General features: G+C 38.9%; 8 protein-coding genes across 10 annotated transcripts; all 8 read right to left on the reverse strand.

The window, feature by feature from the left end:
- Positions 1–1318: 1318 nt before the first annotated feature.
- On the reverse strand, positions 1319–2967 carry LOC105910419. The gene is made up of 4 exons (XM_031569803.2): positions 2887–2967; positions 2403–2750; positions 1954–2283; positions 1319–1566 (listed from the first exon to the last, which is right to left on the reverse strand). Exons 1-4 carry the CDS (start codon positions 2957–2959, stop codon positions 1412–1414), a joined length of 906 nt encoding a protein of 301 aa, XP_031425663.2. The 5' UTR covers positions 2960–2967; the 3' UTR covers positions 1319–1411.
- A 4474-nt stretch (positions 2968–7441) lies between these two features.
- LOC105906893 lies at positions 7442–8503 on the reverse strand. Its single transcript, XM_031569805.1, has 3 exons — positions 8421–8503; positions 7948–8295; positions 7442–7809 (listed from the first exon to the last, which is right to left on the reverse strand). The coding sequence occupies exons 1-3, from the start codon at positions 8467–8469 to the stop codon at positions 7442–7444; spliced, it is 765 nt and encodes a 254-aa protein (XP_031425665.1). The 5' UTR covers positions 8470–8503.
- A 3138-nt stretch (positions 8504–11641) lies between these two features.
- LOC122132946 lies at positions 11642–13634 on the reverse strand. The gene is made up of 5 exons (XM_042707964.1): positions 13328–13634; positions 12853–13182; positions 12135–12254; positions 11991–12049; positions 11642–11746 (listed from the first exon to the last, which is right to left on the reverse strand). Exons 1-5 carry the CDS (start codon positions 13632–13634, stop codon positions 11642–11644), a joined length of 921 nt encoding a protein of 306 aa, XP_042563898.1.
- Positions 13635–29651: 16017 nt separating this feature from the next.
- Positions 29652–32208, reverse strand: LOC116220755 (M1-specific T cell receptor beta chain-like). Its single transcript, XM_031568868.1, has 6 exons — positions 32112–32208; positions 31349–31696; positions 30669–31016; positions 30466–30573; positions 30245–30294; positions 29652–30143 (listed from the first exon to the last, which is right to left on the reverse strand). The coding sequence occupies exons 1-6, from the start codon at positions 32161–32163 to the stop codon at positions 30072–30074; spliced, it is 978 nt and encodes a 325-aa protein (XP_031424728.1). The 5' UTR covers positions 32164–32208; the 3' UTR covers positions 29652–30071.
- Positions 32209–33817: 1609 nt separating this feature from the next.
- Positions 33818–36073, reverse strand: LOC116220757. The gene is made up of 6 exons (XM_031568873.1): positions 36014–36073; positions 35531–35881; positions 35023–35340; positions 34564–34680; positions 34404–34462; positions 33818–34288 (listed from the first exon to the last, which is right to left on the reverse strand). The coding sequence occupies exons 1-5, from the start codon at positions 36060–36062 to the stop codon at positions 34449–34451; spliced, it is 849 nt and encodes a 282-aa protein (XP_031424733.1). The 5' UTR covers positions 36063–36073; the 3' UTR covers positions 33818–34288; positions 34404–34448.
- Positions 36074–41201: 5128 nt separating this feature from the next.
- Positions 41202–43206, reverse strand: LOC116220756. Of its 2 annotated transcripts, XM_031568872.2 has the most exons (6): positions 42880–43206; positions 42639–42741; positions 42391–42520; positions 41862–42188; positions 41563–41679; positions 41202–41458 (listed from the first exon to the last, which is right to left on the reverse strand). In XM_031568872.2, exons 2-6 carry the CDS (start codon positions 42663–42665, stop codon positions 41391–41393), a joined length of 669 nt encoding a protein of 222 aa, XP_031424732.1. In that variant the 5' UTR covers positions 42666–42741; positions 42880–43206; the 3' UTR covers positions 41202–41390. The 2 variants fall into 2 exon arrangements, with proteins under 2 accessions (XP_031424732.1, XP_031424729.1); XM_031568869.2 differs by having other exon boundaries at positions 42391–42741.
- A 2019-nt stretch (positions 43207–45225) lies between these two features.
- On the reverse strand, positions 45226–47560 carry LOC105897427. Of its 2 annotated transcripts, XM_031568867.2 has the most exons (6): positions 47381–47560; positions 46892–47242; positions 46434–46763; positions 46010–46129; positions 45866–45924; positions 45226–45538 (listed from the first exon to the last, which is right to left on the reverse strand). In XM_031568867.2, the coding sequence occupies exons 1-6, from the start codon at positions 47451–47453 to the stop codon at positions 45419–45421; spliced, it is 1053 nt and encodes a 350-aa protein (XP_031424727.1). In that variant the 5' UTR covers positions 47454–47560; the 3' UTR covers positions 45226–45418. The 2 variants fall into 2 exon arrangements, with proteins under 2 accessions (XP_031424727.1, XP_042563940.1); XM_042708006.1 differs by having other exon boundaries at positions 46892–47560.
- An 8548-nt stretch (positions 47561–56108) lies between these two features.
- On the reverse strand, positions 56109–57510 carry rnasel3 (ribonuclease like 3). Its single transcript, XM_031568671.1, has 2 exons — positions 57308–57510; positions 56109–56829 (listed from the first exon to the last, which is right to left on the reverse strand). Exon 2 carries the CDS (start codon positions 56819–56821, stop codon positions 56372–56374), a length of 450 nt encoding a protein of 149 aa, XP_031424531.1. The 5' UTR covers positions 56822–56829; positions 57308–57510; the 3' UTR covers positions 56109–56371.
- Between the last annotated feature and the right edge of the window lie 6304 nt (positions 57511–63814).

A 63814-nucleotide genomic window follows, 5' to 3' on the forward strand; every position in this document is an offset into this window, starting at 1 on the left:
GATGCTGTTGTGACACACTGCTGGTTCACAGAGCAATGCCCAGCTATCACTGAGTGTCATCGCTCCCAATAGGGGGCTCATTGGGTGTGATTACTTTATCATAACACAGCTGTCCATTAGTGTTGTGGAACACTACATGTTCATGTTTTGTTTTATATACTTTACTCCCAAGTGATAGATTTCTAAACTAAAGGGCTTGTTATCAGGAATAACAGCACAGCTGTGATTTTGTTGTAGGCATGAATAATGGCAAAGATGTGCTCATCAGCTGAGAACTGAATGGATAACACATTAAGTAGTTACTCAAATACTCAAGGCGTCTTGTAAATGACACTGTATGAAACTTTCTCACCCAAACCCATTGGTTGATTAGTGGACCACAGACAGGGGCCTGGGTATCTGTCCTGCTTAACTCTCCTCATTTGCAGACCATTAGTCAGCAGAACTGCAAAACTGCAGAAAACGTTCCCATACACACTTTTTATTTATTTATTTAACACTCCGGCTTTGCCAATGTAACCCTCAAGTTGTTTCCTCAAGAGGCACACAACATATGTACAAAAAAGGTAAAAATGCTTTTTACTGAGTTGTAAGGAGATTAACACAACCACATCAATATTTGTCGATAATTTATTATTTTATTGATATGGATCACATTATATAATGTGAATAACTGATTGGTTTGGATTGATAAAGAAAATGGAACTTAATTCCAAAACACAGGAATGTAATACATGAAAATAAAATGAAATCAATGAATGTTACAATAGGGGGGAAATGAAAATGAAACAAACTGACTACAGTTGCTTCTGTCAGATACAGTATGACACAGTAACCAGGACTGAGTGGTCAGAGTTGGACCGCAGAATAAACAGCGTCTGGTGGCAGCTTCCTCTTAGTTCTCCTCCCTCTGGTCTCCTTCTTAGAGAAGCTCAAGGCTGCATAAGTTAAACCCTCTGCAGCCTCAGCCTATGGGAGCAAAGAGGGATGATGTATATTAGAAAAAAGAAATTAAATAAAGTAATGAGAAAATCTGACATTGTACTCATTTCCTCATTCTTCATCCTTAGAGTTTGTTGTTGTAAAACAATATGCACACTATAGTATATTATAACAATAATGGTGAAAAAGAAGTCATTATCAGTCAGTATGTATTTAATCACTGTAATATCATGTAAATCTCATACATTTGTATTAATCTCATAAGAATTATTCCTGGAGTATTGTCTACTATTTGAAAACTAAACCAAGACAAAAACATAACGACATATGATCAGGACTAAAAAACCTAAATATCTTACCTGACCACTTCTTTGTCTGGTTTCACAGCTGCCATCTCTACCATGCTGCAAGTGTCTTACTATCAACCAAAACAACACACACAGACTCAACAAAGTCAGCTCAGCAACATTTAAAAGTTACAATATGAATCAAAATGATACTTACTTTTGCAGTTGTCACATGTAATTCTCCTCTTGTAGTTCAGGAAAAACAGAAAAAACATCAGCGCAACACAGCAACCCAAAGCCACGGCCAAACCAACCAGCAGAGTATCCACAGGCTCCCCTGCAAATGAAGCAGAGTGACTATGACAAATGCAATTTACGTAAGATATTTTATTATAATAGTATAAATAGTGGTATAAGCAATATTAGAGCAACAAACCAGTTTCTTAACTGTGATAATTTGTTCAGATATATTATACTGATATGTTACAAGATACTGTACTACTTTTTATTCTGGCTCACATATTTGTTGTACAATGATTGATTGAACTCAAACTTTAAGCATGATACCAAATTGGCACAAAAATCTTGTTGAGGCCAGAATGAGGCCTAAGAAAGACTTTGCTGTAAAATTCAAACCATCACCATTATTTGGATACATGTTTACAGCTACATACTGTATCTCCTAACCTCACAATAATGTGGCAAAGTTATGGCAATAACCTACCAATGATGAGTGCTGTTCCATTCCCAAACAGTATTTGTCTGCTTGTGGCTATGCCACAGTAGTAAGTTCCAGCATCAGAGATGTTGATGTCCTTCTTAGAGAGACTGTAGACACAGCGACCCTCACACTGACCACTCCTGCTGTTGTTGGTGTAAATGACTCCTGGATGGGAATCTTCTGAAGCTGGTCTGAACCAGAACACTCTGAGGTCTTCTGTTCTGGTCTCAGTTTGAACTTCACACTCCAGTGTCTTTGAATCACCTGGGTGAACTGGGTCTGATACTTGGGCTTGGATCACTGCTGCAATGCTGGACCTCAGCTGATCTTTTTCTGGAAATCATGTCATACACACAACCATCGATCATCATATGCTTTTTCAATATCATGACAATACTCCAATGGTAGAGATCGCAAAAGTAAAATGCAGGTAATGCGTGTACTGAGGGTACCTTTCACAAGCAAATATGTTCCATTTCCAAAACGTATTTCATAGCCAATCTTGACTCCACAGAAATAAAAAGCCTCATCAGATGACTGAATGTTTGAGATAAAAAGGTGGAAAGTTACAGAACCCCTGTTCATGATGAAACGGCTATTATTAAATTCATTGTAGAGTACAGAAGGCTGAAGTGGCTGAGCTGATCCTAGAAGAAGTGGCATCTGGCCAACACTTTGCTTGTACCAAACTACAGGATCAGTTCGTGTTTTTTCTGATAGAAAGCATTCCAAAGTTACAGTGCCGCCGGTCTTAGCCGTCATCACTAGAGTAGGAGAGATGCCCTCAGTGTTTACAGGAGCTGGAAATAATAATACATTAAGACACTGAGAAAATCTTGAATCGTTAAAATTGTTTCTTTAATTGTTTAGTAAGAATAGAAATGCTATAGGAATAAATTCCATTGTAAAAACATCATTCAATCAGACTCTACTTACAGGATGTATGCCAAACTGCCACCAAAATGCTGAAAATTAAAACTATGGTTTGAGACACTTTAGAAATCATCATGAATGCTTCACTGTAGAGCAGACAGTGTGTGGAAAGTGTCTAAATATAGGTAGAGAATGACAGCAGGTTTCAACTTCCTGTGACACTGTCATGTGAAGCCTGGTTAAGAGAATGGATTTGAAGTAGCTTTTTTTCATAATTGCCCATCTTACAGATTTCTATTCTTCAGGATGGTCAAACTTTCAAAATGTACATTAGAATCGTTTTCTTCTGAAAAAAGATGAATTACTGTAAACACTGTTGGAACATGTCTGTGTTCAGTGAAGTTCTCTAAATCATGCTATAAAAAATTATTTGATGTGCAAATTAGATTATGGATGCAGTAGTGTAGTTGTGGTTACTACACATGAGGCAGTTGTTCATGCCAGTAGTGTAATGCATCAGAATGTCCTGAAGGGGTGCTGATGATTCAGCAACTACAAGAACTAAGACATCATATCAGGTTCATTGCTGTCATTCTGACTGTCCCGGATAGGCCTTATCCCATTAACAAAGCCCCCATTAAATTCATAAACCCTTTGTTTTTGCCTTCTTGTGAGATCAGTGTACACAGCTGATATGAGGCAATTGTAGGACCTTCAACTGTCCCCAATCTGCAGCTGCAGTATTGCAAGCTTGACAATAATACGCAATGTTTCTCAAACACTTTGTGTAATTATGGAATATTTCAATAGTCAGGGGAAAAAAATGTGCAACACTTTATTTGAAGGGGTGTGCATGAGACTGACATGACACAATCATATATATGACATGTCGACTGTCATGAACATGAAGTAGCTTTTATGAATGTTTATGAATGTTGTCATTAAGCGTAACTCGTAATCCAAATGGTACCACTGAAGTTGCAATTTCAAGACACAATTAGAACAGCCAATGTCAAAACCACAGTTCAATGTAATATTAACACATGTCAAAACCAACCACATGACAGTTCAATGTAATATTAACACATAAATCTAAAGCTAGTTTGGTAGTTAGGTTTGGTTAGTGCCAAGTTGTCATAACAAAGACCTCCCAAACAACGTCAATTTAACATTAGAAATTACATTATTTACCGAATGACACTTAATGACAACAGTCATGAACATTCATAAAGACTCCTTCATGTTTATGACAGGTGCCATGTCATGTTGATGACGGTGTCATGTCAGGCTTTTTACACACCCCTTCAAATACAATTGTATCAAATAATGTTTATTGGAATTGTTGAGTGCACATGTCATGAGTATACAGCTTGTTTGCTGGTATCTGATACATTCTAATCTGCTCCATACTTTTTGAGACAATTTCCACGTCGATCCACAAAATGGATTTTTCCACCTTTGGTGGAATTTACCAGGGTTCTAAATTCTATCCTTTCAATGACCAACCGCCATCAGTAGTCAAACATTATAATGCTTTCATTGATGCAAACTAAAACAATACATTACAATGCAATACAAGTAATCAAAATTTAACTTAAACTGCACTTCTTTTTTTCTATTTCTTTTGTAAAGTAGTATTTATTGTTACACTTGGTCTCTATCGCTCGTAGCTTGACTGTTCTCTCCCTTGTACGTTGCTTTGGACAAAAGTGTCTGCTCAATTACTAGATGTAAATGTAAAATGGAGGTCTACAGTATCCATCACTAGTGTGACAGTGGCGAGGTAGTTTACTAGGATAGGTTTAATTGTCGACTACGCCACCTAGGTAGTCACCCTAGGACAGATATAGACTCCGTGTTACTTTAGCTCTAACAAGGCAAACACAAGTTCGTAACACTCTTAGGCCAGAGACATGGGTTCCATAAATACAGTTTATTAACAGGTATACAAACAGTAGTAAAAGGAGTACAGGGCAATTATAGTACAGGCTGTTGCCTCTCACACAACAACCAAACAGAGTTATTTCCAGCGTACACACATACACTAAACACACACAGTAGACACATACAATGTTAGCCAGTGGGCTATGACCCGAATATGAGCAGGTGAGATGGCCAAAGCCTTACGGAGATGGGCCAGTGGTCAGGACTCAAAGGTGGAGCAGGGCAGTGGCTTACCGCAGCGAGCAGGACTTTCCAAGAGGGGGACAGGAGAGGCCCAGAAGATACACCACACGTGCATAAAACCAGTAAGCACTGCACTCCAAAATAGGGCAACCGTTATGCACACAGCAAGGAAAAGTGAGGGGGTGGGCTCCACCACCTGGGGGTCAGCCTGTCGCTCAAGTGAAACCCACTGCACCTGTCCAGGGAGAGAGATAGAGGCACTGGGGTTAGCAAAACACTTAAGGCAGGGAGTAAAGAGGCAGGGAGAGGATTTAATAGTGTGGCTATCCTACTGAGGCTACTTAGCTTTGGCGGAGGGACTTAGGACGGGGTGGACCTCCGACGGTCAGCGGGGAGTAGCGGGCTTTGTCACAGTACCCTGGGTTACCTTAGCTACATGCACACACCCACACACAGAGGCACACGCACGCACTTCAGCAAAGACACGGTTAGGCTAGTTAACAATCACTCAGAATTACCACCACCATAGTTAACATAGCAGCAGCACAAAACAACAAAAGGGAAAAGCAGCAGCCCACTGCACAGCCCCATGCATCAAATCAAAAGAAACCAACAAAACGATATCAGGCAGAGCAAGCGGAGATGGAAGGTAGCATACCCAGCCTAGCCCCATGCATGCAGGAAATCACAGAGAGATACACACCAAGCATGAGCATGCCGGTCAATTATAAACATGCATTTGACAGTAAAACAGAACAGCAGCCCTTCCCGGGTGGAGGCAGTGGATGACCCTCAGCTCAATGTGCCGAGCTGCAATGACTGCACACTCAGGGACAGCGAGTCATGGACGGAGCTATGATAGAGAGGAGGATAGCATTGTTATTCATAACTAATGCGCATTTAAAAATACAGAGCGGTGCTGGTAACTAAACCTGCATATTAAAATACAGAGCGGTGCTGGTAACTAAACCTGCATATTAAAATACAGAGCGGTAGTAGTAACTGAACCAGCCTACCTCCAGCTGATTCCCACCGAGCACCCGGCGTCAGAGCAACCGCTACACCGGCTTTGTCGCGACAATGAACCACTCGTGCTAAACAGAAAAGTGAACGAGCCTTTTTAGAAACAATAAGAAGCTGCCGCAATGGACGAAGTGGCTTAACGCCAAAGTTGCTTACCTTCGGTAAAAGCATTAATCCAAGTAGTGCAATTTGCAATCCCACGCCACCATACAAACTGATGGGCACCCGGAAGCAAAACAAGGTTAGGAGGACGTGTCTCCCCGTGACCTGAGCTGGGCTATATATCGAAATACAAGCCCGCCCAGTAATCAGTGTTTCTTATTACACCTGGGGGGATGGACTGTGGAGGCGTAGCCCACTCTGCCACACTAGCATCTGTTCCTGCATTATTATCCTGGCAGAACCTTTGTGAAATCAAAACTAAACACTTAAAATAGGGACAGGATAAGTTTTACTACATTGATGAGTATTATGCAAAACAACAAAAACATATTAACTCCATAAAGCAATTTAGTCAGTTATAAAAAGAATGCTTTATTGACATGCTATCAATGCTAAATACTGTAGATTACATATGACTTCATACAGAACAAACAACTTAACACAAATTGCAGAAAGTTTCAGAGAATTGGATTTAAAGTACAGATATTGAATGGTAACAGTTTTTTTTCAGATGGCTACAGACTTACTATTCTTTACATTATTCACACTTCAATATAATCATTTCATTATTTTTTAGCAAGCCTTTTCTAATAATACATTTAAGCACTTGCATTATCAGTATATTTCAAGTTACTCTTTTAAATGAATACATCATACAATAAAGCTGTTTAACTAGAATTTCAGTAGAATATGTTTGGTTTAATATTTTCAAATAGAAATGGTGAATAATCAACAAGTGTGTGTTTGCGAGCCTCGTACATCAGACTACACACTCTACTGAAGGGGTTCTCTTCTCTGCGGGCCCTCTGGTGTTGCTCTCTGAGAGAAATGCAGTGCTGCATAATTCAAACTCTCATCACATTTCTGTGGGAGAAAAACATACATCTATTCAGATTCAGATCTGATAAAAACCTCTGTGTTTGGCCGGACAGGTTTTGAAGGAAGCTAAATTACAAATTGTCTGGTACACATTTGACATCTACCATTCACAGCACCTACAAATTCTGTATAAAATTCAAACGATCAGTACAAATACCTTGGCAGTTCAGACATGTTCTCTTTTTGTAATACAAATACATGAGGTAAATGTCCAAGACGACACAGAGGAATAATGTCCCTCCCAACACAGGAGTCATGTAGTCCACCGAGCTCTCTGTGAAATAAATCAAAAATTCATGCAGAAGCTTGTTGTAAGTAACAATTGGAGTGAGTTAAATAAAATAGTGCCATGAAAAATAGACTCAAATTTGTTAATAATTCTAAAACATAAAAATATACTTTTACAACACAGTTTTAACCGTGGGCATCAGACATTGAGAAACAGTTGAAATATCTTACTAGTTTGACGTGTTGGGCCATTCCCCAACAATATCTGTCCACATGTCTTCACAGCACAGTAGAAGGTTGCAGCATTGCTGTCATTGCTTGTAGGTAGCTCATGCATAGACTTCAGCATGGAGCTAGTCTCACAAGTACTGCTTCTGTTTCTGTAAGCATAAATAAGTCCTGGATGGGAATCTCTTGAAGCAGGTCCAAACCAGTACAAACTGAGCTCTTCTGTTCTGGTCTCCCTTACTCCTGGACACTGAAGAGGTTCTGAGTCCACAGAATGAACTGGGTCTTGTGTCGGAGATTGGATCACTGTCACTGCATTGGAGATCTGCTGTGTCTCGTCTGTTCCAGTAAAACAATTCAAGTCATTTTTGTTTGTGGATTAAAGTATTTGGAACTAATGGTTCCTCTATTGAATGGTTCCTGATTGATAGCAATATTTAATGTTATCAACAAATGTAACTATAACTGCAAAATTACCTTTGATTCTTACAAAAGTTCTTTCTGCAAAATCCAGAAAGGCCCTGTTTCTGGTGGCACAGTAATATGAGGCTTCATCTGACCGAGTGCTGTTTCTGATTTTCAGATCAAATCCTCCTTCTGTTGTCTGACATGAGATGTGTGAGTCTTTAAACTCACCAACATAGTTGGGATCTGTATTTTTCCGTGCCATGCATATACACCTTGGCATCTGTCCTAATCTCTGCTGATACCAAAATACATACTCGTTACTGTCTTTCAGTGTCATACATTCCACCGTCACAGTCTCACCCAGCCAAGAAATGATCACTTGGTCAGGCTGAGAGACCACAGACCCAGTAACTACATCTGAAAATTAAAAAAATGTTGACATAACATACACATTAAAAACACACTGCTTCATAATTTGTCATATTTTATAGGTTATACATCTGAAATAGCCAGCTTTATATGAAGATGGTAATCAAACTTACCTTGGGTGATACACACAAGAATGAAAAAGGACCCAAGCAACCCTTTCATCGTGTCTCCCCTCTAGTACTCATCTCTGGTGGCTGTAGCCCTTTTATGTCATACTTTTTTTCAAACATCTTTTCACTCAGAGTACTTCCTCTTCTTCTTTTTTCAGTTTGAGGAAGTGTATTCTCAGAGTGTAGTTCGCCGACATTGGATACACTGACACATTCAACAGTAGGGACCATTTACAGTATGTACCCTAATCTCTTAGGGTGAACAGGCAAAATATATATATTTTTATATAAGTTCATGTTCTTTTGAATAGCAATCCTGTTCCTACTCTCACTGCTCTGCAGGATTTCCATTTTTCCCTGATCAGCATATCTGACTGAACTCACCAGGGGCAGGGGTTGGTAGAACATATGCAGGACAAGGATGGCAGCACAGTCCACTGCTTCAGAGGGAAACGTTTAATAATCGATTCAATTTACAACAACATTTAGCTACAATATTTTCTAAAAATGCAAACATCTACTGGAGGGGTTGCTTTCAGGAGAAATGAATATGATATTGACGGTCAAACTTCAAATTGTCTGTAGCACACAAATGCTGTGAGAGGGAAGCAGCGTGGGATGATTTTGTGACACACTGTTGGTTCATCACTGAGACCATAGAATACACACTGGCTGTCTAACTTGTAATGAGTCATCGCTTTCAATAGGGGGCTCCTTGTGTGTGATTACTTTATTAGAATGCAGCTGTCCATTTGTGTTGTGGGACACTACATGTTCATGGTTTGTTAAATATACTGTTCTCCTAAGAGTGGCAGTTTTTGTGAAATAGTGACTATATCTGATATATTTCTAAGCTTGTTAGGAATTGTTATTAGGAATAGCAGCACGGTCGTTATTTTGTTGCAGACATGATCAATGGCAACGATATTTCATGTAGATTGAGAACTGAATGGATGAGAGATTAAGTCGTTTTTTTTGGGACAGAGTATATTATTTATGCTGACCAAATTTATCTTTATGTGCATTAAGACTTGAAACATATTCTGGTATATCTGGCAGCAATACCAGCTTGTGCGTGGAATTTAGTAATTTAATAATAATATACCATTCATATGATATACATTTTATACGTCCTTGGCACATATGAGTTCCTTTTTCTATGTTTTCAGTCGGCATCAACCTATAAAATGAATCATAGTGTAGTGCAGGGGTCTTCAACCGGGGGTCCGCGACCCCCAGGGGGTCCGCCAAATTATTTCATCCGAAGCATTTTTCCCTCTTCCAAAAATTAAAAACGTCCAATAGGCTACATAAACATAAACAGATCGTAACAATTTCTTTCTATTCGTTTATAAAATAATACATAGGCTACCCATGAATCTTCACGCGATCATTTGATTACCATGGCAACATATGCACTTTTAGCTAAATTTAGCTATCTGGTGCCAAAACACGTTACCTGCCATAACCATACAATTTCAAAGTTTTGTAATTTCTCGGAACAAAAGCTCCACGTCATACAGCACTGATGGCGGTTCAGATGATCTACCTTCAGAGGATGCCAACATGCCTTAATACCCAAAAACGCAAACTGTAGAAAACACGTAAATATTCAAATAATTATCTGAAGTTTGGCTTCACCTACAAAGAGACCGATGGTGACAAACTACCAGTGTGCGTGGTTTGCTCTCCCGTGCTATCAAACGAAAGTATGAAGCCATCAAAGCTGCAACGACACTTAGACTTAGAGACAACCCATGCTCACTTGAAAGAAACAAACATTTAATATTTCCCGTTTAAAATCTTTTGAGGGTCAGCAGACAATCAGCCACAGTTGCCGAGCTAGCTTTAAAACCCTCTTATCAAGTTGCATTACGTGTCGCTCAGACCAAAACGCCATACATAATTGCGGAAAGTTTAATATAGCTAGTAATATGTGAAAAACGATGTTTGGGAAGGAGGAGTACGTGAAAAAACTGAAAAGCATCCCGCGAAACTCCCGAAAGCAGATTATTTTGCACTACAATTAGATGAATCCACAGACGTGTCAAACGACCCTCTGCTTTTAGCGTTTGTGTGGTTGTCGACCAAAATGAGATGCAGGAGGAATTTATATTCTGTAAGCAGCTGCATGGACGTACAAAAAAGTTCAGAGACTTTCAAAGTGATCGACAATTTTTTCCGTGAACGTGATATACCCTGGCCAAAATGTGTCGCGATGTGCACAGACAAGAGCCATGTGTGACGTGCCAAAGACATGAGTGATGAATTGTCAAACGTCAGGCCTCTCACTAGGTATGAGATATTTCATCCATACTTAAGCTTCTCAAGCTATTCAATTCTTTGTCCCCCCCTCATTGAATACAGAGTAATGGCTAACTGTAAGGGAGAAAAAAGTCATAAAATTATAAACAGAATCAATTGAAACGAGTTGTGTGTTACAAATGATGTATCATTATGTTCAAACATGTGTAGGGGAGTGTGTTTGTGTGTGTGTGGCTGACACTTAGTTCCAGATAAAATATATAAATATCAGGCCTAAATTAGGGGCGGCGGGGGTGGGGGTCCCTGCTCAGTGTCTCTCTCAGCCAAGGGGTCCTTGGGCTGAAAAAGGTTGAAGACCCCTGGTGTAGTGTTGATGCATACACTTACATCCATACACAAAAACATAAGGATTCTTGTAAATGACACTGTGAATCTTCCTCACCCAAACCCAGAGGCTGATTAGTGGACCACAGACAGGGGCCTGGGTATCTGTCCTGCTTAACTCTCCTCATTTGAAGACCAGTATTGAGCAGAACTGAAAAACTGCAGAAAACTTGACTATAGACAATTATTTTAGACTTAACAGTCCGGCTTTACCAAGGTAATCCTCAAGTTGTCTCTTCAAGAGGCACACAACACATGTACAACACATTGTTTGCGGAGATGAAAAGAGATTAAAACAACCACGTTAATATTTGTAGGACATTTATTAGTTTTTGATAGGAATCACAAAGTATGACGTGTGATACTGTAATACATATTTGGTTTGGATTGGTAAAGAAAAAGAAACTGAATTCAGAGACATTATTTGAAAGAATGAAAAAGTTGCTTTGAAAATAGACCAGTTTCCAAATAAATCCAACCTATCATTTCCAGCATTGAAATGAGATCATTCAAAGTATCCAACATTTTTAGAAATGTAATGCACGAAAATACAAAATGATTATAAAACAAACGGACTACAGATGCTTCTGTTTGATACAGTAGATCACAGTTACCAGGACTGAGGGGTCAGAGTTGGACAGCTGGACGGCTGGATGTTTCAAACCCTCTGCAGCCTCAGCCTATGGGAGCAAAGAGGGATGTGAATATTATAAATACAAGTCAGAAATGGAGAAAAACTGTCATTGTACTCAAGTTTGTGTAAATACATATGTATATTATTACAATAATAAGAACATTGTAATTGCATGTACATAATTTCATTAATCATATAAGAATTATTTATGAGGTATTGTCTGATGTTTCAAAACTAAACCAATGCAAAATATAACTATGATCAGGACAAAAAACATAAATCTCTCTTACCTGACCACTTCTTTGTCTGGTTTCACAGCTTCCATATATAACATGCTGCAAGTCTCTTACTATCAACCAAACAACACACATAGAATCAACAAAGTCAGCTCATCAACATTTAAAAGTTACAATATGAATCAATATGATACTTACTCTTGCAGTTGTCACATGTAATTATCCTCTTGCAGTTCAGCACAAACAGATAAAACATCAACGTAGCACAGCAACCCAAAGCCACGGCCAAACCAACCAGCACAGTTTCCACAGGCTCCACTGCAAATGAAGCAGAGTGACTATGTCAAATGCAATGTATGTAATGTATTGTATTATAATAGTATAAATAGTGGTATAAGCAGTATTAGAGCAACAAACCTGTTTCTTAACTGTTATCATTTGTTCATGTTATGCTGCTTGTACTACTCTTTATTCTGTCTGATATATTCTTTTTTTACAATGATTTATTGACCCAAATTAGCACAAGAATCTTGTTGAGGCCAGAATAACTCTTAATTTTAAGAGAAATTGTGCTGTAAAATTTTAACGGGCGACAGTGGTACAGGAGGTAAAGTGGTACAGGAGGTAAAGAAGTCGTTTAGTAAGCAGAAGGTTGCTAGTTCGATTCCCTGTCGAAGCGTCTTTGAGCAAGACACTGAACCCCTAATTGCTCCTGATGTGCAGTGTGCCATCAGTGTAAATGTAAAATGTGTATACATTGTAAGTCGCACATATGTAAGTCGCTTTGGATAAAAGTGTCTGCTAAATGACTAAATGTAAATGTAACCATCAAGATTAATTGGATACACGTTTACAGCTACATATCTCCTAACCTCACCCACAAATTTAGTGTGGCAAAATAATGGCAATGACCTACCAATGCTGAGTGCTGTTCCATTCCCAAACAGTATTTGTCTGCTTGTGGCTATGCCACAGTAGTAAGTTCCAGCATCAGAGATGTTGATGTCCTTCTTAGAGAGACTGTAGACACAGCGACCCTCACACTGACCACCCCTGCTGTTGTTGGTGTAAATGACTCCTGGATGGGAATCTCCTGAAGCTGGTCTGAACCAGAACACTCTGAGGTCTTCTGTTCTGGTCCCAGTGAGAACTTCACACTCCAGTGTCTTTGAATCACCTGGGTGAACTGGGTCTGATACTGGGGCTTGGATCACTGCAGCAATGTTGGACCTCAGCTGACCTTTTTCTGGAAATAATGCCATACACACAACCATCGATCATCATATGCATTTTTGGGAGCTTTCAATGCAATTTTAATATTATGACAATATTCCAATAGTAGAGATATTGCAAGTATATAGAAATTCATGTAATGTTTGTACTGAGGGTACCTTTCACAAGCAAATATGTTCCATTTCCAAAATTTATTTCATACACAATCCTGACTCCACAGAAATAAAAAGCCTCATCAGATGACTGAATGTTTGAGATAGACAGACTGAATGATACAAAACCATTGTGTATGAAGAAACGGCTATTATTGAATTCATTGTAGAGTACAGAAGGCAGAAAATGCTGAGCTGATCCTACAAGAAGCGGCACCTGGGCAACACTTTGCTTGTACCAAACTACAGGATCAGTTCGGGTTTTTTCTGATAGAAAGCATTTCAAAGTTACAGTGCTGCCGGTCTTAGCCATCATCAGTGGAGTAGGCTGAGAGATGCCCTCAGTGTTTACAGGAGCTGGAAATAATAATACATTAAGATACTGTGAAAAACTTAAATTGCTGAAACAGTTTCTTGACAGGTAAAAAATAGAAATACTATGGGAATAAATTCCATTGTAAAACATAATTCAATCAGGCTCTACTTACATCCCGTATCCCAAACTGCCATTGAAATGCTGAAAATAAAAATGATGGAATGAAACACTTTAGAAATCATACTGAATGTTTCACTGCAAGGCAGACAGTCTTCACTTTGAAGCATGTATGTAGTGAGTGAAATGGGGTCAGGCAAACCATTTCCCCCTTGAACAACCATGACAAAAGACTGTAGTGTAACTTCCTGTTTCATCTTTAAGCAACACAGAAAGTTTGAAGGATACCAGATTAGCTACTTTCATCTATCTTATCATGCTTTGTGACTTATAACATAAATAACATAACATAAATAATCATCAACAAACCCTTATATATTATATTCAATGCTAGATTGAGCATTCGTGATGAGTTCGCTTATTTAGGCACAAATAATGTGGAAAAAAACAAAACAAAAAAGTTGTGTCTTCAATGTAGTCTGTAGGGCCCCCTAAGGGTCATGGTGGTGAAACTTTGTTTTCTGAGCCATTTTTGCATTACCTCGCAATAGTGTTGCCCAGGGGCGGTTTTTCCTACAGGCGGTATAGGCGGTCGCCTAGGGCGCCACTCAGAGGGGGGCGCAAAAAACTGCGCCCAGCAAAAAAAAAAAAAAAAAACAAGAATTGTGGGGTTTTTTTTGCGCCCCCTTCTATATCTCCAACCAATATTTTGACGTAAAAAAAATTTCTAACATTAGGGTAAAATGAGCCAAAAATCGAAAACGGACGTACGTCCTTGTTGTTGTCAGAACATGCAAGCACAGCGAGGCGTTTGGTTAGAGTGTGTGTGTGTTCAAGAAACTTTGAAGAACAAAATAATGAAGAGGCAAAAGCCATCTGGGGCGCAATTTAGGAAGAAAAGAAAGGAAGAAGAAAAGAAACGTGCCAAGGAGAAAGGTAAATCCTTAAATCCTGTTCTAGCCTAGAATGAATTCCAGATAAGAAAACGTTCACGAATGCGTGAATTGCCCGCGGCACTTTAGTGGAGTTAAGAAGTAAAGATGTACCTTATCATTGAACGTTTTCCTACTCCCTGTCACATTTCTTTAATGATTTTACAGAGGCGGGTATATCAAAAATGATGTCCATTTATTCTACATTATACAAAAAAAGACATGATTAAAATAGGGGCGCACATATAAAGCCAATAGCCAGTGCAACAACACTACACATATCTTACTCGTTGCATAGCACACCCATTAAGGAAGCCAAACACGGCAACTTGTCAATAAGTGAGGAATACTGGTAAAAATCCAAGTGTTGTCAACTTTAGCGAATGGTTTGTATGTAATCTTGCTAGTTAGCTAACGCTAGCTAGCCAGTGACTTGTGACGTTCCTTGTTATTGCCATTCAGTCGAAACATCAGTTCAAGTTCAGCTGTACCGCAATTTGCGTAATTTTGCGTCATACAAATTTGAGTAATCAAATTTGGACAGCTTTAGTTTTGGTGGAGCGAGCTAGCCAGTTTAATTAGACATGATTCAACTAATCAAGAGCTATGCATCTTGGGATAAAAAAATGTCAGGCTGTCCAAATACACCAAAATGCTTAATAACTACATAATAGCTACATTTAACAAATGATGATAATACATACTTTTGTTATATCATTTTAGATTCACTTTTAGAAGACTAAGAAAACATTATTGGCAGGCGATTGGGAAGATGACGTGGAGGTGTGTGTGTGTCCATAAACAGTTCAACAGGGGGCGTGGCCGGAGCGTAGTCCAGCACAGGCGTGACATTTTCTCAGTGATTTGTTCTTGAATTAATGTTTGTTCATTGTTGCGATCGTTGTTGTGTTTATGTGAAAGAAATGCAGTCTTACAGAGCAAAATAGCGTTTGAAAGTTGCAATTCCGTTTTCGTGGGGAAAACAAAATGAGGAGTGAAGCTCGCCTAGAGCGCCAAATGTGCTAGGGCCGCCCCTGGTGTTGCCTACCCTCACAATGCTTTTGCACTCCCTTGGTAACTCAAAAGTACATTATACATTATACAAGTACATAAAGTATTATGAGGGAACCCAAAATGTACTGTGTGGGAACCCAAAAGTATTGTGAGGGAACTCAAAAGTCGCTCAGCAAAGAAATCACCACCATGACACTTAAAGGGCTCTGCAGCAGTCAAGTGCTGTCAAAATATCAGCTTATTTCAAAATGACATACAGGTCTGCACCAGGAATTGGTTTTGCATGAGGAGGCTTCATTAAAACGTTTTATCTGTCTACTTCAGCTAGCCTCACCAACCTAGAGGTAGTGATAGGTGATGGACACTGCAAGTGCATACATGTTCAGCAGCAGGACTGTGGATCTGTGCCGTGTTAGTGTAACAGCCATAGTCTATGTGTGGTAGATGGACTAACAGCCATAGTCTATGTGTGGCAGATGGACTAACAGCCATAGTCTACGTGTGGTAGATGGACTAACAGCCATAGTCTATGCGTGGCAGCTGTAAGAGGAGGATGGGAACACAGAGAGTCCCCGTTACCATAGTAACTCACCCCTGCCTGTGTGAGAAGAAAGACACTGCTGCCAGAGGATGCACAGGAATAAATTACAACAGTCCTAAGAAAAGATTTATATTTCCCTCCTTCTTTCTGATGGTCTCCAAAACTGTCCATAACTGTTTTTTTTTTAATAAAAGTCGCTAAGAGTGTCTGGAAATGCACTAAGTCCGGCTTAATATATGTAGAAATGACTAATGTCACCCCTAGTACTTTGAATCTTTGGCTCCTCTTCCTTGTAAAACCTAGCCAGCTAGAGGTCTCAAATTCAACAATCAATCAATTTTCATCCCCTGTATGGATGAATGTTCATTTCTGTAATAATAACAGATATGACCCCTGTTAAGGCCTATGATGCTTATCTACTAAGGCCTGTGTTACCCATGCAATGTGTAGACTCAATGCTAATCTACTAAGGCCTGTGTTAACCATGCAGTGTGTAGACTCAATGCTGATCTACTAAAGCCTGTGTTACCCATGCGATGTGTAGACTCAATGCTAATCTACTAAGGCCTGTGTTACCCTTGCAGTGCATAGACTCAATGCTAATCTTAGACCTATAGTGAGTATTTCTAATAAGCATATTAGGGCTGGGCAACGATTAAAAGTTTTAATCACGATTAATCGCATGATTTCCCTGATTAATCACGATTAATCGCATTTGTATACGCAAAATCCAATAATTAATTAAAAAGTAGTGTATAGCGCACTTTTATTTTAAATGTTCTGCCATATGAACGAAAGTGCCATAACATTTGTCGTGCAAACACTTTTAACATCAGCATTTTAATACAGTAGCAGTTAAATAAAATATTCAGTTTAAATCTCAATTTAAACAATGTTATCCAATACAAAATTAAAGCTCATTGCGACTGCCAGGGCATTAATGTTATCCTGTTCGTTATGAAAAAGAAAAAAACTGGCAAAAAAATCCTGAGCCACAATCATATCATTAAAACAGGCAATTTCTGAGGTAACAGCAGAAACATTTTACTTTCATCAGGGAGCAGCATAACCAGTCTATGTTCAGTACCAAATGTCCCTGAGTGAGAAACCAGAAAACACTTTCAGTGCAGTTTGTCAATTCCTAGAACTTGACACTGTTATTTTAAATGTACTGCCATATGAACTAAAGTGCCATAACATTTGTTGTGCAAACACTAAACGTCAGCATTTTTATATATTAGCAGTTAAATTAAATAAATACTTTGTGTAATTCTCAACTTAAACAATGTTATCAAAACAAATACAAAACTAAAGCTTATTGCCACTGCCAAGGCATTAATGTTAGAGTGTGGTGAAGCACCAAAAAGTTCACTGCTGTTACTCTGAGTTGTACGCAGAAGTTACTCTGCTGTACGCAGTCTGCCGAAGCTTCCCTCCACTGTCGGTTTCGTTGAATGATTTTCAACTATCACATGTATATGTCTATGGCGATTTTAGCTATCTAACTATCGAGATTCTAAGTAACATGGAGACCAAACTTTGTTTGGTACTCCACGTAGATCATAAACCCTTGAATATACAAACGACTCAATTAAATTGGTTGAGAAATGTAAACGCTATAGTGCTTTTTATCCAGCTCCACCGCAGCTCCAACGTTCACTGGCGTTTGTTTACAGTCCAGCCGTTACCTTCCCAAGATGGCAGCGAGTTGGCACGTCGCAGCAATCATATACATATATACTGTATATGTCTATGTCAGCTGTCAGCAATGTGTATATATGTCTATGGCAGGGGTTCTCAAACTTTTGCAAGCTGGGCCCCCCCCAAAGCTGGTTAGGGGTAGTTGGGGCCCCCTTATCCGCCCCCCCCGCGGCCCGCGGCCCGCCGCCACCGCCCTCAAATACACCACCACATATAGATAGATAGATAGATAGATAGATAGATAGATAGATAGCATATTATTGTTATTGATAGGCCTGACATGTCAAGGTTAAGGCCCATACAGACAATTATTATAACTATTTATTATTATTATTATTATTATTAATGTTATTATTATTATCAGTAATAGTAGGCCTTTTAGTAGGCTATTCATTATTATCACCATCATTATGTTATTATTATTATAATTAATGATTATCGACCAATTATTATTATTGTATTATTATTATTATCATACATGTCTTACATTGACAGACCCATAGGATTTTTTTTGTAAAGATCACAAGAGGCCCATAATAATAACAGTATCCTAATGATAGCAATAATAAACCTTATTATTATCATAATAATATATATACAGTATGTTCTTGAAAAACCTACAACTATTACATATATCAAATGGCTTTTTTGTACATTATATACATTTTGGCATGATATCATGTTGCAACGCAGATTATTATTATAATTTAAGAATAATATAATTGTAATTATAATAGCAAAAGAGTTTCAACTCATCTCCTGTATTTGACATTGCCATAGTAACACCGACAGCATAGACCACCAGAGGGAGAAAATAATCAATCCATTTGGAATGTAAACTTTTACAAATGATTATGTCTTTCACTGCAAAGCATAAAATACCTGATGAAAACATATGGGTGGACTGACAGAGACACAAAAAGTATCATACCATGACCTCCTGTTGAGGTTTGTATCGAAGAACGAGTGACAGAAGGAGTAATTTTATTACAAAGTCATACTGTTGGTGTCTTGCATACGTATGACCTATGTGATTTTAAGCCTATTTCCGTGGTAAACTTCAGCAGCGAAACCCTGTTTTGCCTGAAGCAGTAACAGAAATAAACATTACAATTTGATCATCATGGTTTGACTTTTCATCAATGTTCACTATCTATAGTGACTAGGACTAAGAATGTCTCTATTTATGTTAAGGCTGTCATGCTCCAGAGGGTTCCAACACTTTGTACAGTACATGTGTGCATTTAGAAGAAGTACGAGGGTGTGTAAGTGCTTCCCAAGGGAAACCTGGAGCTTTTTCAGCACCACGGACAGAAGCAGATAAAAGTGTTTCCTGATTGTATTCTTATTTTCTTCATACATAGTCAGTGTTTTATATGAAATAACACAAGTCTGCCTCACCAAAGTCAAGAGGATCATTATATCACATACATCACATATATCACGCACCACAGCCTCACTATATGCCTTTACCATTTTCATTTTAGTTTAACCTTTACACTTTTTGGTTGCAAAGGGGCAATCTTCTGGTTTTCAGCAGCTCCAAAGACATTTACCAAATGGATAAGGCCAGCCTCAGATGCCCAATGTATATCCAGGACTACTGAGGAATCTTTTCCAACAGCAGGTGCTTTCACTATTTGAGTAGAGCTTGTCCTGTTAGCATTGCAATTCATATCCTCATTCAAATAAATGTATTAATATTTTTTCTGAATTCACATTTATTTGGCACATTCTAAATAACAGTACATTTATGAAATAAATACATATTTAAAAAAAGTATCACATCAAAAAGTCCCCCACATTTGTATGGGCCATTTACTGTTGAATCTGATTGACGACCTTCATGAGGGGAAAAAGCATCAGCATGAGTAACAATACTAAAATGCAGACAGAAATGAGTTAACAGAACATGAACCATAAAACCATGGGGGAGAACAAGACAAACAAAAAGAATGCAGACCATTATTAGATAAGTGTGTTTCATTAATCTGGACCACAATGCTGTAATTAAAACCGTGCATTTATAGCATATTTTAACATTAAATTAATTACACACAAATTTACTTCTCTTCTCAATGAATGAATATTCACCCTTTGTCATTTTAGATGTTTTACATCAGAGTAAACAGCCTCTGGTTGCAAGTCAATGTTCTTTTCTCCCCTCTTCTTTCTCTTCATAGAAAAATGCAGAGAAGAGTAGTTCATCATCTCAGTATCACTGTCATGTCAATTCAGAATAAATTCAGTTTATTTCTAGCTAACTCCTGAATCCTAATTACTAAAATATGGAGATAAGTGATATTGTCACAACAGTGTTGAACCCTGCTCCTGCCACGCCCCCTCCAACCACAACTCACCCAGCTGCATCACTTTCCCAATCACTGGAATTCTGATTGCCTGCCCCTGTCACGCTCACAATAAACTCCTCACTCCCCTCACTCCCCTTTCTGCCCTCGTTGGTTTTAGGACGTGAAAATCCAACTCCACCAGTTCACGACAGCGATTCTTGTGACTTCCTAGTTTAGTCTCGACTTCCAGGTTTTTGTGCTTCCTTCGTGTTTGTGTTCCGCGCTCCCGCCCTCCAGTGTTTCCTAGTCTTCAAGTACGTTAGAGTAATACTTCTGAGCTTTGCATTTTTGGTTGTTTAGAACTCCTTTTGAGTAGTTTTGGTTTATTGAGAAAGAGGTTTTGCATTTTCAGTTTACTAAATATCCTCTGAGCGTCATCCCTGTTTTCGTTTGTTTTTTCCCTGTTTGTTTCCCCGTTTTCCCGTTCTCTGGCTGACCATCAATAAAGTCTGTTTAGGTTTATATCCAGAGGTGTAAAGTAACGAATTACTTTTACTCACGTTACTGTAATTGAGTAGTTTTGTTGTGTACTTTGTAATTTTTAAGTAGTTTTTGAAATCGGTAATTTTACTTTTACTTAAGTAGATTTTGACTGAAGTATTGTACTTCGCTACATTGGAAATTACATCCGTTACTGAGTAAAAAAAAAAAACATAGTTCAAGAAAGGAAACCGAAAAGCGGGAATCGCGCACGACAATTCTCACCAGTGGTGCATGCTGCAGAGAGAGGGTGATAGAGTCGATGCAAGCCACCGGTGCCGAGTCACCAGATGGAGGAACATGATAGTGCGGACGAACAACAAGCTGAAGCACCGAACTTTCCGCGAGTTAAAATTAAAGAAGATGAAGAAACCCTGTGTCCACATCTCAGCAAGCAGTTTGCCTTCCAACCTAAAAGAGGCGACAGCTATATAATGCTGTGTAAGCTGTGCCTGCCCCGCCAGACAGAACTTTCTGCTTATAAAAATGAATCTTCAAATCTGCGCAAACATGTGTTGGTGAGTACAGTATTTGTCCCTTTCCATTAGTAGTTCAGACATCGTTCTTGTTGTTTAGTTAGCTTTGCTACAATACGCAAAATATGCGTGTCATGGCACTAGTAGCCTCATTTTGGCTAGCACTTGCAACCGCCCTGAGTATGCTAACGTCAACTAGCTAGCTAGCTAGGCTAGCTATACACTCGTGTACACCCCTTGTGTCCATCCTTCTGTTAACAGCCGTCATCCAATAGACTAATAATAATTCCATTCCTGTCTTCAATTCGTTTCAGGTCATAGCATTATTATGTGCAGTCTCTCATATTGTGTTAAAAACTGCAGCTCGGTCATCACCAATGAAATACACCACATAAACTGATATTAGGCTAATCATTTGGCTGCCTCCTATGCCCTGAAACAGGAACGATGTGAATGCGCACACCATCGTTGTCAGACAGTTGGTCAATGTCAATGTCAATGTGTATGTCGTTATCTGGAATTTATCACGATGTTTAGTCAGATATTGATAACAATAAGTGGTGGCTTTGCAACGTGCACGTCTTTCATGTTCATGCTCAGGGGTCTTGGTTAGCAAGAATTCAGGATTATGAATTGTGACACATGTAGAAATAGAAAATAATGTTATCATTCTGTATACTGTAGGTCTGTCATCTCAAGTAGCTATTTATAGCTATTTCTGTGTTATGATGCACTCTTGATGGCAGCTCAATACTTAATTGTCAGAAATGTTGTTTGTCATTCTACAGGTCTAGTCTATGTTAGACAACACCTTGACCGGATGGTAGAGGCTGAAGCAAGTTCGACCACATTCATCAGATGAAGATGATTTATTTTCCTCAATGAAGTCCAGAAGGTGAAGGGAAGTTAGAAGGGTACCTAGCCTGTGTCTCAGTCAATATGGATCTGCTGAACTCCTTTCAGAATATCAAAAAACTGTCCCTGAAACTCAATACTGGCCTACCTGCCACGGCCGCCTGCAAGTGACTCTTCAGCTGTGCTGGATTGCTGTTCACTGCAAAGCGAGCCCGGATGAACTCTACTCACCTTGAAAATCTACTGCTGCTCAAACTCAACAAGAAGTTTGTAGACTAATGCTCTAAAGGTGGACACAAGTAAAGTAACCAAAGTTTAAATATACAGTGGGGTAGCGGCATTTTAACTTTTTATTTTAGCTGTCATGTGGTTCATGTCTTGACATGTCCTCCCAAAAGTTCTTAAATGTTGTGTTGACATGTTTAATGTTTGACATGTTTAATGTCATTGCACTTATATTTCTAAAGATTTCCTTTAATTAAAAATAACTAGTTTTTGTATCGGATTTATGACCCCTTGTCCTTTTTTGCACTATATTGGAGCAGCCCCGATCAAGTTGTTGAAAGTAACTAAGTAACTTTTACTTAAAGTACATTTTAAATGAACTACTTTTTACTTTTACTTGAGTAGATTTTTAAGTGGGTAATTTTACTTGTACTTAAGTACAATTTCATCAAAGTAATTGTACTTTTACTTGAGTACAACATTTCAGTACTTTTTACACCTCTGTTTATATCTGAGTCCTGACGTCCCTGACAGAAAGGCCTTGTGCTTAAATACAGGGTCATGCTGCCCTCTTCTGGCAATGACAAAATGTTTTGAGACAGCAGTCAAAGGCACAGGGGGCAGCATTGAGTCTGAAATTGAAAAGTCAAACAGTGATATGGAATGGGAGAGAGTTGGGGGGGAGGGGGTGTGGAGGGAGCCGAAGTAAAACGCATCTACTGTCAATCAAAAAGTACAGTAAGACAAAAGAAAGCATTGATGTAATGAACATGCTTCCAATTCTATGGGGCAGCAGATACTGAGTAAGAAAATATTTTGTTACAAAGATTTTCTGTCAGATGAATATCCACAGTTCACCAGCCCAGAAGCAGCAGCAACAGGCAGTGTCTCCGACTCAATGGTGCCATTTTGTACAGGTGATATGTTTCTCTTGACTACCACCATACCGAACCAAAGCTGTGCGATCACAGACAAATATTACCAGTGTTGCTTTCACAAGATGGCGCTAGAGGTCGGGAAAAATCATGAAAACCCAGAGCTGATTCCTTATACATTTAATAAATACATAAACAGTATTTAAAGATGCAACTATCTCATTCTGTGACAGGTTCTCAGTTATACTTGTAATGGCCTATGGCTATGTATGTAATCACAAAGGTCTGATGCTCTGGGTGATGCTCCCTAACTTTAACCACAGCCTCAAACCTGCACTGACACTGCCCACTACCTTAAATGATCTTTCACAAGATGGTGCTTGTAATCATGAGCTCAGCTGCTAGAATCACACTCTCTCACTCCCTCTTCCTCTCTCCTTTTCTTGCAGACAGACAGACACACAGACACACACACACTAACACACACTCACAAACACAAACACACACACACACACACACACACACACACACACACACACATGCTTTTCTGAATACATAGCGATGAAGTACCAATGATAATTATCAAAAAACATTTTACTTGGAATGTCTGCAGTAGCAATAAACATACTTGCATTTTACTAATGGAGTCTGAGGTCATTTACATTTTTAATGCTGTTAAACAACTTGTACTATAAAGTGTAACTTATTGATAATTTACATGTATATAAGCTTGTTAGGTGAATTACTATCACAACTGTCCTGTCCCAACCACAAGAACAAATTAGATTAACACACAATACACAATTTAAGATATATTTTATTTAAAAAAATAGTATTACTAAGGTGGACAAGCAGAAGTAGAGGCCATCTCAGGACCATCTCTAAATGTGCTCGGTGAGGCTGGATCCTTAGTGATGGGTGATTGCAGGGTCCTGGTAAGTCTGAAAAGAGAGGGGGTCAGAGATGTGTGAAGTTTCCACTGGTGTTTGCAACCAGTCTGCTGTGACACCAATATATAAATAGCATTATTGAAAGTGAGAAAGTTAGTGGCTGGAAACTTCTCGACCCTGTGTGGTTTTCAGGTTCGCACTTCAGAGGCCAGTCTTTCGGCAGTCTTTTCTTTTGTTGTTTGTCACAGTTGTATTGCCCTGGTCTCCTCTGGCGTGTTCTTTTAGTCTAATTCTGTGCATGCAGGTCTGACGACTGTGGGCTGATGCATCATGTTGAAAGCACAAACAGCAGTGTTGGAGAGGGGGGGGGGAGTGAGGTGAGGTTGATTCTGGGAAATAACGGCCCTGTAAAGCGCTGCGGCTGAGAATCCTCTGCGGTCAAGCCGTAGTGCTGAAGGTGTGAGAGTGATGCACAGAAACCAGAGCTCTGAGAATCAAACATGAGAACAGGACACAGGGCAGGGGGAGAGGGGCTGGCCTCAAAGAGAGAGAGAGAGAGAGAGAGAGAGAGAGAGAGAGAGAGAGAACATGATCAACAAACAGTCACAGGGCTCTGAACTAGTGGGCCACAGGTAACTGGTATACAACACACAGTTTGATGAATGTACAACCATACATTCACACACACACACATACATATACACGCGCACGTCCACACAAATGTAAATGTTGTATGTTTTTCTCATAAATTCAACTCTATGGTTAGTTATCAGTTTTTTTAAATCGTATAACACACAACACACAATTAATTTCATATGTCATGTGTCGTTTCATATGTTTGCTTGTAGATAGTCCCTAAAATGAAATCAGGTTGGCATATACAACACAAATACACACATATATACACTCACTTACTCATCCACAGACTTAAACGGTAATATTATGTCTTCTTGCAGTTACACAGTTACAGTTATATATCACAGATTTCCCAAACGTCTTGGGTGAATCAACTCCTGAATGTTTACTGAGAAGCAGCCAATCTTTTTAGGACGCCGCCCCGTCATCAAGTCTCTCTCTCTCCTGAAATTACAACATAGGCTACTACAAACATGCATTAATTTGACCATTTTGAACAACAGTGTTTTAAAACTCAGACACATTAGGGACTGTGTATAAAGTCTGTAAAAAATTGCAAAATGGGTAGAACACGGAAAATGTACTTCCAGTAACATATTGTATTTATTGTTGAAAATAACACAATTCCGTGATTGTTATAGAATTATTCTTTTTATAGCATGTATTTAAAAATGATTTATTTACAACCAATCAAGTCAAAATTACTATGATAAATATTAAGAGAGCACATGTCTGCTCGCTCAGGTCAGCAACAGAGACATCTCAGAGTGGAAAACATCAAGAAGTACACAGCGTACATGCGTATCTGTGGTTTAACACACACACACACACACACACACACACAAACACACACACACACACACAAACATACACAACAACACACACACACACACACACACACACTGACACGTATACACACTCGCATGTGCGCCCACACACAGACAGACACACACACACACACACACTCACACACACACACACACACACACACACAACAAACAAAACCTATAATATTAATAATTTGTTATAATATTATAAAATGCATAGCATGTGATAATATGATAATGATTAATATGATAAATACTAAGAGAGGACTAAAACAGAGAGAGCACATGTCTGCTCTCTCAGGTGGTTGAGAAGGGCTTTGTTAGGTCAGCAACAGAAACATCTCAGAGTGGAAAACATCAAGAGGAACACAGGATGTACATGCGTATCTGTGGTTTAACACACACACACACGCACACGCACACGCACACACACACACACACACACACACACACACACACACACACACACACACACACACACACACACACACACACACACACACACACACACTCACACATACACACACGCACACACCCAAAACCTCAACTGCCACGTGGTGTTGTAAGTGCTGTACAAAGGAAGTCACAGACCTGTAATCTAAATATAGTTTAAGGCCTTCAAAAATCACACGTTAAGACAAACTTACAGAAATAACAATCCACGGTAATTTCTCTGTACTCACCTACCTATTATCTGTGGTAATTACCCAATAATATACTATAATTTACCATATATTTACCAGGTAAATACTTAGTAATAAGGCAAATGTAGAAAGAAAAGTTACCAAATTTAAATTCTGGTGAAGTGAAACCAAATCTTTGCTACATACAACCTTGTGGCTAATGTCAAACGATCTTTGTAAACAGCATATATATATACGGACACGACATCCATATTTTTTCTGTATGTTTGAATGAATATATATTTATATTTATAATATATATATACATTCAAACATACAGAAAAAATATGGATGGATATATATATATAGTCTACCTCTGAATCAAACCAATCACCTTCATCTAAGCATGTTACTCTACCTTCTTCCTCCCTCGGTTATTAATAATTAATAATAACCTGTAATAACTTACTAATAAAAATTCATAATACGTTTTTTGCAAAACAGACAGAGGGACAAAACTAAAATTGAAGCATTGTTGACTTAATGTACATTTTATCACTGAAATGAAGCCCCATGACATAGATAATGTCTGAGTAAAAATGTAGTTTTACAGGAAATGTGTGCACACACTGCATGCAGTTCCCACCCCCTCTCTCCTCCCCCTCGTGCTTATTGGCTAATGCTTTACATCTGTGTACCTTCAAGGATCGTGTGGTGATGGATGAATCTGAATAACACTCCACCCCTTCCCTGTGTGTCTGGTACTATCTGGTTTTCACTGAATGGTAAACTCACTTTTAGACACACATGTATTTAAAAAAAGCCTGAGATGCAGGTCTCATATTCACATTGTAAATGCAGATCAAATGTCAATACCAAACTCTATTAAAAAGAACAATGTGTATGTGTTTCTTTTATCATTGATAACTCTGGCTCAGTGTAGGACATGGAGAACAGTGCACACAATGCAGGCCCCCCATCTCTCTATCTTTCAGTCGCTCTCATTTTCTCTCTAAGTGTCTGCTTACGTCACTCCTCCCTTTGACACGTGCACACTGCCTCATACAGCCTCAAGTGGTGTGGTTTATAGCCAGGGGATGTGTGTGTGTGTGTGTGTGTGTGTGTGTGTGTGTGTGTGTGTGTGTGTGTGTGTGTGTGTGTGTGTGTGTGTGTCTGTGTCTGTGTCTGTGTGTGTGTGTGTGTGTGTGTGTGTGTGTGTGTGTGTGTGTGTGTGTAGACTGGACTCACCTAGACTGGACTAGACTGATCGAAGAGGAATTTTGCTTCCAGCCAATGAGGGGACGGCAGTTTGAGAGACTCGAGTAACACTCTGGCCTAAAAAAGAGAGTCTCACACCAGAGTAGACAACATCCATGTGGGGGAGACCTCTTCTTCCTCCCTCTCTGTAATCCCAGAATCACCAGCTTGTGTGGTAAACAGGAATTATGAAATCGGGGCCTGATAACATCCATTTCTAAAACCACAGTTCTACAAGAAATAGATATTACAGACTCCGGGCCTGTTCTCAGTTTTAGACCAGTCTTTCAGAACAGCACCTAAGACTGTGCTACTACTATTTGTCCACTAGTTTTAGAGCTTTCACAGAGCATTCGTAGTGTTCCATTTGTCCACTAGTTCAAGCGCTTTCATAGTAGGGCAGCATATGCATGCCACTGGCAAAAACATCATACAACCAACCTTTGGGTCTAAATTAAGTCAGCTTAAACAAGGGAACCAGGCTGTTGCTTTTTATACTGCTGAACGGAAAATTTATGTCTGTTTCAGATAAATCAAATTCAAATTAGTTATTCAAAGTCAAATGGATGCCTTACATCAATTGTTAACATTTTAACATTTACACCATAACAAACATCAGATCATTATAACTTAAATATAGCTAATTATGAAGCAACATTAGATAGATACATTCTTAATAAAACACAAAAGCTTTACTTACAACCTTTCCTATGAAGGTTAGCAATCACCTATAAACTGCTAATCATTGTATGCAGCGAGGCCACGCTCAGCTGAATGTGTATTGAACGTAAAAGAGCCAGAATTAACAGTACAGCTCTTCTAAGCATGGGTGGGTTTTTGATTGGATGGGCCAATGCAATGCATCCAATGAGCTTAGAAAACCCACCCCTCTAGAATTCCCCACTCTCTAATTTACAGTAACACTGTCTGGAACAAGAAATGTGCCTCAGAAGAGGTTTAATTTACTGCTGTCACAGTCAACATGAAGCAGTGCATTTATGTGAGCTATCAGCTAGCTGTGAGCTTGAGGCAATGCATGTCTCTCTGTCCCTCAGGTATCAAGTACTTTTAACAAGCAGTGTAAGTGTCTTTACTATTTCTTAACATTTCACAAGCCAAAAGCATGTGTTGTGCCAAAGGTATCACTGAGAGTATTTAGGATAACCCCAGAGGTTGTAAACAGCAGCCACATACAGAATATGAGTTAGCATACTGCTGTAGTCTGCCTCTGGTGGTTTTAAGTTAGCATACTGCTGTAGTCTGCCTCTGGTGGTTTTAAGTTAGCATACTGCTGTAGACTGCTAGCATACTGCTGTAGACTGCTCCTGGTGGTTTTAAGTTAGCATACTGCTGTAGACTGCCTCTGGTGGTTTTAAGTTAGCATACTGCTGTAGACTGCCTCTGGTGGTTTTAGGTTATTATACTGCTGTAGACTGCTCCTGGTGGTTTTAAGTTAGCATACTGCTGTAGACTGCCTCTGGTGGTTTTAAGTTAGCATACTGCTGTAGACTGCCTCTGGTGGTTTTAAGTTAGCATACTGTTGCAGACTGCACCTGGTGGTTTTTAGCTCCAGTGCAGGGATCCGGTGCGGCCCCTGAGAGCGACCCTCGGGTGTGCCTGAGTCCAGAGGAGAAGGCATCAGTGCAGAAACGATGTCCCAGTCCCCCAGTCCTCCTCTTCGTGCTCAGGGTGAGCCAGGGGGGACAGTAAGGTGGTCTGCCTCCAGCCACCAGCTGCACCTGGATAAGATATGATCTGAGAGGTCCCTCTCCTCTGAAATGCAGCAGCTTTGCTCTCGAAATTAGAGCACTACACATGAATAAAACAATAAAACACACTCATCTGCTCACTCGCACAGCATTTTGGCACACACACGTCACTCCACACGTACCCGGAACCACACACAAACACACAGTGGCTCGCTGCACACTACAGTATGGTACTGTGGTGGTAACAATACAGCTGTCTCTACTCATTTATAATTTGGTTTGTCTCAATTGCCTGTGAACTGCTTTAATTCCCATCATGCCTGATCTGTGCAGTACACTTAGTGTACCTTATTGAGCAATCACGCTTTCCATTTTCTTGTGGATATGCTTCTGTAGTTTTTAAATGTTCCTTTGCAGCAGCGGTTGTATTTACCTATTTTCACTTCAAAAATCAACAAAATACCGATTTTTGTCTGGGTTGCCAAAACATTTGCATACAACTGTATATGAAAGATGTGCACTTTATTGACACAACAAATCACTTAAAGAAGTTTACGTTGATTGAATGTGAAATAATATTCACATGCAGACCAAGATAACTAAGCATAACAGGAACATTGCATACATTAGATGGTAAATAACTCAAATGTAAGACCAAAACAATGTGCCAGACGTAGAGAGCGATACAAATGCTAAAGATGTGCATTAAAGGTGGAGAAAGAGGATGTCAAGAGATACAGATATTCATTAGAACTTTTGAGGCATTCATTTCTCCATATTTACCATAGAGCCAATAGTATGAGACTACAGTGTCTCTCCAAAGAAATAAGTTGAATAACGCTGTTAGATATACATTACGTTTGCGGATATTGAGCATGAACCTTTTCTGTTTTTCATGCTGGGAGCCAAGGGGCTGTTATCTTCTTCACTCACTTCGGGATTTAATGGTCTTGATGTTGTAAAGCACCATTGTGTAGATCAAGTCATCCAGTTGCATCTAAATAATTGAAGACAGTATTAAATCAGGAGTATTCAGACTGGGATGCCAGCATTCACTATAAACACATACATCCCTATCATGTGGCAAATAGAGGATACCTGAGTTGACTGATCGGCTATCAGAGACTTTTGCGCCAGAGAGAGGTCTCCTGTTAAAACAAGATTATGTGTAAAATGGTCTGAGGTGAGGAGAGTTGCAGAAATTGTTCAGTTTTTAAACCTTTGCCCCCCACACAAACACTGAATTTACAAGTGAGACTCCATCACTAGTAAACTATCATTGTTTTTTATCTACCTTGATGGAAATTAAAATGTCTCACCTGTGGAGTCTTTCCTCTGTGTCCTCTTTAAGCTCAAAGAGGCCCAAAAGATGATCCCTGCCACAGACAAGGCCAGCGTTATCACCAAACCAACAGCTGCAGCATCCCCTGGTTTTGAGAGGGTGGGAGTTTGTGAAGGGATTTGCATTTTAACATGAATTAATGTCCTAGAAATAGATATTTGGGCACTGTTGAAAACATACCTGTTTGTTTTGTGGCCAGCCCTCCTCCATCCCCCAACAGTAGTTCACCATACAAGGTCACAGCACAGTAGAAGGTTCTAGGATCAGAGATGTATCCCACAGGAAGTTTGTAGACACAGCTCTGAGAGTGAGAACCAGACTCAGGCTCACTGCTGCAGTTCTTCTGGATGTAAATTGCCACAGGATGGGAAACTCCTGAGGTGGGTCGGAACCAGAACACACTGAGATCTTGGGTTCTGGTCTCAGTGAGGACTGTACACTCTAGAGTCTCTGGGTCACTGGAGTGAACTCGGTCTGGTAACGAGGTTTCGATCACTGCTGTTAAATCCAGTCTGTGATTTCTGTTACCTGCAGTCATTTGTAAATTGTTACAAACACTCTCTGTCTATCTCGATTGAACAACATGTGAATATTGCATGACATATGTGAAGGTTGCATGACGCATAAGTGTATGGACCTCCAAGTCTACTGTCCATACACTTATAGTTATTTGTCTGCTTTACCCTTGTAAGTCTCTCTATCTCTTACACAGAAACAAATTCATATTATTGCAAACATCAAAGGATGCTGTCCTTAGAGTAAAGTTTGATATGGGAAATATGAATGCTGCTTTAAAATATAGTTCAAAACAAAGGGAACTATTATAATGAGGAAATGGCTGGACACTATGCCAGAATTACCTGTCAATGCCACAAACGTCCCATTTCCAAAAACATTATGGTAGAATTTAGTAATTCCACAGAAATATGATGCCTCGTCAGTCACAGTGGTGTTCTTGATAGTCAGGTGGAAGATGCCAGTTTCTTTCTCTATGCTGTAATGTGAGTTGTTGAGCTCTTTATGAAACTCACTGTTTGATAATGTCTGTGCCATGACCATCATGACTGGCATCTCTCCTGGCCTCTGCTTGTACCAGAACATGTACTGCTGACTGTCATGGCTAAAGGTGCACTTCAGAGTCACCGACTCCCCAAGCTGAGCTGTGATCACTGAGTCAGGCTGATGGACTGTCAGTGTTTCAGTAGCTGCTGTAAAAGGCAAATGTGTTCCAAATATTATATAAGCCGCAATCAGACAGACCTATGAAGTGATATTATATTAAGACGATACAAGAGACACATTTATTCAATTAAATTAAACAGTCCTAAATAAACATTGGTTGTGAGTTGCGTACACTTCAGAAAAGGTGCACTTTACAGCTGAGCTGCAATCACTGAGTCAGGCTGATGGCAGTTCTAGTAGCCGTGAAATATAATTTCAAATAATACTATATAAGGCATTCCTTATATATAATATAAGGTCCTATTCAGTGACATTATGTTAAGATGGACAACCAGTCCTCGAAAGCACACAACTCTGCTTTTTTACCCATAAATGATTAATGAATGGACAATAAAATTAAATTTACAGCACCTTTACTCTGTATAAAACTATGATACTTACATATTGCTCTGACCACCATGATGAACCAAAGTATGATCTTGGTAGGACACATGTTTGAGATGTGTGGCACTCTTGTTCAGTGTGAAGCAATCTGCTGACAGGGCGCTATTGGACTTCCTGTTGTTTGCAACTTTACATAACAACCTTTTCCGGCTACACGGCTGGTGGTTAAAACTGACCCAGAAATGCTAGGGGTGTTACATACACCTTGGCTATAAACTTTCAAACTCAGTTTTCCACAATTCTGAGCATTTTATTTCAATACATATACCCTCTGTTGCAATACATATACCCTCTGCTTCAATATATATACCCTCTGTTTCAATATATATACCCTCTATTTCAATATATATATATATATACCATCTGTTGTAATATATATATACCCTCTGTTTCAATATATATACCCTCTGTTTGTTCAGCTAGTCCAACTACTTCATTTTGATGATGTGGAATTCCAGAGTAATAGTAGAGAGGGTTAGTTTTTTACTTTCAGCTTTTATTTATTTCATCACATTCTCAAAGGGAAAGACGTTTACATACATTTGCATGAAAGCTTTAGCCCCCAGGTTGATGTCTTCACGATGAAGTTTCACAAAATCCACATAATTCTCCTTCTTCATGATGCCACCAATTTTATTAAGAAAACCAGTCCCTCTTGGAGTAGAACAACCCCACACCATGATGCCACTCTCCTGCTTTACGATTGGGACGGCGTTCTCTGGGATACAAACCTTACCCTTCGTCCTCCATTGTGTCGATCATTATGGCCTAACAGTTCTATTTTTGTCTCATCTGACCAGAAAGGTCTCTTTTCTGTTTGGTTGAGTAGCGCATTACCTGGCATTAGCCTTTTAGATGCCTTTGCTCCGTTTAAAACTCTCCTTCACTCTGCCCTCTGGTCTACCCTTGGATTACGCCAACTTGAAGCTAAAGGCTGTCGTTTGGAATGCTTCTATGCAACATCTGGTCTTGTGGTTGATAAGAAAATGTTTGATGAACACATACATTATGAGGAGCACAGGAGTTCTGCTCAATGTAACAGTTTACACCTTCAGAATGTTAACTCTAAAATTGAAAATACCCATCAGCAATTGACCTCTTCAGGAAATATAGCACACAGATCACTTCATATGGCCTTTTGTGATATTCCTTGTCTTCTCTTTCCAGTTTCAAACTCCCAACCATGGTTGAAATTTCTGAATTTATGAGAAAATCGAAATCTTCTACCTGCAAGTTGGATTCCCTTCCTAGTCATTGGGTAAAAGCCTGTCTGCCCTCCCTCTCTTCTTTAAGAACTTACTCTCTTATTTCTGGTCTTGTTCCTTCATCCCTCAGGCAACTCCAATTCTTAAGAAACATGGTGCAGACCCCAACAATATGAATAATTGTCGTCCAATTTCAAAGCTTTGTGTAGAATTCATACTGAAACAGCATATGCAGGAAGCGTGAAATTAGCAAGTTCAGGGACTCATCCGGACAGAAATTATTCTGGGCGTCCATGAGTAACTCTTCTTTACCCATTTTTGTGTGGTTTTAGAAAAGGCAGAACAGCTAAATGATTTAGAAAAGGCAGAACACAGCGTAATACGGCAAAATGATGTATTTACTGCATGATGGTCAATTGAAAAGTATTAGGACGTAAGGATGACGCAATCTCAAACTTTTGCCCATGACTTTTTCCAACACCATTTTAAAAGAATGCTTTATTGACATGCTCAATGTTATACAGACAAATCATTTAAAAAACTATAGAAATGAAGATGTTTGTGAAATCAGTTAAGTATACATATTGAATAGCAACAGTTGTACAGATGGCTATACGTATATTCACTATTATCTAGTATTCAGAATTCACAACATTCACAATTATTACCACACTATTACAAATAATTATTCTTGTTTTTACTTAACATCTGAAATTTAGATTTCACAAGATGAATCACGCGTTAAAAAGTAATCATTAAAAGGTCGACAATATTTCTAGATTTCAGCTGAACATTTTTGCCATGTTAAAAAAATGAAACGGTGAATACTCTACAAGTGTGTGTTAACCATTGTGGGCCTCGGACATCAGAATACACACTTTGCTGAGGGGGTTCTCTTCTCTGCCGGCCCTCTGGTGTTGCTCTCTGAGAAAAATGCAGTGCTGCATAACTCAAACTCTCATCATATTTCTGTGGGAGAAAAACATACATCAATTCAAAATTCAGATCTGATAAAGACCTACTGTAGGTACAGTCCTCTCAAATGTGTTAGTCAGATTGCACTTGAACAGAAAAGCCATTTGACCTGATCAGAGGCCTCTCTGCCCATATGTGTGTTTGGCCGGACATCTTAAGGAGGTCGTCCTGTTAAAGCAAAATTACAAATTGTCTGATGTTAGAATTCTACCAATCACAGCATCTAGACATTCTGTATCAAATTATGTTTAAACTATCAGTAAAAATACCTTGGCAGTTCAGACATGTTCTCTTTTTGTAATATGAATAAATTAGATAAATGTCCAAGATGACACAGAGGCATAATGTTCCCCCCAACACAGGAATCATGTGAGCCACAGATCCTTCTGTAAAATAAATAATAATATTAATAAATAAATAACCCTCTGTTTCAATATATAACACCCGAAAAATAGACTCAGATTTTACTATTCATTATTAACAAATACACACAGACACACACACACACACACACACACACACACACACACACACACACACACACACACACACACACACACACACACACACACACACACACACACACACACACACACACACACACACACACACATAAACGCATACATGAACACACGCAGACACAAACACAGAACATACACATATATAAACACACATATATAGTTTTAACCGTGGGCATCAGACATTGAGTAAAAGGTTACATTTCTTACCAGTTTCAACTGTTGTGCCATTCCCCAACAATATCTGTCCACATGTCTTCACAGCACAGTAGAAGGTTGCAGCATTGCTGTCATTGCTTGTAGCTAGCTCATGCATACACTTCAGCATGGAGCTGCTGTTTCTGTAGGCATAAATAAGTCCTGGATGGAAATCTCTTGAAGCAGGTCCAAACCAGTACAAACTGAGCTCTTCTGTTGTGGTCTCACTTACTCCTGGACACTGAAGAGGTTCTGAGTCCACAGAATGAACTGGGTCTTGTGTCGGAGATTGGATCACTGTCACCGCGTTGGAGGTCTGCTGTGTCTCGTCTGTTCCAGTAAAACAATATGAGACACTTTTGTTTGTGGTTTAGATTACAGTATTTGGTAAAAATGATTCCTCTATTGATATGGTTCCTGATTGATAGCAATGTAAAAATCCAAAGTTCCAACTTTCAATAGAAGTTTGGAACCTTATCCTTAATATTATCAAGAAATGTAACTATAACTGCAAAATTACCTGTTATCCTTAAAAAGGTTCTCTCTGCAAAATCCATGAAGTGGGACCTGTTTCTGCTGGCACAGTAATATGAGGCTTCATCTGACCAATTGTTGTTCCTGATTTTCAGATCAAATCCTCCTTCTGTTGTCTGACATGAGATGTGTGAGTCTTTAAACTCACCAACATAGTGGGGATCTGTATTTGTTCGTGCCATGCATATACACCTTGGCATCTGTCCTAATCTCTGCTGATACCAAAATAAATACTCAGAACTGTCTTTCAGTGCCATACATTTCACCGTCACAGTCTCATCCAGCCTAGAAAAGATCACTTGGTCAGGCTGAGAGACCACAGACCCAGTAACTACTTCTGAAAATAAAATAAAATTTGACATAACACACATTAAAAACAAAATGCTTCATAATGTGTTATATGTTATATGTCTTGCATCTGAAATAGGAAATGTAGCCAGCTTCATATGAAGATGTCAATCAAACTTACCTTGGGTAATACGCACAAGAATGAAAAAGGACCCAAGCAACCCATTCATCGTGTCTCCCCTCTAGTACTCATCTCTGGTGGCTGTGGCCCTTTTATGTCATGCTTTTTTTTTTCAAACATCTTTTCACTCACAGTACTTCCTTTTTTTTCAGTTTGAGGAAGTGTATTCTCAGAGTGTAATTTCACACACACTTGAAACACTGACACATTCAACAGTAGGGACAATTTACAGTATGTACCTTAATCTCTTAGGGTGAACAGGCAACGTGCTCATGTTCTTTTGAATAGCAATCCTGTTCCTGCTCTCACTGCTCTGCAGGATTTCCATCTTTCCCAGCTCAGCATATCTGACTGAACTCTTGGCATTTGTGTTGTACAACACTACATGTTCATGTTTTGTTTTATATACTGTACTCCCAAGTGATATTTTTCTATCAGAAATAACAGCACAGCTGTGATTTTGTTGTAGGCATGCTCAATGGCAAAGATGGCTTTTCATGACGCTGCTCATGTTGCATCAGCTGAGAACTGAATGGATAACAGATTAAGTAGTTATTCATATACTCAAGGCTTCTTGTAAATGACACTGTGTGAAAGCTCCTAACCCAAACACTCAGGAGTATCTGTCCTGTTTAACTCTCATCCTACACCAGACCAGTATTGAGCAGAACTGCAAAACTGCAGAAAAGTGTTTTTTTGCACAATTTCTTTTGCTTTGCCAAAGTAACCCACACGTTGTCTCATCAGCGGGCACACAACATTTGTACAAAAGTTAATAATGTTTGTGTGCAGAGTCATAAGAAGATTAAAACAACCAATATTTGAATATAATTTATTATTTTTTGATATGGATCACATTACATGATGTGTATTACTGAAATGCAGGTTTGGTTTGGATTGGTACAGAAAATGGAACTGAATTCAGAGACATTATTTGAAAGAATGAAAAAGTAGCCTTGAAAACAGACCAACTTCCAAATCAATCCATCCTTCCATTTCCAGTAGTCAAATACCATAATTGAAAGTTTTAAGAATATATAAATGTAATACATACAAATAAAAACAAAAAACAAACAACAAAATGGGGGATATGAAAATAAAACAAACAGACTGCAGTTGCTATTGTCAGATAGAGTATGACACAGTAACCAGGACTGAGTGGTCAGAGTTGGACGGCAGAATAAACAGCGTCTGGTGGCAGCTTCCTCTTAGTTCTCCTCCCTCTGGTCTCCTTCTCAGAGAAGCTCAAGGCTGAATAAGTTAAACCCTCTGCAGCCTCAGCCTATGGAAGAAACGTGGGATGTGCATATTACAAAAACAAATCATGGAAAATTAAGAAATGGAGAACATCGGCCATTTTACTAATTTCCTTAACCTTTAAAGAAAAGAAAAAACATTCTTTCTTACCTGAGCACTTGTTTGTCTGGTCTCTGAGCTGACACCTCTAGCTTCCTGCAAGTCTCTCACTGTGAGCCAAATATACACAGATTCAGCCCACTCACCCCATCAACATTTCCATGTTACAATATTTAATTCAAATTCAATTCAATTCATCAATAACAATTGAAACTGACAAGGTGCTTTACAGAGCCCAGAGCTTGAAACCCCTAGAGCAAGCACTAAGGCGACAGGGGCAAGGAAAAACTCCCTTCTGACTGGAAGAAACCTAAAAAAGAACCCAGCTCATGAGGGGGATCTATCTGCTTCGGGCTGCCTTGACAAAGAGACAGAAAAAGCATCAGAAGAGGGAGCGTCAGAAGAGTCAGAAGCAAGCAGATACATTCATACATGCATCAGGATGAAACATAATGGCATCCATGCATTCGTTTATAGACTTTGTGTAAGTTTGATAGAGGTTAAAAATGGAAAGAGCCAGCATTTGAAGTATTGGTTGCACAACAACTTGTGAAGCAGAAAACTGTGTCAATGATGGCATTCATATATTATTATTATCGATATTACATAAAGATATTAATCAATGTGACACTTACTCTTGCAGTTGTCACATGTAATTCTCCTCTTGCCGATCAGCCAAGCCAGAAAAAACATCAACGCAACACAGCAACCCAAAGCCACGGCCAAACCAACCAGCACAATATCCACAGGCTCCGCTGCAAATGAAGCAGAGTGACTAAATCAAATGCAATATAAGTAGTATATTGTAATATAATAATATAAATAGTGGTATAAGCAGTATTAGAGCAACAAACCTGTTTCTTAACTGTGGCCATTTGTTCAGATATTTTAAGCTAATATGTTACAAGATACTGTACTACTTTTTATTCTGGTTTACATATTGTTTTGTACAATAATTAATTTAACGTTATAACGGTTGCTTTTTCCATTGTGTCGTGATTAACAACATGACTTAAATTTTGATGTTTGCATTTTCTGGTACCCAACCACCATGTCGTCCATTATCCCTAATGTAACTACGCCTTACCATCATAACAAAAGCACAGACATCTTCTTAAGACCAAATAAACTTTTTACTTTAAAAAAACAGTGTGTTGCACAATTCAATCCATGGCTATTGATGGGCAGCAACTTCACAGCTACATATCAGCTTACCTCATCAGTAGACCTACTGTCATAAGTGTGTCAAAGTAATGGCAATAGCCTACCAATGATGAGAGCTGTTCCATTCCCAAACAGTATTTGTCTGCTTGTGGCTATGCCACAGTAGTAAGTTCCAGCATCAGAGATGTTGATGTCCTTCTTAGAGAGACTGTAGACACAGCGACCCTCACACTGACCACCCCCGCTGTTGTTGGTGTAAATGACTCCTGGGTGGGAATCTCCTGAAGCTAGTCTGAACCAGAACACTCTGAGGTCTTCTGTTCTGTTCTCAGTGAGAACTTCACACTCCAGTGTCGTTGAATCACCTGGGTGAACTGGGTCTGATACTGGGGCTTGGATCACTGCTGAAATGTTGGACCTCAGCTGACCTTTTTCTGGAAATAATGCCATACACACAACCATCGATCATCATATGCATTTTGGGCGCTTTCATTGCAATTTTAATATTATGACATTAGTCCAATGGTAGAGATATCGAAAGTATATAGAAATGCATGTAATGTTTGTACTGAGGGTACCTTTCACAAGCAAATATGTTCCATTTCCAAAACTTATAGTATAGATGATCCTGACTCCACAGAAATAAAAAGCCTCATCAGATGACTGAATGTTTGAGATAGACAGGTGGAAAGTAACAGAAACATTTTGTACGATGAAACGGTTACTTTTGAATTCATTGTAGCGTACAGAAGGCTGAAAACGCTGAGCCGATCCTACAAGAAGCGGCATCTGGCCAACGCTTTGCTTGTACCAAACTACAGGTTCATTTTGTGTTTTTTCTGATAGGAAGCATTTCAAAGTTACAGTGGTGCCGGTGTTAGCCATCATCACTGGAGTAGGCTGAGAGCTACCCTCAGGAGCTGGAAATAATAATACATTAAAACATTGTTAAAATCTTGAATTGCTCAATTTCTTTCATTACAAGTAAGAATAGAAATACTATAGAATAAATTCCATGGTAAAAAGTATTCAATCAGACTCTACTTACATCCCGTATGCCAAACTGCCACCAAAATGCTGAAAATAAACACTATGGTTTGAGACACTTTACAAATCATCATGAATGTTTCACTGCCGAGTGGACAGTGTGTGGAAGGTGTCTAAATATAGGCACAGAATGACAGCCGGTTTCCACTTTAAAAAGAACAAAGACCATATTGTCACTTCCTGTGACTGTCATGTGAAGCCTGGTTAAGAAAATGGATTTAAAGTAGCTTTTTTTCATGATTGCCATCTTCCAGATTTCTATTCTTCGTGATGGTCAAACTTTGAAAATGTATATTAGAAATTCTTTTTCTGAAAAAAAAGGTTCATTACTGTAAGCACTGTTGGAAAATGTCTGTGTTCAGTGAAGTTCAGTAAATCATGCTCTGAAAATGCTTTGATCTGTAGACTCAAGTCAAATGGCAGCAAGCCAAAAATACCGCTGTGATCATAGATTGTGGATGCAGTAGTGTAGTTGTGGTTACCACTTATGAGGCAGATGTTCATGCCAGTAGTGTAATTCACCAGAATGTCCTGAAGGGGTGCTGATGATTCAGCAACTACAAGAACTTAGACATCCTATCAGGTACAGCTGTATTTTGTTGTCACATTCAGAGTGTATTCATGTTATACAGCGCGGAAGGCCAGTTAACCACAATGTGGCACAGATTTATTTGCAGCTTTTGTTAACGCCCTCAATCTCATACACTGGGTTAAAGTCCGGTCTGGAGGGTGGCACTGAAGTTCACATTTGATGAGTCTGGCCAATGGATCCATGGGTTAAGCTCACCAGCCCCTAGTGGTCAGACGTAGTGTTTCTGTTATTCTTGAGAGAGCAGAATTCCTCACTGATACCCATGAGTGGTTTTTTCTCTGAGGTTTGGTTCAGTCATTTCACTCAGTTTAGTCTTTCTTCATATCATATTCATTTTAGGGTGATAATCGTTTAATATCTTAACCTGTTAATTGTTAAATGTGTTTGTCTTGTTAAATATTTTTGGACCACATGAAGTTTTTCAATACTTTTTTCAATACCAATTCTGGTAGTTTGAAGTTTTTAGCCCACCTGCTCACGGCTAATACAAACAGGAAAACTCTTTTGGCCACCTGACCCTGTCAATGCCTATGCATTACCATTTTAGAGTAGGCCTCTCTAAATCAGCTAATCTGAATGAAGGTATGAAGCAGAACCACCCTCTCTTAGTGGGTATTGCCTGTATATCACAAACGTGAGAAGTAAACATCGCACAAGTGAGTAGTTCTTTGGGCTCGTCACATCTTTGGCTATGATCATGTAAGTGTAATGCATTCAGATTCACCTCCATTCTTTTCTCCCCAGGGAGGTCTACACTTTCCATCACTAGCATCTGTTTCTGCAATAGTATTACTCCTGGCAGAAGGTTTGTGAAATCAAAATGACAAAATTGAAATAGGGACAGGATAAGTTTTACTTCCTTGATGGGTATTATACATTTAAAAAAAAAAAAACCTATTAACCCCAAAAAGCAATTTAGTCAGTTTTAAAAAGAATGCTTTATTACATACAATGAATGTTAAATACTGTAGAGAATATAAGACTTCATACAGAACAAATAACTTAACACAAATTACAGAAAGTGTCAGTGAATTGGATTTTAAGTACAGATATTGAATGGTAACAGTTGTTTTGGTTGATGCCACTTGGAGCCATCGTGACTTTTTAATTTACTTTTTAAATGAATATATAATTTACAATAAAGCTGTTTCAGTATGTTTGATTAAATATATTTAAATTGAAATGGTGGATATTCTACAAGTGTGTGTAGACATCAGACTACACACTCTGCTGAGGGGCCTCTCTGCCCATGTGTGTGTTTGTCCGGAGAGGTTTAGACGGTCGTCCTGTCAAAGCAAAATTACAAATTGTCTTGTGTTAGACTTTGACACATTTGACATCTAACAATCACAGCATCTACAAATTAGGTTCAAACTATCAGTAAAAATACCTTGGCAGTTCAGACATGTTTTCTTTTTGTAATACAAATAAATGAGATAAATGTCCAACACGACACAGAGGCATAATGTCCCTCCCAACACAGGAATCATGTAGTCCACTGAGCTCTCTGTAATATAAACCAAAATTCATGCAGAAAATGAGCTCGTTGTGAATAACGATTTGGAGTGGGTTACATCAAATAGTGCCATGAAAAAAAGACTGAAATTTGTTAATAATTATAACACATAAAAAAATTGTTTTACAACATATTTTTAACCGTGGGCATCAGACACAGGTAACATTTCTTACCAGTTTCAACTTTTGTGCCATTCCCCAACAACATCTGTCCACATGTCTTCACAGCACAGTAGAAGGTTGAAGCATTGCCGTCATTGCTTGTAGGTAGCTCATGCATACACTTCAGCATGGAGCTAGTCTCACAAGTATTGCTGCTGTTTCTGTAGGCATAAATAAGTCCTGGATGGGAATCTCTTGAAGCAGGTCCAAACCAGAACAAACTGAGCTCATCTGTTCTGGTCTCACTTACTCCTGGACACTGAAGAGGTTCTGAGTCCCCCGCGTCTTGTGTCTGGGATTGGATCACCATCACCGCTCTGGAGGTCGGCTCTGTTTCATCTGTTCCAGTAAAACAATATGAGACATTTTTGTTTGTGGTTCAGATTACAGTATTTGGTACAAATTGAACCTATACTGGTATCGTTCCTCTATTGAATGGTTCCTTATTGATAGCAATGTAAAAATCAAAAGCTTTAAAAATCATTAACTTGAAATTTAATTCTGAATATTACCAACAATATAATTTCAACTTGAAAGTTACCTTCTACTCTTACAAAAGTTCCATTTCCGAAGTCCAAGTGCTCATATCTGTTTCTGCCGGCACAGTAATATGAGGCTTCATCTGACCGATTGCTGTTTCTGATTTTCAGGTCAAATCTTCCTTCTGTTCTCTGACATGAGATGTGTGAGTCATTAAACTCACCAACATAGTGGGCATCAGTATGTGTGTGTGACATGCACATAATCTGCAGCATCTGTCCTAATCTCTGCTGATACCAAAGTAAATACCTGTCTTTGTCTTTCAGTGTCATACATTTCACCGTCACAGTCTCACCCAGCCTAGAAAAGATCACTTGGTCAGGCTGATAGACCACGGACTCAGTAACTACATCTGAAAATAACAAAGAATTGGACATGAAAATCAACATTTAAAACACTTAAAATGCACTACTTTACAAATAATTCTTCATCTGCTGTATGAATATAGAAAAATCCGCCAGCTTAATGTTAAAATGTAAATCAAACTTACCTTGGGTAATACACACAAGAATGAAAAAGGACCCAAGCAACCCTTTCATCGTGTCTCCCCTCTAGTACTCATCTCTGGTGGCTGTGGCCCTTTTATGTCATGCTTTTTTTTTCAAACATCTTTTCACTCACAGTACTTCCTCCTTTTAATTTTGTTCAGTTTGAGGAAGTATATTCACATAATGTAGTTCCACCCACATCGATACATTTATCTTCCAACCACATGCATTTTACAGACATATTCTAAATTATTCACAATATACTGTACGTGATATGTGTGTGCAAGAACATTTAACAATTTAGACCTCAGATATCTGCAGACACAGTGTTTAGTAATAAGTAAGGGCTTTAATACTTAAATAAGTATTAAATCACAACATAAATCACAACACTGTACAACACATAGGTAGAACATATGCAGGACAAGGATGGCAGCACAGTCCACTGCTTCAGAGGGAAACATTTAATAATCGATTTAATTTACAACAACATTCAGCTAAAATATTTTCTAAAAATGCAAACATCTACTGGAGTGGTTGCATTTGGGAGAAATGAATATGATATTGACGGTCAAACTTCAAATTGTCTGGAGCACAAAAATGTTGTGAAAGGGAAGCAGTGTGAGATGCTTTTGTGACACACTGCTGGTTCACAGGGCAATGCCCAGCTATCACTGAGTCCATAGAATACACACTGGCTGTCTAACTTGTAATGTGTCATCGCTCCCAATAGGGGGCTCATTGGGTGTGATTACTTTATCATAATACAGCTGTCCATTAGGGTTTGTGGGACACTACATGTTCAAGTTTTGTTTTATATACTTTACTCTCAAGAATAGTAGTGTTTGTGTAATATTCACTATATATGATATATTTCTAAGCTAAAGGGCTTGTTATCAGGAACACTGACGATGGCTTAGGCCGAAACGCGTCTGTGGATAAACTGGTCAAAATAAATAAGCTTTCCACTTCTTGTTATCAGGAATAACAGCACAGTTGTGATTTGGTTGCAGGGATGATCAATGGCAAATATGGCTTTTCATGTAGATGCTCATGTTGCATCAGCTGAGAACTGAATGGATAACACATTAAGTAGTTACTCAAATACTTCTTGTGAATGACACTGTGTGAAACTTCCTCACCCAAACCCACAGGCTGATTAGTGGACCACAGACAGGGGCCTGGGTATCTGTCCTGCTTAACTCTCCTCATTTGCAGAACAATTGTCAGCAGAAAACGTTCCCATACACGTTTTTGTAGACTTAATTTACAGTTGTCTCTTAAACAGGCACACAACATATGTAAAAAAAAGGGAATAACGCTTCTTTACTGAGTTGACAGGAGATTAAAGCAACCACATCAATATTTGTAAATACTTTATTCATTTTTTATATGGATCACCTTATATGATGTGTATTACTGAAATGCATGTCTGCTTTGGATTGGTAAAGAAAATGGAGCTCAATTCAGAGATGTAATTTGAAAGAATGAAAGTGTAGCTTTGAAAATAGCTACCAAACAACCAGCGTCCAAATAATTACATCCTTATAATAATATAATATGAAAATTGCATCCTTCATTCCCCATTTTTTACTCAAACTAAATAATTGAAAGTATCCAACATTTTTAGAACAGAGGAATGTAATGCATAAAAATGAAATTCAAAAACCGAATGTTACAATAGGGGGAAAATGAAAATTAAACAAACTGACTACAGTTGCATCTGTCAGATACAGTGACAACTCTGAAATCAATTGAGACCCTCTACAAGCAGACCTTAAAAACTCTAGACCAGAAACCTATCAGCTATCACCACTGCCATACAGTATAACAACAAAGTATAACTTATTCAAATTTGACAGTTTCTTACAGTTTTTGGATGCCTGTCTCATTTTTTAAATATTACATGGGCTGGCACCTACACCATTAAATTAGTTTATAAAGCTGAAGGATGGCAATGGCTTGGCAACTAGGGCAGTCACCAGGGGAGACTGTGTTATACAGTATAGACACAGTACGTTTGGACAGACAGTCTTCTCAGTACGCGCCTCTAATTACTGGAATACCCTCTCTACTGATGTAAGGGAGTGCGTCAGTATTTCAGTGTTCAAAAACAAACTTAAGAAATGGATACAAAATAACCAAACCTGCAACCATAATTAGGCCACTGCATTACTCACACCTTAACTTCTTTTTATGGCTAACACCTTGTATATCTGTCTGTCTGTTTTTTACAATTTGTTATCTTAACTGCACTGTTTTGTCACACTGTTGTTTACCTTGTAAGCCTGTCTGTTTTTTACTATTTGTTATCTTAACTGCACTGTTTTGTCAAACTGTTGCTTATCTTTTTTTTAATTATTATTTCTTTCTTTTATTTCCGTCTCTCTCTGTCATGCCCTGCCAAGGGACAACGGATGAAAATACCTAACCTAGCTAATTCCGGTGCATTTACATTTTTTTGGAAATGTTTATCAATGTACACTGTCCCTTTTCAAATAAGCGCATAAACAAACAGACACAGTAACCAGGACTGAGTGGTCAGAGTTGGACGGCAGAATAAACAGCGTCTGGTGGCAGCTTCCTCTTAGTTCTCCTCCCTCTGGTCTCCTTCTTAGAGAAGCTCAAGGCTGCATAAGTTAAATCCTCTGCAGCCTCAGCCTATGGGAGCAAAGTGGGATGATGTATATTACAAAAACAAATCACAAAAAAATTAAGAAATGGAGAAGATCTGTCATTGTAATAATTTCCTTATTCCTCATCATTTAAGTTTGTTGTTGTAAAACAAAATGTATATTAGACCAATAATGGTGAAAAATCATTGTATGGTCATTGTATGCATGTTTTCATTGTAATTGCATGTAAATCTCATACATTTCATCAATCATATAAGAATGAATCATGGACTATTGTCTGCTATTTGGAAACTAAACCAATACAAAAATATAACTACATATGATCAGGACAAAAAACATAAATCTCTCTTACCTGACCACTTCTTTGTCTGGTTTCACAGCTGCCATCTCTAACATGCTGCAAGTCTCTTACTATCAACCAAACAACACACATAGACTAAACAAAGGCAGCTAAACAACATTTAAAAGTTACAACATGAATCAATGTGATACTTACTCTTGCAGTTGTCACATGTAACTCTCCTGTTGCAGTTCAGCACAAACAGAAAAAACATCAACGCAGCACAGCAGCCCAAAGCCACGGCCAAACCAACAGGCACAGTATCCACAGGCTCCGCTGCACATGAAGCAGAGTGACTATGTCAAATGCAATGTATGTAATGTATTGTATTATAATAGTATACATAGTGGTATAAGCAGTATTAGAGCATTAACTATGATCATTTGTTCAGATATAGTACATTCACTTTAACTCTAATAATTCAAATCATACAAAAAGCACATGAATCTTGTTGAGGCCAGAATAGCTCTTCATTTTAAGAAAGTCAAATCATCACCTTTAATTTTATGCAAGTTTACATCTACATATCTCCTAACCTCACCCACAGAATTAGTGTGACAAAATAATGGCAATAACCTACCAATGTTGAGTGCTGTTCCATTCCCAAACAGTATGTGTCTGCTTGTGGCTATGCCACAGTAGTAAATTCCAGCATCAGAGATGTTGATGTCCTTCTTAGAGAGACTGTAGACACAGCGACCCTCACACTGACCACCCCTGCTGTTGTTGGTGTAAATGACTCCTGGATGAGAATCTCCTGAAGCTGGTCTGAACCAGAACACTCTGAGGTCTTCTGTTCTGGTCTCAGTGAGAACTTCACACTCCAGTGTCGTTGAATCACCTGGGTGAACTGGGTCTGATACTGGGGCTTGGATCACTGCAGCAGCGTTGGATCTCAGCTGACCCTTTTCTGGAAATCATTTAATGCACACAAACATTGATTATCATATGCATTTCAGATGTCTTGACAATATTCCATAGGTACATAGAGATCGCAAAAGTATATAGAAATGCAGGTAATGCATTTTCTGAGGGTACCTTCCACAAGCAAAAACGTTCCATTTCCAAAATATATATCATAGATAATCCTGACTCCACAGAGATAAAAAGCCTCATCAGATGACTTAATGTTTGAGATAGACAGGCGGACAGATACAGAATCACTGTTTATGATGAAACGGTCATTATTGAATTCATTGTAGAGTACAGAAGACCAAAAACGCTGAGCTGATCCTACAAGAAGCGGCATCTGGCCAACACTTAGCTTGTACCAAACAATCGGTTCAGTTTGTGTTTTTTCTGATACAAAGCATTCCAAAGTTACAGTGGTGCCGGTCTTAGCCGTCATCACTGGAGTAGGCTGAGAGATGCCCTCAGTGTTTACAGGAGCTGGAAATAATAATAATAATACATTAAGACACTGTGAAAAGCTTGAATTGCTAAAATTGTAGTAAAAATGTACAAGTAAGAATAAAATACTATAGAATAAATTCCATTGTAAAAAACCATCAAAAAAACTCAACTTACATCCTGTATGACAAACTGCCATCCAAATGCTGAAAAGAAAAACTATGGTTCGAGACACTTTACAAATCATCATGAATGTTTCACTGAAGAGCAGAGAGTGTGTGGAAAGTGTCTAAATATAGGGTGAGAACGAGGGCAGGTTTCCACTTTAAAAAGAACAAAGACCATGTTGTCACTTCCTGTGACACTGTGTGAAGCTTGTTTAAGAGAATGAGTTTAAAATAGTTTTTTTCAGTATGCCTATCTTCCAAATTATGATGTTCAAACATTTTGTCAATTATTACTAGGCCATTTTCAGTAAAACTGTTGTTAAAATGCTACAGCATTATACTCTGCGTGGAATGTACAAAGTTTACAATACAACTGAAAAAAGATTACAGTAAACACTGTACTGTTGGAAAATGTCTGTGTTCGGTAAAGTGCAGTACTTCATGCTATGAAAATGCTTTGATATGTAAACTTTAGTTTGGGAGTTGTGTGGCAGAAGGGGAAGGGAAACAACAAGTGGTAGATGTACACAGCATGCATTTGGTAGATTGGTACTTATACAAACATCATATGGTTGTGACGGGGCACCTGTGTGACCCGCCACTGCAGCCTGTAGGCTGCTGCTTTAGTGGACTGGGTGCAGGTGTTTTGTGTGTGTTTTGCATGTTCGATGTTCGTGTACATGTACAGTTTATGTGTTCGTTATCCAAGTCATTCTGTTTAAAATAACCACACAATTCAATGTCTTGTCTCACAAATGTTCCGTTTATTTAGTTTAAAATCATACCTCATATTGTCATATTTCATACTGTTGTCCTACCGTAGTTTAGTGTCCCGCCGTGAGTCTGTTTGTTAAGTGAATGTACCGCGTACAAGCGTGAGTTAACTTCCGGGTTGACCCGAAATGATTTATAATATTCAGGCTGATTTCTTACGTGTCGGCTATGCCGTCACCGAGCCTAGTTACTACCGTGATGAAGTCCATTAGTTTATGGCCGTCAATTGTTTAAGTATGGCTGCTGTGAGCCACAGGTGCATTGGTGCCTGCTTACGCCACCCCTGTGAGTTATTAATTGGCATGAGCCAATTACAGGTGCTTGTCGAGGATATTTAAACGTGCCTTTTCTTTTGTTCGGGAGAGTTGCCGTGTTAATAGGACGTTAGTCTTACGAGCTCTCTCATGGACTAGTTACTTTGGTCCTTTTTTATGTTTCTAGTCGACTATTGCTTAAATGTTGGTGGCTATGATGACCATTTATTTGTCTTTTTGGAAAGTTTAATTTATATTTATTTATTATTATTGTTGTTTTTATTGCCTTTGGCCTTATTTGGGGAAATAAAGACCTCATCTTTTCAACATCTTCTACCTCCTGAGTCCTCCTATGGGTATAACATCTTGCTCTAAACCGCAAGGCTATCCCGACCTTTAACAATGGTATATACATGACGCATACAAAAACAGCTTAGTGGGTATACAGTGTTCTCATAGGGTTACTGTTACAGGGGTAAGAAGAGACAGAACGGGTGGCAATTATATATATGAAATATATTGAGAAACACAAATATCCGACCAGGCAAAATCCTGGACGATTTTGGAATCCCTGCCAGACACATTTTTTAGGTCTCGAAAAGAGGACATGTCCAGGTAAAAGAGGACGTCTGGTCACCCTAACTAAGGCCTGTGTTACCCATGCAATGTGTAAACTCAATGCTAATCTACTAAAGCCTGTGTTACCCATGCAGTGCATAGACACAATGCTAATCTACTAAATCCGGTGTTACCCATGCAATGTTTAGACTCAATGCTAATCTTAGACCTAGAGTGAGCATTTCTAATGAGCATATATCAAACAATTACATTTGGCATATAACTTCCAATGATGATGTTAAGAAGAAAATGTGAAATCTCATATCACAGACTTTTAGACGCCATAGCGACCCCTAGGCTGATTTACATTAGAACAAGCTTGAGACAAGGTGTCACGCCAGCACTGAGCCCTGCTCTGGCCACGACTTATAAGCTTATCTCATGCATCCAGGTTTATTTGGTAATTTACATGAATTTGGTCTAATTGGCATCCAACCTGTGTATTCACTTGGTATTATTTACAGTTATAATTATTCGATTGGGTTGTATATTACATTCAGTTTCACTGTCACTTTTAACATTTAAGATTACGGTTTATTGTATGAATGAACTGTCATCATTCATGAACCATTCATATAACTCCTTGTATGCCATGCCATTTCATTGATGAAGACATCACAATTAGCGTATATACTGTTTGGTAATACTGTAGGTATTGAATGCAGTCAGAATAATTGTATTTTCTCCAATATTTGTCACTCTAATGCTTTCTACTAGCCCATAAGGTTCGGATACGTATAAACCTCCCAGCCTGGTGTTTTCCGTTGTTGGTAACAATTTGGCTATCCTTACACTACTAAATGTGTGAGGTAGTATTAGGCAGTATGTATGAACCTGCAGTACTAAACACTGGTGTTATTGGTGTATTAGCACACATTCTACTAGTCCTGGTAAACAGTAGCAACAAGGCCTTAAGGAGTAATCATACCCACAAAATTACATTCAAAGACAATACTGATTCATTAAAAACCATCAATGACAATAAACTAAATCATTCCCATTTGTTGTATTTGACTTTATTGACTGAACCTGTTTGGCACAGAAATAGGATGCTGGTTTTATCATGTGAGTCAATTTCATTACAATGTGAAAAGTACAATGTAAATCAGACATATCCTCTTCAGTCCATAATGTGAAATGTGCTATGATATACTGTTTGCCCAATGTCTTTAGAGCAGGGTCTTATAATGTACAGCTTGCCACTTATTGTGAAAGGCCTTGTCCTTAACCCTCCTATTATGTTCAAATTTTACCCACATCTATTATGCTTGGGGTCAATTTGACCCCAGCAATTTAAACCTCCAAAAAAGTATTATAATTCTTTTTTTTTACCCAAGTTTATGTGTCAGGTACTTTACGTTTGTTGGTTGACTACCTAAATAGCCCTTAAAAATAAAACAATACCCCCACCCACCCCCTTTATACATCCAGAATACATGTTACGCGACTATGGAGAAATATGCAGATCCCCATAAAATCTCACTGATTGACCTAAAATTGGAAAGAGATATCCTTCTGGTGTTTTTATGGCTTCATATTATTTTTAAGTACATATTGTTACATACAATTAAAACAGCCTGGGGTCAAATTGACCCCAAACAACACCTATGCGTAAAGTATATGTACAGGACATTGAAAACATATCATCATGTTAATTTTGTGTTTACCCAGTTGTCCCCATTAAATTAGGAAAAGTAATTAAATATGAAGCAAAAAAAATTATGTCAAACATTTATTTAGAGACGTTAAACATTGAATGGGGTCAAATTGACCCCAAACATAATAGGAGGGTTAAACACAGGGTCAGGCTGCCCTCTTCTGGCAATAACAAATGTTCCGAGACAGTAGTCAAAGGCACAGGGGGCAGCATTGAGTCTTAGAAATAGTCACACAGTGATATGGAATGGGAGAGAGTTGGGGGGGGGGGGTTGAATGGTAGGGGCTGAAGTAACAGACATCTACTGTCAATGAAAAAGTAAAGTAAGTATTATAGAGCAAGACAAAATAAAGCATTGAGTAATGAACATGCATCCAATTCTATGGGGCAGCAGATAATGAGTAGCAATTATGAATGTTTTCTGTTTCTGTTTATTATCAACAGTTACTTGGTTACGCTAGTCAGTATAACGAAGGTCTGAATGTGTGATAATCCATATGTTAATCAAAATAGCCTGCTGCACATGTTATTCCCATCCAAAATGTTTTACATCAGAATATTTGCTCTCTTCCTCTCTTGTCTTTTTGTCACCTGATCTTTGCTCGTCCTTCTTCTTCTCCTCAAGTTGTGCGCTGCGTTTGGGGAAGTTCAGGGAGGAGTACTGCACATCTTCATTTTGTATCTACAGTTACATGCAGAAGGAGACATTTCAATGACATTTTTCAAACGTTTTCTATGGGAACTGCACATTGTTTAAAAATGCTAACAGAAAACAGTATGTTGCACCTCATTTCTGTTTCATTATATATCAACCATTATCATCCTTATTACTGTAGGAATGTATGTGTATTTGAACTGGTAATACCTGACCATCACTGGACTCTTCACCGGCCTCCGCATCCACTGATTGAGAACAACGTCCTAAAAGTCAGAAAGACTTTGGTTTGAACACATTACAAGTCCTCTTGTGTGATGTTGAGAGTTGTTTGCATATGTTTGGTAATTGACAAATTGTATGACACATTCATTATCACTATGGAAGGTGTTATAGAAACTACTATAACACCTTCAGAATATATGCTCTCTTCCTCTCTTGTCTTTTTGTCACCTGATCTTTGCTCGTCCTTCTTCTTCTCCTCTAGTTGTGCGCTGCGGTTGGGGAAGTTCAGGGAGGAGTACTGCACATCTTCATTTTGTATCTACAGTTACATGCAGAAGGAGCCTCGATGACATTTTTCAAACGTTTTCTAAGGGAACTGCATTTTGTATCTAGAGTTACATTCAGAAGGAGTCTGCATAAGGGAACTGTGCATCGTTTAAAAATGCTAACAGAAAACAGTATGTTGTACCTCATTTCTGTTTCATTATATATCAACCATTATCATCCTTATTACTGTAGGAATGTAAGTGTATTTGAACTGGTAATACCTGACCATCACTGGACTCTTCACCGGCCTCCGCATCCACTGATTGAGAACAACGTCCTAAAAGTCAGAAAGACGTTGGTTTGAACACATTACAAGTCCTCTTGTGTGATGTTGACAGTTGTTTGCATATGTTTGGTAATTGACAAATTGTATGACACATTCATTATCACTATGTAAGGTGTAATAGAAACTACACATTCATTATCACTATGTAAGGTGTTAGAAACTACACATTCATTATCACTATGTAAGGTGTTATAGAAACTACACATTTATTATCACTATGTAAGGTGTTATAGAAACTACACATTCATTATCATGAGTGTTTGTAAGGAGTTTGAGTGGTGGGGGCTGAAGTAACACACATCTACTGTCAATCAAAAAGTACAGTACTAATAATAACAGAGCAAGACAAAAGATGGAGAGCAATGAACATGCATCCGATTCTATGGAGCAGCAGATAATGAGTAGCAATCATGAACGTTTTCTGTTTCTGTTTATTATCAACAGTTACTTGGTTACGCAAGTCAGTATAACGAAGGTCAGAATGTGTGATAATCCATACGTTAATTAAAATAGCCTGCTGCACATGTTATTCCCATCCAAAATGTTTTACATCAGAATATTTGCTCTCTTCCTCTCTTGTCTTTTTGTCACCTGATCTTTGCTCGTCCTTCTTCTTCTCCTCTAGTTGTGCGCTGCGGTTGGGGAAGTTCAGGGAGGAGTACTGCACATCTTCATTTTGTATCTACAGTTACATGCAGAAGGAGCCTCGATGACATTTTTCAAACGTTTTCTAAGGGAACTGCATTTTGTATCTAGAGTTACATTCAGAAGGAGTCTGCATAAGGGAACTGTGCATCGTTTAAAAATGCTAACAGAAAACAGTATGTTGCACCTCATTTCTGTTTCATTATATATCAACCATTATCATCCTTATTACTGTAGGAATGTATGTGTATTTGAACTGGTAATACCTGCTCATCACTGGACTCTTCACCGGCCTCCGCATCCACTGATTGAGAACAACGTCCTAAAAGTCAGAAAGACTTTGGTTTGAACACATTACAAGTCCTCTTGTGTGATGTTGGTAGGTGGTTGCATATGTTTGGTAATGGACGAATTGTATGACACATTCATTATCACTATGTAAGGTGTTATAGAAACTACACATTTATTATCACTATGTAAGGTGTTATAGAAACTACACATTCATTATCACTATGTAAGGTGTTATAGAAACTACACATTCATTATCATGAGCGTTTGGAGGGGGTTGAGTGGTGGGGTCTGAAGTAACACACATCTACTGTCAATCAAAAAGTACAGTACTAATAATAACAGAGCAAGACAAAAGATGGAGAGCAATGAACATGCATCCGATTCTATGGAGCAGCAGATAATGAGTAGCAATCATGAATGTTTTCTGTTTCTGTTTATTAACAACAGTTACTTGCGCTCTGATCTTTGCTCGTTCTTCTTCTTCTCCTCTAGTTGTGCGCTGCGGTTGGGGAAGTTCAGGGAGGAGTACTGCACATCTTCATTTTGTATCTACAGTTACATGCAGAGGGAGACATTTCAATGACATTTTTCAAACGTTTTCTAAGGGAACTGCATTTTGTATCTAGAGTTACATTCAGAAGGAGTCTGCATAAGGGAACTGTGCATCGTTTAAAAATGCTAACAGAAAACAGTATGTAGTAGCTCATTTCTGTTTCATTATACAGTATATCAACCATTATCATCCTTATTACTGTAGGAATGTAAGTATATTTGAACTGGTAATACCTGATCATCCTGCTCGTCACTGGACACTTCACCGGCCTCCGCATCCTCTGGCTGAAAACAACGTCCTAAAAGTCAGAAAGTCTTCGGTTTGATCACATTACATAATCAAGTCCTCTTGTGTGATGTTGGCAGTTGTTTGCATATGTTTGGTAATTGACAAATTGTATGACACATTCATTATCACTATGTAAGGTGTTTTAGAAAGTATACATGTATGTTAGAATAAGTCACACAGTACAAGACAAGGGGAAATATCAAAGCAAGAACTTCTCATGTTGTGGGTATATCATTACACCAATGTACCAATAACATGAACATCCCTTGTGCCGGTACAATATAATTTCCTATAAACAATGTCATCTTGCAATCAACACCCATTTGCTGCTTTTTAAACTTGTTATTCAATGCACACAAACATTAATTATCATATGCTTATGAATGTGTTTTATAATCCTAATGTTGGTACCCTTCAACTAAGGTTGATGATTAGGTGAAGGATTGATGATTAGGTGGAGGATTGTATAGGCGTTCATGACAGCTGAAATATTCTATGAGGTAACATTGCTTTGATAATGACAACAATGACGGATTACATGTTATACAATTTACAATCTAAGGAACCATGTATTTTCACTGCAATTGAAATGCTGAGTTCCTAGTTTTCAAATTAGGTCTATGTCCTTTTTTTCTTTTCACCTCAAAATGTGCAATTGAAAAGCTGTCTTTTTTTTTTTTTTTTGCCATGTGCAAAACCAAGCAAGTAATGTGCAAAAACAAAACCAGCGAACCCAAGTGCACAGAAGTGGGTGACACAAGCGAACCCAGGTGCACACACAGAAGTGGGTGACACAAGCGAACCCAAAAGCACACACAGAAGTGGGTGACACAAGTAACAATGTGGCCCAGTGCAGCCGAGATCAGTGGCTTCAGTGACAGCACGGGTGATTATCTAAAATCAGTTTAATTGTTGTCTAATGTCACTAATCCAGTATCCAGCATCCAGCATCCAGTCATCTTATTTTAGTAATTATTTTGAATTACCTACACACGGGCAAGCTTTTGTTTCACTTACGGTGGCAATGTTCGATTATATTTCCATATCTCGTGCCGTAGAAATAGTAGATGTTCAGTATTACAGATAAGATCAGTGCTTCACCAAGACAGAATATAACAGGAATTAATACGTTTCCATTTTTTTGACCTGAAAGCAAACACAGCAAGACAAATACCATCAATTATGATTCAGAGAAATTCCCAAATTTCAAAATTAAAACCATGATTTGGATACCACATGGTTTCCCGTATGGCTTCATTTCTACATTCAATTCTACTCTGACATCATCTCGAAATGTAAAGACATATCTGGTACCAATAGGACCATCCTGTCATTTCTTGTCAGTCATATTCTTTTCAAGATAAAAACATCAAGGCCCTTACTTTATATACTCTAAAAACTAGAAACCATTTGCAGAACGGGTTGTGCAATGTAGAACAAAGACTTTTGAATAATAGACAATTCTTACCCTCACATTCATGTCCGGTCATTTTTATTTATTTATCATAAGCACAGTAAACTAAGTTAATGATCCGTGGTCAACCATGAAGTGCATGTCATACTAGATGATTACTGTGTCAGACGGAGAGTAAAAATGTGTGTGTGTGTGTGTATGTGTGTATTTGTTATGGGTAAGATAGGCAGGTCAAAAGCTATGCATTTGGACACACCTCTATTCTCTCAAAGTTCACACAGACACACACACACACACACACACACACACACACACACACACACACACACACACACACACACACACACACACACACACACACACACACCCCAACCACACATCCAGTTCAAAGTGGAAGCCGAGCATGTAGCAGCTCATCGTGTCTATTCTTGGCTGCTGTTGAATGTAGTGTTTGATCTAAGCCCTAGACATAGACACATCTATGTGTACTATAGGTCAGATTACACTACAAGTATTCAAATAAATAATAATATTTAGAAATATAATAAAGTACTAAAAATACTCTTTTCATAATGTCCCATTAGCAAACATCAGTTAGCAATATAATAGGAGCAAAGCCTTAGTGTCTGTGTTTACCCCCTAATTATTAGATCCAGGATCCACTAACAACTGAATTTAAAAATGGGTGGGAGAACCTATTAACTTCATCACAAACAAACATTTAGTAATATACTACACATTTACAAATGCAAATGTTGCAGGCCAGACTTTATTAATGTTTTGTATTGTAATTAATGTTACTTATTAGAACATTTGGTGATGTCAAAAATAACTGATGTTATCTCTGGCTCAGGAACTAATTCTACTTTAAACAATTTAATATTGTATTTAAATGTGAACAGAGTCACTGAATTTTAAACAACAACAAAAAAAAAACCTATTTAATTATAGTAGTATATGTTCTATTGAATTGAAATGGTAGGTTTTATTAAGAGTCCGCTCCCATGCAGCGTGTCACTGGACAATGACCAGGTCGTCGTCCTCGTAGTGAACTGGCCAGCCCTCCTCGCAGGCGATGGCGATGTAGCGTGTGCTCTTGTGGCCGCGGTACTCGCACCTCGGGTGTCGCGCTCCGCCACGGTGCGTGCAGGTGACGATGGGGAAGGGCTGGTTGCTCTTGAACAGATTGCCACTGTAGTGTGTCCCTGCGTCCCCACAGATGCGCTTGACAAGCTGCGCGGAGGCCTGGATGAAGGTGTTCCTCTCTTTGCAGTCGTTGCTGTTGGTCTGGGTGATCTTCCGCGTGCGGATCTCCCGGTCGCAGATGTACTCGTTCATGTTGCCGTTGATGTGCTGGGTGACAAACTTCTGGTAGCGTTGGCTGACCTCCGCAGACTGGCTGTGAGCACTCAGGGTGACGGACAGGAGAAGCACCAGGGGCAACAGAAACTGTTGGGCCTTCATTGTGGAGGCTAAAAGAAATCAAGAGCGATATAGCACTTCAGCAATTCAGTTCAGCTTCAGATTTAGTCTTCTTTGTTTATTGACATTCATTTCGGAATTAACACTATCTCAAGGCACTTCACAGGACCCAAGGCCTGAACCCCATAGAGTAAGGTCACAGGTGACAGTGGCAAAGAAACACTCTCTTTTAACAGAGAAACACCTTGTGTAGAAACCTTGAGACAAACTATGTGAACCGATGTCCATTTGCCAAAGCTCAGGCTGCTGCTCTACCAGACTTGTTGAGTATTTATAACACAATAACATGACACAACAGGTATTTGAGTATTTATAACACAATGACATGACACAACATGGATTTGAGTATTTTTAACACAATAACATGACACAACATGGATTAATACTGGAATTATGTGTTTGAAATCAGCCCTAAGATGATTCTACAACTGAAAAAAGAAACAAAACACACACACACACACAGTGTACCTTAAGGTGGTGATGGATCTGAGCTGTTGCTGTCCTCTATGTGATGCCTTTCAGTTATTGATGGAAAGTAACTGCAGTCCACTAGACAAACTTCAAACTTTCAGTCTTTAGACTTGCCTATTTCTGGCCTCAAATAGTCAGCAGTGTCCTTCACTCCTGTTTCTAGACTGTGTGCACTGGGTTTGCACTCTACTTCTTTTGCAACGAATGTGAACTTTGAATACAGAGATCCCTTGTAGAGTAAACACCCAAACCAGCTACGGCTGCAGGCAACACTGAGGAGACAAACAAACTGAGGCCATCAAGGACCTCTAGCACCACCTTGTGACGAAATGAGATAAAATATAGGTTTATATATATATATAGATAGTTATATATAAAATAGACTAAGGGTTTGCAGACACATCCTCACTTCCTGATTTAATGTAGCTTCACCTGGCTTCATGAAATTAAGTAAAGAATGTGCCTTTGAATATTTGAATACATATCCAGTTGAATTTATACTATAAATTCAGCCATGCTTGGTAGGGTTCAAGGGTCAGTGAGTTCATTTAAGGTCTGTTCTCTCTATTTGTGTTCAGTTTGATAAAAAAGTTCAGGCTGAAGTGGGCCAGTCACCTCAGATGCACTAGATAAAGTGTGTAAATATTCCAGCCTACAATGTATGTTAGTATTTCAGTGACCACTAGATGTCACCATTCAATACTTTTTTCTTTTTTAGCTGAGGACATACCAAAATACCACACACTATCAGTGCGTTTTTGTGCATTATCATAAAAAAGAATCACAACAAATATGGTTGCAAAAGACCGACTCATTCTTCCCATGTGCTTGTGTGTGTCTTTGTTTGTGTGTGTGTGTGTGTGTGTGTGTGTGTGTCTTTGTGTGTGTGTGTGTGTGTGTGTGTGTGTGTCTTTGTGTGTGTGTGTGTGTGTGTGTGTGTGTGTGTGTGTGTGTGTGTGTGCTTGTGTGTGTCTTTGTGTGTGTGTGTGTGTGTGTGTGTGTTTGTGCTTCTGAATGTGTATGTATACAATGCACTTTGCAGTCAGAGGTAGTTAAACAGCACAGAACCAAAACTTTAAAAAATCTACTGAATATTATATAGAAGTCCCATTTGTACCGGTAAAAGATCATGCAAGACAGTGAAGGAATGTACCCGCCATCCTCCCAGGAACACCACTGATATTTGCTACTGTAACTAAAGTCTTAGAGCCGAAGGCAAGTAAAAGACAAACTATTCCCTAGACCTCAATTACAGATGAAAATGAAGAAACGGCTCAAACAAGACAGAGAATAACTACATGTAAATGGATACAGGTGATGCCAAAGAGAGCTAATACTACTATCATCTCAACATCTTGCTCAATAGCTTCATTTACAAAACAGCATGCACACCCCTGAGACATATCCACCAATGCGAGGAGAGTAATGGGAGATTCATTTGTTCGACAATGGCAGGTGCGTGTTCCCTGAAGCAACTCGAAATGTCGTATTAGTCCAGAGGGATTGTATTCCAGGGTTCTCTCATAATCTCAACACAGGTAGCCCTGCACTCGCATTCCTCACCCTCACAGACACCATCTGGGGATTGCCTAGCTGCTGGTGTCGGTAAATGATTCAGCGCTATGAGATTAAGTGGTGTCTTTAAACAGCAGACTTCTAGATTTTACTTTTTAATTAACCTGCTTGCGTTGTGTTTGGATAATTAGGAGAGAGCTCATTCGAGTTTTCCAGTTTATTGTCCGTTTTATTGCAGATAGAAAGATTAGTTCTTCAAAAAGAGTATGATGTGTTCAGAATTATTTTGGAATGGATAAGGATACTCAAGCTTACACTAATTAAGTTTAACTTCTTACCCACCCAATTATTCATTTGACAGCTGCTCTCATCCAAAGGAAGATATATACATACAAATATGGTATGAATCTTTAAAATAATACAAATCACATAATATATAATAATAGTATTCAGCCATAGACTATTCATCCCCTTGAGTCTAACTATATGCAGAGGATACTATCATCTCTGAAATCATAAGATAGGCCTAATACAAATTTAAAGATGACAGCTTGTTGCTACTTTTTAACATTTCATTCAATTCAACATCATTACAGGCTATTGTGTAAAGCAACACAGTTCTCTACAAGTCCAAATGACAGATCAGTCTCACCAATCATAAAGTAATTATATTGTTAATGTAATTTTAGTCTCACCAGCCATTGACAGTAAACTGTTGTCAATTGTGTCTCATGTTGTTCTATTTTGCAGAAAGAAAAGGAGTAAGTGGACTAAATGGTCTAAAAAAAGCAGCATTATGCGAAAGACAGTGTCGGGAGATACGCTGTCGACAAACAAACTGTGTGAATATTTCAAAAGGAAGCCCCTAGTCTCGCCTCATTAAAACCTTCCACTATGAGAGTCTTTTCCTGAAGAGCTATAAAGAGAAGTAGAAAAAGGGGCTGCTTTTTCTGTCAGACGGCACCCGGCACCAACCGGCACGCCTGCCTATGAAAATAAGAGTTACCCCAAGGGAGTATTGACAAGGAAACATTGTCTGGCCTAATTGCATAAGCCATTAGCGATCTCACATTTCCCCTATGTGCTGACAGGGCAGGCTCTAATAGCCACAGACACTAATTGTTCCTTCTATTATTTTTTTTACGGCACTGTTTTTATCTTTTCCACTGTGTACTGTCACAGAGTGATTTAATTCATACCATCTGTGTACTGTCACACAGTGATTACATTCATACCATCATATTGAAGAGAAGGGAGAAGTGACAGAAAGAGAGAAAGACTCACAAGGAGAGATACAGAGAGAGAGAGAGATACAGAGAGAAAGATAGAGAGAGAGAGAGAGAAAGATAGATAGAGAGAGTGATTTGCAATAGAACTGAGCAGAGACTGAGATAGAAGGAGAAAAGACTGACTAATGGCAAGGAAACGTGTGTGTGTGTGTGTGTGTGTGTGTGCAGGAGAGACGTGTGTGTGTGTGCAGGAGAGACGCGTGTGCGTGTGTGTGTGTTTGTGTGTGTGTGTGTGTGTGTGTGTGTGTGCAGGAGAGACATGTGTGTGTGTGCGTGTGCAGGAGAGATGTGTGTGTGTGTGCAAGAGAGACTGCTCCCTCTGACATTGCCTGATAGTTCTTGTCATTCCCAGTCATTGCCAGTGAAGCTGCTCTCACACACACACACACACACATACAGTCATTGCCAGTGAAGCTGCTCGACTGTGGGGTTTTGAAAGGCCCAGGTAGAGCCCATATTTGATACAAGTTTTAATGATGTCACTCAGGGCCATTAACACACACACACACACACTCACACACACACACACACACACACACACACACACACACACAAACACACAGCCATATATCAGGGTGGCTTTGTTTGGTCTCTGCATTTACATATATTTCGGCCTCACACCATTATTACAGCAAGTGTTTTTTTTTTCCTTTTCAAGTCATTCGATTTAGAAAGAAGCATTTCAGCAAGTGTTCTTTATTACATTCCCTAATAGCACACCCATTAACCTCTTAACATTTGACATTGTACTTCAGCCTGTCAGACTAAACGGTGGACAGTCATTGTAACATTACAAAGCAAAAAGTTTCACTCTGATGAATAGGGAAATACTGCACAATTAAAACAGTCTATCCATGCAGAAATAAGCTATTATGACATTCAGCTTACTTTCACCCTTCCAAACCTCCTGTACTGCTTTTAACAGCCTTGTGTGTATTATCCTTAAGGTAAAGGAAGAAAAGTACTAGCTGGTCAAGGATCAACAAACACAGATTAGGAAAGATAGTAGAGGGAATGATAGAGAGAGGAACAGGGGGAAATAGAGAGAGGGAGAAAAAAAGAAAAAGAGATACGGAGAGAGAAAAAGAGAGAGAGGGGGGACAGAAAGAGAGGTATAAAGAGAGAGAGAAGGGGAGCGAGAGACAGAGGGAGAAAGGGGAGACACAGGGGTGGTGCATTGAAGACTAATGAAAAATTAGCTACCACCAGGCAATGCAAAAACTGTAATTATCTGAGACAAAATATCAAGGCGAATGCACTCAGGGGCTTTGTGCGCGTGCACAGCACAGGCAGGGAGGGGAGAAGAGGAGAGGAGCATATTTTAATGAACGAGACCATGTGCCCGTGGGTCAGCCCTTGTCTCGGAGGGACCCTGCGCTCTGACAACCACGCTTCACACATTCCTTGCTTCCTATACCGAAGTGGTCTTTATTCCCCTGTCCTCCATTGATGTGGCTCCACAGTTCTGCGCACTGTATGCATGTCTGTCTGTGATCATATGCTTTAAGCCCAGAGTTTGGCTTCGTCTTCATCGGGTGCCTTTGGCTTCGTCTTCATCGGGTGCCTTTTCCTCATGCCAGGCTACTCCCCCATATATATATATATATATATATATATATATATTTCTCCTTCTTCTTCTCACCCTGTGTTCCTGTTGTCCCACGGCGCTTTTTCTCTCCCTGTGATTGTGATTTGTGGGGGAGAGAGAGAGAGAGAGAGAGAGAGAGAGAGAGAGAGAGGTGGACCATTTCTCTGATCTCTGATTTCTATTTCTCTGATTTACCCACACCAGAACATTACCCTTTGAATCGTCTGCGAGACCATTTGCTCATTAAGGATCCAACATTCAAGTCTGAAGTAATCAAACCAGTTGGCATGCAGTTGAATGTGAGACATTGCTCCGGATTACACAGCCTTTGCATCACTTGCTGGTATTTTACCAACTGCCTAGAAAAGGGTGAAGTAACATGACTGACTTTCAGATGCTAATATCTCAGACCAGGGATCACTGGAGGGGACATACTCTTTGATGTACTGTATACAGGCATAATTAATAATACAATACCTTTTATGTCTGAATTCACAAAGCTGTAATGGGCAAGCACATGCTGATACATTTGGCCATTATTAAAAGATAAAGGGCTAAACCGCATAAATGGCAAATGAAGACAAAAATACATTATTTTTGTGTGGTCTCTCTCTCTCTCTGTCGCTCTCTCTCTCTCTCTCTCTCTCTCTCTCTCACACACACACACACACACAATACACAAGTGTGCAAACAGGTTTTCACATATCATGATGCACAACAATAGTTATTATAGTATGAATATAACTGGAATGATGTATAGTCTATAAAAAAATATATATTCATATAACATGTACATATTGTCAGTACTGTATAAACAATGAATATTGTTCATACCTGCCCATCTTTGTTTGTATAGATTTGCATATATAGCATCTATTTCCTTTATTACAAGGAGAAAGTCATTATAACAGGTGAAGAAATAAAACCACTGAAAATAAAATCCTCTTTGAAGTACCTTCATGTTAATGTAATCTGAAACTATGAGACTGTATATATGTATATATATATATATATATATATATAGAGAGAGAGAGAGAGAGAGAGAGAGCGAGAGAGAGAGAGAGAGAGAGAGAGAGAGAGAGAGATCTGGTTTGTTTTCACATCTGCGAGGGACAAGCAAAGGGCCTATGAAATCTCTTGCCATGCAAACAGGACTGTCATAATGAGAGCGTTCTCAGTATTTTACAACTTCTGCAGCATCATGAAAATATCTTATCCCTCTGAATCAATAAACCACTAGAAGAAAGATACAGAAATCTCACTATGTGCAGGACTTAATATGTATGTTTTGAGTACATTCCTGTAAACTGAAATACAAAAATCATTTCAGGACCTTTGGGAAATTAATAACATTGACACAGAATTGTCATATTACAGTCTGCCAACATGGGTTCTGCAGTAATTGTTTTCACTCGAAGTGCCTATGATGATGTTCAGTGTGGGCATACAGCTGTACAGCTTGTCAACCACTCTCTTAGCACTGAGGGACGACACATGTATGCAGCACTGTTTCACACAAAACTCGGAGGATTGAGTTAGAGAACAAGCATTAATAGGCAGAAATGAAACTCTGCCCGCACGGGCAAGGCACTGTGCAGTCTTAGGCACTGACAGTTCTGTCTTAGTTAACTCAGATTGACTGTTGGTGTTCAGAGGCGTTGAGGCGGTACTTTGTGCTTCGTGTCTCTCCCCACACGTTCTCCACAGTAAATCTGCAAAGGACACATGATATATTAGTCATAATGAGATTACGGAGATTACAGAGATCCAGCTGTTTTCTGAATGACAAAGATAAAGAAAGCTTTGGAGAATAGTGTCTGCTAAATACATGAAGTATCAACTTAAGATCAGAACTGTCATTTCTCTGAGATCTGATGAAGGGGGGTATCGCGCCTGCTGTTTTCTGTGTGAAAGTGAGAGATAAATAAAAATAGATAAATACATAATCCTAAGTGTAAAACTGCGCGTTAATTGTGACCTGCTGAAGGGTGTCTCTGACACCAGCAGTGTTAATGGGGAGTGTGAGGGACCGAGGCGGCCACTCCACGTTTTGGGATGTGGGCTGACTGGAGTTGGTGGTGAAGATGGGAAAAACACGATGCAGGAGATGAT

The sequence above is a fragment of the Clupea harengus genome, chromosome 6 (assembly GCF_900700415.2).
Source record: "Clupea harengus chromosome 6, Ch_v2.0.2, whole genome shotgun sequence".
In the NCBI taxonomy this organism is placed as follows: domain Eukaryota; kingdom Metazoa; phylum Chordata; class Actinopteri; order Clupeiformes; family Clupeidae; genus Clupea; species Clupea harengus.

What these genes read in the sequence shown, in the direction of transcription:
- LOC105910419 (XM_031569803.2), bottom strand. Translation starts at nt 2,959, where the DNA reads ATGATGATTTCTAAAGTGTCTCAAACCATAGTTTTAATTTTCAGCATT. An exon ending in GGCAGTTTGGCATACATCCT is followed by an intron (nt 2,751 to 2,886) that starts GTAAGTAGAGTC and finishes TATTATTTCCAG; the next exon opens with CTCCTGTAAACACTGAGGGC. An exon ending in TGGAACAGCACTCATCATTG is followed by an intron (nt 1,567 to 1,953) that starts GTAGGTTATTGC and finishes CTTCATTTGCAG; the next exon opens with GGGAGCCTGTGGATACTCTG.
- LOC105906893 (XM_031569805.1), bottom strand. Translation starts at nt 8,469, where the DNA reads ATGAAAGGGTTGCTTGGGTCCTTTTTCATTCTTGTGTGTATCACCCAA. An exon ending in TCTTGTGTGTATCACCCAAG is followed by an intron (nt 8,296 to 8,420) that starts GTAAGTTTGATT and finishes TTTAATTTTCAG; the next exon opens with ATGTAGTTACTGGGTCTGTG. An exon ending in AACTTTTGTAAGAATCAAAG is followed by an intron (nt 7,810 to 7,947) that starts GTAATTTTGCAG and finishes TTACTGGAACAG; the next exon opens with ACGAGACACAGCAGATCTCC.
- LOC122132946 (XM_042707964.1), bottom strand. Translation starts at nt 13,634, where the DNA reads ATGGCTAAGACCGGCAGCACTGTAACTTTGAAATGCTTTCTATCAGAA. An exon ending in AACATATTTGCTTGTGAAAG is followed by an intron (nt 13,183 to 13,327) that starts GTACCCTCAGTA and finishes CATTATTTCCAG; the next exon opens with AAAAAGGTCAGCTGAGGTCC. An exon ending in TACATGTGACAACTGCAAGA is followed by an intron (nt 12,050 to 12,134) that starts GTAAGTATCATA and finishes TTTGGTTGATAG; the next exon opens with TAAGAGACTTGCAGCATGTT.
- LOC116220755 (XM_031568868.1), bottom strand. Translation starts at nt 32,163, where the DNA reads ATGTGTCCTACCAAGATCATACTTTGGTTCATCATGGTGGTCAGAGCA. An exon ending in GACGTTTGTGGCATTGACAG is followed by an intron (nt 31,017 to 31,348) that starts GTAATTCTGGCA and finishes AAATGACTGCAG; the next exon opens with GTAACAGAAATCACAGACTG. An exon ending in TAGCCGATCAGTCAACTCAG is followed by an intron (nt 30,144 to 30,244) that starts GTATCCTCTATT and finishes TCAATTATTTAG; the next exon opens with ATGCAACTGGATGACTTGAT.
- LOC116220757 (XM_031568873.1), bottom strand. Translation starts at nt 36,062, where the DNA reads ATGAATGGGTTGCTTGGGTCCTTTTTCATTCTTGTGCGTATTACCCAA. An exon ending in TCTTGTGCGTATTACCCAAG is followed by an intron (nt 35,882 to 36,013) that starts GTAAGTTTGATT and finishes TTTTATTTTCAG; the next exon opens with AAGTAGTTACTGGGTCTGTG. An exon ending in AACCTTTTTAAGGATAACAG is followed by an intron (nt 35,341 to 35,530) that starts GTAATTTTGCAG and finishes TTACTGGAACAG; the next exon opens with ACGAGACACAGCAGACCTCC.
- LOC116220756 (XM_031568869.2), bottom strand. Translation starts at nt 42,928, where the DNA reads ATGAAAGGGTTGCTTGGGTCCTTTTTCATTCTTGTGTGTATTACCCAA. An exon ending in TCTTGTGTGTATTACCCAAG is followed by an intron (nt 42,742 to 42,879) that starts GTAAGTTTGATT and finishes TGTTATTTTCAG; the next exon opens with ATGTAGTTACTGAGTCCGTG. An exon ending in AACATGTCTGAACTGCCAAG is followed by an intron (nt 41,459 to 41,562) that starts GTATTTTTACTG and finishes TTGCTTTGACAG; the next exon opens with GACGACCGTCTAAACCTCTC.
- LOC105897427 (XM_042708006.1), bottom strand. Translation starts at nt 47,453, where the DNA reads ATGATGATTTGTAAAGTGTCTCGAACCATAGTTTTTCTTTTCAGCATT. An exon ending in AACGTTTTTGCTTGTGGAAG is followed by an intron (nt 46,764 to 46,891) that starts GTACCCTCAGAA and finishes AATGATTTCCAG; the next exon opens with AAAAGGGTCAGCTGAGATCC. An exon ending in CCAGACAAAGAAGTGGTCAG is followed by an intron (nt 45,539 to 45,865) that starts GTAAGAGAGATT and finishes TTGCTCCCATAG; the next exon opens with GCTGAGGCTGCAGAGGATTT.
- rnasel3 (XM_031568671.1), bottom strand. Translation starts at nt 56,821, where the DNA reads ATGAAGGCCCAACAGTTTCTGTTGCCCCTGGTGCTTCTCCTGTCCGTC.